The sequence below is a fragment of the Alosa pseudoharengus genome, unplaced genomic scaffold (genome assembly GCF_046254945.1).
Source record: "Alosa pseudoharengus isolate Yale_2024_CS ecotype anadromous, Long Island Sound unplaced genomic scaffold, YU_APseudo_1.1 YU_APseudo_1.1_scf_14, whole genome shotgun sequence".
NCBI classification, from domain to species: Eukaryota; Metazoa; Chordata; class Actinopteri; order Clupeiformes; family Clupeidae; genus Alosa; species Alosa pseudoharengus.
The window spans coordinates 2,594,977-2,667,065 of record NW_027468609.1 but is presented as its reverse complement, the minus strand read 5'-3'; the positions used below and the strand labels follow the sequence as shown (position 1 = coordinate 2,667,065).

The 72,089-nt window shown below is 42.3% G+C and overlaps 1 protein-coding gene and 2 long non-coding RNA genes across 3 annotated transcripts in view; all 3 read left to right on the top strand.

Moving 5' to 3' along the window:
• Positions 1-540, top strand: part of brinp1 (bone morphogenetic protein/retinoic acid inducible neural-specific 1) — a 94,267-nt gene extending 93,727 nt beyond the window's left edge. Inside the window, exon 7 of the mRNA XM_076283138.1 lies at positions 1-540. This exon is cut by the window's left edge and continues 636 nt beyond it. Coding sequence (XP_076139253.1) covers positions 1-505 — 505 coding nt within the window. The 3' untranslated portion in view covers positions 506-540.
• Positions 541-31,585: 31,045 nt separating this feature from the next.
• On the top strand, positions 31,586-37,196 carry LOC143122318 (uncharacterized). Its single transcript, XR_012986639.1, has 3 exons — positions 31,586-31,631; positions 31,773-31,835; positions 37,140-37,196. It is a non-coding gene; the product is annotated as an uncharacterized LOC143122318 (long non-coding RNA).
• A 3,149-nt stretch (positions 37,197-40,345) lies between these two features.
• LOC143122317 (uncharacterized) lies at positions 40,346-41,670 on the top strand. The gene is made up of 4 exons (XR_012986638.1): positions 40,346-40,404; positions 40,870-40,987; positions 41,323-41,427; positions 41,536-41,670. It is a non-coding gene; the product is annotated as an uncharacterized LOC143122317 (long non-coding RNA).
• The last annotated feature ends 30,419 nt before the right edge of the window (positions 41,671-72,089 follow it).

Genomic DNA, 72,089 nt, shown 5'->3' with positions numbered 1-72,089 from the left:
CTCTCAGTGCTTTAACTGGACGCTGCTCCTGGGCAACCGCTGGAAGACCTTCTTCGAGACGGTGCACATCTACCTGCGCAGCCGCGCCAAGGTGCCCACCATGCTCCGCAACGACACGGGTCAGGGCCCGGTGGACCTGTCCGACCCCAACAAGCGGCAGATCTACATCAAAATCTCCGACATCCAGGTGTTCGGCTACAGCCTGCGCTTCAACGCAGACCTGCTGCGCAGCGCCGTGCAGCAGGTCAACCAGTCGTACACGCAGGGCACGCAGTTCTACTCGTCCTCCTCCATCATGCTTCTGCTGCTGGACATCCGGGAACGCATCAACCGGCTCGCCCCTCCGGTGGCGCCAGGGAAACCCCAGTTGGATCTCTTCTCCTGTATGCTCAAACACCGCCTCAAGCTCAACAACAGCGAGATGATCCGGGTCAACCATGCCTTGGACATGTACAACACCGAGATACTCAAACAGTCAGATCACCTGACCACCAAACTCTGCTGAAGGGGAAGGGGAAGCTCTGCGAGTCAGAACACAGTATTTACAGACCAAACTGTTTGGGAAAGTAGAAAGAGAATTTGCTTTTGTTTTTTTTCTCCTTTGGTTTTCGGTTTGGACCTTTTTTTTGTTCAGCTTTTTGATGTACTATTAACAACTTTGTAAGTGTAATTGTTAAAGAGAAATTAAGAAAGAGGGTTGAAGTCTTTTAGTTCACTAAAGAAGATGATGAAAAAAAAAAAACGTGACTGTACCATATTTGTCCGCATGTCTGTCATTTCCTAAAGGAGTATTACATGAAAAAAAAAAAAATTAAAGTCGACATCCAGTGACAAAGAGGCCTTCACTTTACTCTGAGGGAGCTAAGGCACATCTGAAAACTGCCATTCTTTTCTGAGTAACTCAGTTTTAAAAGGAATATTTAACGAGCGCAACACAAGGGCAGAGCATACATCACTCTTTTGGGTTGAGCTTGAGGCAAGCAGAGAGCTAAAAGGACATTTTAAGACAAGTTGTACATCTCAGAGGTGGACAGGTCAGTCAGGAACGAAGCTTCAGTTGCATCGCCTTCTCACATTGCAAAATGCTCCGCCCCTCTTGTAGTGTTGCTGGAGTTTTCTCGAGTCCAGCAATCCACAGAGGGGCGATGAGTCATTTAGCCGGTCGATAGTCAGCTGTTTATATCTGTGGATATCTGTTCTTTTCTTTGGTTCCTCCTCTGGCCTAACGCTTCTTGCTGTCTGTTAACTGGATGTGTCATTGAAGAGTGAATGCTTTCATCGTAAGCGGGGAGCCTGTCTGTCTGTCTGATTCTCCCCTCTGACCTTTGAACTTCAGCCAGTGTGTTTTTTTTTTTTTGAGGTGGTGGGGTGTCTCTGGTGCCTGGGCGCAATGTTGTGGTCTAAAGATGAACAATCAAATGCTATTTCGTACAGCTTTGCAAAAACGTACACCTTTGTGACTGCTGATGTTTCAAGCTTGCTGGGTACCAATAGCAAATCTGAATATCCATTGTTCACTAGCATCTGCAAGATTAAAAAAAAAATAAAACATAAGCCATACATTTCCTAGAGGTATATGAATTAAAAAAGAGAGAGAAATAAAACGCTTGTACACATTTTTCGCTGTGGAAAAAGCCCTATACATGTTTATTACTTTTTTTGCTTTTGCTCTGTCTGTTTGATGGGGCTTGGGGGTGGGGGTTCTATAATGGGGAATGACAAAGTATATGGGATTCATGGGATTGACACATGCCATTGTAAAGCCACTGACTAGAGTAAGACCATTGAGAACAACCGTATTAAAGCTTTATGTTTTTATGTTTTGTTTTTTGAGAACAACAGTATTAAAGCTTTATGTTTTTTTTTTTTTTTTTTCATTTATTAACCACTCAATCTCCTGTGTACTATGCTCGCGTTTGACTTTGTATTGGATCCATTTATGTTTCTTACACCCCAAGAAATGCAGGAAAAAGACATACGGTTACAATGTTTCTTTCATTTCAGAGGTTATGTAGATCTCACTCAGCCACAAAACAGACTTAAACACTACCTGCTTATTATTATTATTATTATTATTATTATTATTATTACCCTGTCATATTAAGTGCCTGGTACCTATCCCTTTAACAGTTTTAGCAGAGGTCAGAGTCATATACTTACACTAACTCTTCACCTTGTCATAAGGAAATCCCATGGGTTGTTTTTGAAGTTCCCTCCAAATGTTGTCACTAAGATTATGTGTCTTTATTTTGGTTGAAATCTAGTTCCCATTGAAAAAGCTATGTCCATCCCTGCTATAGTGCATGTCCCATACAAAAGTCCAACTTAGTTTCAGTGACAGACGACAGGTAAAGCATATAGTTGATGTGTAAATACTACTGTATCATGGTATAGTTAACCGACAATAACACACTTTGGACCGATGTAAATTTACCAGAAGGGGGAAACGTCAGGTTCAATGTTAAAACACAACTTGGTGTACCTTGTAGCACAAGTGACAGATTCATTGTTGATCTTCAGTGCAGAAATATACTACCTGAAATAATAATAAAAAATATCACCAGCTTGTAAATGTAATTGGATTAAGTAAATATAACAAATCCTTTTTTCTAAAAAAACACAAGGTATTTCCCCAAGGCCTATATGACAAAAAGCACACGCGTCTCACAACATTGAAACCTGTCATGATGTACAGTAAAGCCTGCCGCATTATTCTCCCACCCCACTAGACTGTCATGATGTACAGTAAAGCCTGCCGCATTATTCTCCCACCCCACTAGACTGGCTTGATCAAGCAGCTCACAGTTCCTTGTCTATGTAATTTTTGCTGTTCTGTTTAAATAATTATATCGGCTTTCTTCAAATGAATGTTTCATATAATAATCTATTTCTCATTAAAATGCTATATTTAATAAGAAGAGCAAGGCTGGTCTGTACCACTTCTGACAAACGGGAATATGGAAGAGTGTCCATTACAGCTGGGCAATGATCCTGAAACAGCTACTGAGAGAGTTCCACGCCATTAGCCTAGCCCTAATTCATAATCATTCTTTCTGTGTAGAAATTTACCATTTTGTCAACGTGTCAAACTCATGCATTATAACAATCATAGTAACCCTTAACAAAGTTTTGTTATAGTTTTATATGGATTAGACTGTTGGGTTATTTGACAAGTATTATAATACATAACCATGAACACCATATGGCTTAAGTACGGCTGATGTGTTTTCCTACTATCACTTTACATTACAATTTGTGTTAATGTATAGCCTCATTATCAACTCACATTGTTTGAACATGGTTTATAGAGCCATGGGCCTGCTAGCATGTTTCAACATGCTTTATAAAGCCATACTCCTGCTAGCATGTGTCAACATGCTTTATAAAGCCATACTCCTGCTAGCATGTTTCAACATGCTTTATAAAGCCATACTCCTGCTAGCATGTTCATACTCCTGCTAGCATGTTTCAACATGGTTTATAGAGCCATGGGCCTGCTAGCATGTTTCAACATGCTTTATAAAGCCATACTCCTGCTAGCATGTTTCAACATGGTTTATAGAGCCATAGGCCTGCTAGCATGTTTGCTCTATAGAGCCATAGGCCTGCTAGCATGTTGGCATTAGCTGCTAAGTGTTATAGGCAGTCAGAGAATGTGTAATAAGGGGAGAACTGCCACTCTCGGAAAACTTCCGGTTTCTGAACTGGTTGCAGTTCCTTCTAGGGTTCCACATGAGGGCGCTCGTCCACGAGTGCAGAATGCATATTGTTTTGAAAGGGGAGGCAAAGAAAATACACTTGGTGGAGGATTATATTTATACTATAGACTATACTGTATTATATTTTTAAAAGTGACTTAATTGTTCTAAAAAGCCTTTCAAACGTGTTGATGGCGTCATTCATTAGCACAACGCTAGCGTGTTATGGGCAACAACGACCCAACCTGTAAGAAATCAAAAGGACATAAGTACTCGTTCATTCAACTTTTGACCTATAACCCATGTTGACGTTATACAAACTACAATCAAATCTGAGATTTGTCAACGACAATCAGGTGAAAGAGACAAATTTAGCCGTCTAGCTCCATTGACTCCCATTCATTCTGCACTCATGGCGATCGCCCCCAGTGGAACTCTGGTGGAACTGCAACCAAAATTCGATACAATGGGACTCATATGGCTCCCTGCTATGAATCATCAGAGAATCATATGGCTCCCTGCTGCTATGAATCATTGGAGAATCATATGGCTCCCTGCTGCTATGAATCATTAGAGAATCAATGGCTCCCTGCTATGAATCATTGGAGAATCATATGGCTCCCTGCTATGAATCATCAGAGAATCATATGGCTCCCTGCTATGAATCATGAGAGAATCGTATGGCTCCCTGCTATGAATCATCAGAGAATCATATGGCTCCCTGCTATGAATCATGAGAGAATCATATGGCTCCCTGCTATGAATCATTAGAGAATCATATGGCTCCCTGCTATGAATCATTAGAGAATCATATGGCTCCCTGCTATGAATCATGAGAGAATCATATGGCTCCCTGCTATGAATCATGGGAGACCCCCACAGCGCAGGGCGTAAGTAAACAGCACGAGGACGTCCGTGTAAACAGGCAGCGCTTGTTTTATCTTTTATTTTTCACTGAAACTATCAAACTATCCTTTAATCTGTCTGGGCCCATTTATTAGACTCTTCTCAGAAGTGCAACGCAAATCATGGCTGCTTCACATGATAGCAGCTGGATAACTCTGATTAACCTCTCTTCTCCAAACATGTGTGTGTGTCTGTGTCTGTGTGCATGTGTGTGTGTGTGTGTGTGTGAGAGAGAGAGAGAGAGACAGAGCGAGAGAGTATATGAGGTATCATTGGCTCCAACTACACTCACCAAACCAGCCAACAGTCTGAAAAATAAAAGCATGTATTAAATATTAATGATTTCTGTACTTCAAACATATTTTGCCCATGTTGACCAATGGAGTTTTTATGTATTTATTCATATTTGAGCAGAAATATGTTAAAACAAATATTGCTGGCATCCTATCTGACAAATGAGAGAAATACAAAGCCTGAGTGACATGAGCCAGTGATCGCATTTGAACCTTTGAACCTGCTCTCAGACCTGTGATCGCATTTGAACCTGCTCTCAGACAAACCTGTGATCGCATTTGAACCTGCTCTCAGACCTGTGATCGCATTTGAACCTGCTCTCAGACAAACCTGTGATCGCATTTGAACCTGCTCTCAGACAAACCTGTGATCGCATTTGAACCTGCTCTCAGACCTGTGATCGCATTTGAACCTGCTCTCAGACAAACCTGTGATCGCATTTGAACTTGCTCTCAGACCTGTGATCGCATTTGAACCTGCTCTCAGACAAACCTGTGATCGCATTTGAACCTGCTCTCAGACAAACCTGTGATTGCATTTGAACCTGCTCTGCAGATCTGTCTGGCAATTCTTCAATTCACAGCAACATCCAAAAGTCACCAACAACAAACCAACCAAAGAACCAATCACAACTGCTTATCCAGCTTAGTTAAGTTATACTGTATAGTATGAAGCTCCTATTGGAAATGTGTTCTCTGCATTTAACCCATCTGGGCATCTGGGGGTAGTGTACTGTACACACATTCATACACACACTCAGAGCAGTGAGCTCACTCGGAGCACACACACTAGGAGCACACACATACACTAGGAGCTCACATACACACCCGGAGCAGTGGGCAGCCCTTGATCCGGCGCCTGGGGAGCAGTTGGGGGTCAGGTGCCTTGCTCAAGGCCACCTCATCCGTGGATGTGGGAGAGCGCTGTTCAATCACTCCCCCCACCCACATTTTTCCTACCAGTCAGGGATTGAACCGGCCACCCTTCGGTTACAAGTCCGATTACCAATAGGCCATGGATGCCCATATGGGGCGGGCTTTATACAATAACAGACGGTTAGGAGCACTGTTTTATTATACAACTAAAGCCTGCACTGAAGGCGTCAGTATTAAATGACACAGACTTTCTTTCGAATTGAGTGAACAACTGTATTTGAAACCTTTGCTTGCAAGAAAGATCTGATTGCTATATTTCCAAAAGATTAAGTAAGAGTTTAAATGTACAAATTGGAGTTTAATTTCACTGCTGATACCTCGCTGGGAAATCGGAAGTGAACAAAGACTTCCCAGACCTATTCTCAAAGCCAGTTAGGATTTGAGAAGGGGTGTGGTGCCAGCCAGACCACCAGGTTTTGATTTTGTTTTTACAGTATTTTAGGCTACAACATGAATAAGCTATCACACATAATTTATTAATAGGCAATTACTGACCTATTAATACTTTAATCCACTGCCCTTTTACATGTTAATTCCAGCTGTGCTATCAGACCATGTGCTCACACATTCATGAATGAAAGCCTTATTGGGACTGTGCCAGTAAATATCAGATTTGGACTTAATGTCTGCTCTAAATATTACACATCAGCATTCAGTTCTTTCAGAACCCCCGCATACAGCAACACTGTGTTGACTGCAGATGAGAAATGTCTGTGTTTTCCCACTTTGACAGATAAGCAATCAAGAGCAAGGGGTGTGAATTATCTATGAATGGTGGATGCAAACTGCATCAAATGGTCTGTTAGAGTTGAATAGAAGACATATACTTACATAACACAACAGAATTGGCTAAAATCAAATAAGCCAGACATAAGCACAGAGAGACACACTAGACATAACATGATTAACTAAAATAAACCCTGGCAGACGAGCATTTATATTTAGGCGAAACAGAAACATTTCACAGAATTATCAATCACTCTTCGTTTTAACTGTTACATTCAGAACAGACAGTGATATAAATAGAAGCAATGGGCATGTGAGTGCGCAAGTGGAATTAGATGCAGTTCAAAGCCCTAACAAGAACGCCTTAGCCTTAGCTCAAAGGTTGCGTAAACAATGTAAACATCTTTAAATGGGATCCTTTTGAATGGCCTTGTTTCCCCAAAAAGAAGTCTGCAGCTGCTGCAAGATGTGCTTCTTATTGGTGAAAATGAAAATGCATCTATATATCCAAGAGAACACACGGTGGATAACTCATGGTCGGGGGCCTTTTGTGCCCTTTCATAATTTGAGATGTTTGTGTTCATGTGTGTAGACATCTTAGAGATAAACAAACATATGTATGGAGCAGAACCAAATTGCACAGCCATGTTTGGTAGCAGGTATCCACCATGTCATTAGAGCAAGGTTGCATTAGAGATACAAGTGCACAGCCATGTTTGGGAGCAGTTATCCTCCATGATTGGGAGCAGTTATCCTCCATGTTTGGGAGCAGTTATCCTCCATGATTGGGAGCAGTTATCCTCCATGTTTGGGAGCAGTTATCCTCCATGATTGGGAGCAGTTATCCTCCATGTTTGGGAGCAGTTATCCTCCATGATTGGGACCAGTTATCCTCCATGTTTGGGAGCAGGGATCCTCCATGATTGGGAGCAGTTATCCTCCATGTTTGGGAGCAGTTATCCTCCATTTTTGGGAGCAGGGATCCTCCATGTTTGGGAGCAGTTATCCTCCATGATTGGGAGCAGTTATCCTCCATGATTGGGAGCAGTTATCCTCCATGTTTGGGAGCAGGGATCCTCCATGTTTGGGAGCAAGTATCCTCCATGTTTGGGAGCAGTTATCCTCCATGTTTGGGAGCAGTTATCCTCCATGATTGGGAGCAGTTATCCTCCATGTTTGGGAGCAGGGATCCTCCATGTTTGGGAGCAAGTATCCTCCATGTTTGGGAGCAGTTATCCTCCATGATTGTGAGCAGGTATCCTCCATGATTGTGAACAGGTATCCTCCATGCCACTTTTTAATCAAAGCAATTTACAACATGGTAAACAATTGAAAACTTTTTAAAACAATTCTCCCAAGAATTATAAGGGATAATGTACATATGGAACGCCGGTCATTATTGGGAAAATAAGTCCCGACAAGGCCAACCGGACCCCGATGTGCCAGCCTTGCTTCGCCCCGAAGGGACTTATTTATACAATAATGACGGGCGTTCTATACATTATTCCGTTTATTATACAACAGCAGTCATTATTTAAAGGTCCTTAGACGAAAATAATGAACGGTAGAACTTTTGGAAATCCCATTCAAGTCAATGGAGCGTTCTACTTACATTGTGAAGAGCCGTATAATAAAACAAATTAAAAGAGTACAATTAGAACAATTTCATCAGTGAGTGCTGTTTTCATACAGTCAAGAATGTCAGTTCTAGTCAGGTGATAAGTGTGAGAATTAGCAAGGCTAGTTGTAAGTACAGTAGTGCTACGAGAGGAGATATTCTCTGAAGAGCTGGAGATTTTTGAAGATGGAGAGGGATGTTCCTGCTCTAGTAGGAACTGCTAGCACGTTCCACCAACGAGGATCAACAGATGAGACAAGTTTGGATTGGCCTGCTCTGAGCGTACTGGTGGCAGAGCAAGACGTTGTTCGTCTGAGGAGCGCAACAGTGAAGTTACATGATATAGCATGAATGTAAGTTTAAATGCACATGGCATTGTATGTATTTAAGTATGTTGCAATTATGACACTTGCATGTACTCATTGACCTAATATTAATTACACATAGTAACGGTGTTTAGGGTTTTGTAGTAGTTCTACAAACAAAAAGGATCCCCCCCCCCTAATCAAAAGTCCTGCTCAGTGTTCACTGATGTTCCATATAGCCCCAGTAGTAGTCTTCCACAGTTTCCACACGTCTGCACAAAGACAAATGTCATCTTTTCTGCAATATCCTTGACATAAGAGGCTTTGTATGAAATTGCAATGAACCGCTGTCAGGCTCCGCCAAGACCATCAGAAGGGAATGGAAAATAGATAGTGGCAAGCAAGCCTCACAGTGTTTCCATGTGAATAACTCCAAACTCATTTGAAACAAAGCTAATCTGGCTCAGTGTTGAAAGAGCAGCAAACTAATGCAATGGCTTTTTATACTAGTCTACGTTTATACAGTAGCATTGTCACAAGCAAATCACCAGTCTACCTCCAGCTCATTAAAAACAACATGTCACACTCGGTGCTGACATGATAATGGTACAGTAATAACCACATGTCAAGGTCATAGTTATATGACATGATAATGGTACAGTAATAACCACATGTCAAGGTCATAGTTATATGACATGATAATGGTACAGTAATAACCACATGTCAAAGTCATAGTTATATGACATGATAATGGTAATAATCACATGTCAAGGACATAGTTATATGACATGATAATGGTAATAATCACATGTCAAGGCCATAGTTATAGCTTTAACATTTCCATATATGCAGTGCATGCCAAATTAATAAGTATAAGTATACACACATGCAACACACACACAGGCATACACACACACACACACACACACACACACACACACACACTGACACATTGTTCTCACACATTGGCACGGAGGAAGATTCATTTAGTGGGCGTTGCCAGATCTGTGGCTGATAAGAGCAGGTTTGTTGCAGACCCTTCTGTGGCTCTCTTGTTTATCTCAGTGTTTGTGTAAGAGTTGTGCAGGAGATGTAAAAACAGCCCATTGGCCTCATTAGTGGCCTCGCTGGGTGATAAGAGCATATTCAACATAACACTTCACTACACACACACACACACCCATGGACACACACACACACCCATGCACATGCACATACATACCCATGCACATACAACACTTCACTTCATTCTCCTCCCTTCTCTCTCCTCTGAACTGCATGACAGACGGACTCCCACACACACGCACACACGCACATACGCACACACACACACACACACACACACACACACACACACACACCCATGCACACACACACACACACATGCACATACACACACACACACACACACACACTCACACATACTCTTTATGTCCCCCTGGGTCTGGGAAGTGTACAGCTCTGCCAATGCACACGACTGCATTAAGCCACAATGGAGACGCTCATCCCTGTATTATGGAGATGCCTTATCAATCTGGAGAGAAGCTGAGCAATGCTGGAGAGATGAGGCCTTATCAATCTGGAGAGGAGCTGAGCAATGCTGGAGAGATGAGGCCCTTTGCCAGCCACACATTTCTGGGCCCAACTTTCCTCTTTAAGCCGCACTCTGCTGAAATACTGCAGGAAGGGACTAATCCTCCACACGCAGTACAGGGTGAAGGACTCAAGTATAGTGTAGTGCCTACACACGGACACACACACACACATACACACAGAGACGCACACACACACACAGACACACACACACACTCTCTCTCTCTCTCTTTCCATTTCTAATCTCCTTTCAGGGGCTTAAGATTATTATCATTTCTCAACAATCTGCAGTAATGGGCTGAGCATTACCATCGCACTACAATCCTTCGATTTCACTTTAGTTTCTAGACCTGAGCACACAATGAGGATCAAATAACAGGGCTTACTCTAAAACCTAAATTTCAGCATGAAAACACACATTTCTCTGTATGTGTTTCTTTACTTTATTTAGTCAATGAATTGTTTATGTTATAGACATTTGTTTTTATGTTATAGACATGCATTAAAGCATACAGTATGGAGGATATGGAGATTCTATATTATTATGCCATAAAATATTATATAATATAAGGAAGTGAAGATAGACACAGATATGTCAAATATAATATAAATAAATATATATATATATATATATACAGTACACTGTATATATATAGTCTTCTAGTCAGTACAGTATATATACAGTAGTCTGTGTCTTTACATGTGTTGTTGCACACTACATTACTGCAAAGTACAGTACAGTATATATAGTCTGAGTCTTTACATGTGTTGTTGCACACTACTACACACTACATTACTGCAAAAGCAGAGTGGCCATTTGGGGCTTTTGAAGGACGGAGGCCTGTAAGAGGTTTAATGACACGTTTTGTTTGAATGCACTTTCCACACCATTCCCTCCCTCTCTCTGCAGCAGCAACAAAAGGAATCGAGAGGTGCTGATTAGAGAGCTTTTTTCCCTCCTGCTTTTCATTGCACCACAAACCTCAGTAAATCGATATCCTGAGCAGATTGGCCAGCACCCTCACCCTCCATGGTCCTCTTCATAAAATGCCGCACACCCAAAGGCTTTAAATAAAGCCATATATTCAGCACCAAGGTCAGCCAGGCGCCTCCTACAGAGCGAGAGAGGACATGCTCCCAGGCCGCTCTCCCTCAGGCAGGGCAAAGGCACTTCTCTTTAGGGCCGCACTCGTGAAGCCACATCATGGCTACCTATGAGTCCTGCAGCGCCTTCAACATGATCATGCATTAAACATCATAGACACCTACAAGTCCTGCACCGCCTTCAACATGATCATACATTAAACATCATAGACACCTATAAGTCCTGCAGTGCCTTCAACATGATCATGCATTAAAAATCATAGACACCTATGAGTCCTGCACCACCAGCAACATGATCATGCATTAAACATCATAGACACCTATAAGTCCTGCAGTGCCTTCAACATGATCATGCATTAAAAATCATAGACACCTATGAGTCCTGCACCACCAGCAACATGATCATGCATTAAACATCATAGACACCTATGAGTCCTGCAGCACCTTCAACATGATCATGCATTAAACATCATAGACACCTATAAGTCCTGCACCACCAGCAACATGAGCATGCATTAAACATCATAGACACCTATAAGTCCTGCACCAACACCGACATGAACAAGCTCTTTAAGCCACATTATAGCTACCTATAAGTCTTGCATGACCATCTACAATTGTGCATGAGCAAGCTCTTAAAGCCACATCATAGATACCTATAGGTCCTGCACAACAATTGACATGGCCATGCATTAAACAACATCATAGCTACCTTAAGTCCTACTGTATACGACCATCAACATGAGAGCATCCTCATTAAGCCACATCATAGCTACCTTAAGTTCTATACGACCATCAGCATGCATTAAACCGTTACAGGTGCACATGGCCTTCATCATCTTTGGCAATACGTATGTTCACATGCACTCTCACACAAGGCCCAGGTGAGTGTCAATATACATGCTATATACTATATACATGTCATATAAATGCTATACACATGCTATATACTATATACATGTCATATAAATGCTATACACATGCTATATACTACTGTATATAACACATATAACATCACACAGCTAGAATCTGTCTAGAAGGGCTTACCGGTATGTATAGGTGTCAAATAGCTGTACTGTCTATAGTGCTTGTGTCCTGTGTTGTCACTGGTCTATGGTAAAGTGTTGGTGTGTCCTGTGTTGCCACTGCTCTATGGTAAAGTGTTGGTGTGTCCTGTGTTGCCACTGCTCTATGGTAAAGTGTGCTTGTGTCCTGTGTTCTCACTGCTCTATGGTAAAGTGTTGGTGTGTCCTGTGTTGCCACTGCTCTATGGTAAAGTGTTGGTGTGTCCTGTGTTCTCACTGCTCTATGGTAAAGTGTTGGTGTGTCCTGTGTTGCCACTGCTCTATGGTAAAGTGTTGGTGTGTCCTGTGTTCTCACTGCTCTATGGTAAAGTGTTGGTGTGTCCTGTGTTCTCACTGCTCTATGGTAAAGTGTGCTTGTGTCCTGTGTTGCCACTGCTCTATGGTAAAGTGTTGGTGCTTGTGTCCTGTGTTTTCACTGCTCTATGGTAAAGTGTTGGTGTGTCCTGTGTTGCCACTGCTCTATGGTAAAGTGTGCTTGTGTCCTGTGTTCTCACTGCTCTATGGTAAAGTGTTGGTGTGTCCTGTGTTCTCACTGCTCTATGGTAAAGTGTTGGTGCTTGTGTCCTGTGTTCTCACTGCTCTATGGTAAAGTGTTGGTGTGTCCTGTGTTCTCACTGCTCTATGGTAAAGTGTTGGTGCTTGTGTCCTGTGCTGCTTGTCCTTCTTGTGCAGAGTGGGGACAGAAGCGAGGTTCTGATTAATGTGATGGTTTACATGCGGTAATGAGGCGAGCGACTCCTTGTGCATCATCATGGAAGCCACACCTTCACATCCAGTCCACTGCACCAACAACACGACAGATGCAGAGTCCGATACCGACCGGTTGCCTGCCGACCCCGGCCCAGGTCTGGTTCACATCTGTCTGACATGCGGGGCACAGAGCGGACCTCTTTGCCGGAGGGCAATAACACCAGTCCTATAAATCACACTACTTTGAGTTTAATGTTTCGTGCATTCATCGCCACGGCAGCAGAAGTAATTGCCAGACGGGCAGTCTGGTCATTCCAGCAGGTAATCGACATTTTCAAATTGCATGAGAGTCAAGCTTGAGCTAACAGATAAACGTGCCATTGCCATGTGTCCGAAGAAAGATAGGGAAACGTGATAATTCCACTGATGTAAAAGTAGTTCTATTCTAAGAAAGTGCTTGTAAGTGGACTGAAAAGATTTTAGCAGAACATTAAATCAACTATTACTTTTCTGCTAATGACACACACAAACATCCACCTACAGTATGCATATAATTGAAGAACAGAAAAGTCGTGATACATTTATCATCAATTAGTATTTCTGAAATAGTTCTGAAGGAACATCATGTGTCAAAGGAAACATAATAAAACAAACACATGATCACGGTAACTGTCAGAAATAAGCTGTCATAATAATTAGATGACTGACAGTCAATTAAATCGTGCTCAAAAACACACATGAGAAATATGGTACTGACTATATGATAAACACACATGAGAAATATGGTACTGACTAGATGATGTTCTACACACTGCTGTTCACACTCACTCGCTCTGCCACCACATTGACACAGATTGCCATAAAAATGATATTTTGACTCCCTTAGAGACACAACACTGTGCTGCATAGTTTTATTTTGTATACTGTACCACTCAATTTTATAGGGCCTTGAGGTGTCACTTTATACACTGAGGACTTTTAATTTGTATACAGTACCACTTCCTTTTATAGTGACTTGCGATGTCCACTTTATACGCTGAGGACTTTTATTTTGTATACAGTACCACTTCCTTTTATAGTGCCTTGAGGTGTCTACCTCATATCACATTGTCATTTGGCATGTTAAGTTACTCTTATTTGCCTTGAAGGAAATATTTCCTCTGCAATTAACACATTCACACACACACACACACACAAACACACACACACGCACAAACACACACACACACACACACACACACACACACACACACACACACAGACCCGGAGCAGTGAGCTGATCGGGATCACACATACACAACCAGAGCACAGGATGCAGTGGAGGCCACTCAAGGCCACCTCATCTGTGGATGTGGATGTGGTTTACTCAAGGCAACCTCATCTGTGGATGTGGTTTACTCAAGGCCACCTCATCTGTGGATGTGGTTTACTCAAGGCCACCTCATCTGTGGATGTGGGAAGGGGCTGTTCAGTCACTCCCCCCACTTACATTTGTCTTTCCCATCAGGGATCAAACAGGCCACCTTTCAGTCACAGGTTCGATTCCCTAACCAGTAGGCCACAGACGTTATGTTTGCTCAGATGGGGGGACTCCTTGGCTTTAGCGGCGTTTTGTACTGCTCAGATAGGGGGACTCCTTGGCTTTAGCGGTGTTTCGTGCTCAGATGGGGGGACTCCTTAGCTTTAGCGGCGTTTCGTATTGATTTGAGCCTTGGAGACTGCAGAGATGATGGGAGTGAGATGTAGACTGTGTCTGTAAACGTGTGGTCATTTGTAAATCAGTATCACAGTTCTAATCTAGTGGAGGCAATGAAGCAAAGTCTTTATTTCAGATTCATTCAAGTTCATTTGGTCCTTTATTTCAGATTCATTCAGGTACATTTGGTTTGTGTGTTTGAAGACCCACAATCATTGAGAACTGTCGCTCACCACTCCTTCAGTCTCACGTTGGCAGACTTCAGGCTCATCAGTCATAATCGCAGGATAATTGTTGTCAGGCATTCTCATATTTCTTAAAGGGCTGAACGATTAACCGCTGGGTTATCTAGACGCAGCGTTAGTGATTAATACATCAGCCGATCTGCTGAGGCGGTTGGTGAGAATAACCTCATCATTTGCAAACAGACACACAAGTCATTAAATGATATAAATCATCGTAAATAACTCAGGTGTCTCTGTGTGTGTGTGTGTGTGTGTGTGTGTGTGTGTGTGTGAGAGAGAGAGAGAGAGAGAGAGAGAGAGAGAGAGAGAGAATAAAAAATATGTTGTCACGGGAGAAATCCATCTTCAATGGAAATCTAACAATCTTAGAAAACAACAGCGTTCAGCTTGCCTTCACTGGAAATTGTTGTGTTTTTGGTGAAGGCACTGAACTGTGGGACTATACAAGGAGCATCCGAAGGCTCTTAACTTCATGTGATTCGGTAAACAGAAATAGCGAATATAGTTGTACAGTTGCAGAATTTCCTTTAGCCCCTACATAACCTTTCCAACCCTCTACCCCACAACTCTATGAGTCGCTTTCAGACAGGGATTAAGCCTAGTCCTACTGAGAGAGAACTTCAGTGAGAAAGATATTTTAGTCTTGGACTGGGTTTAATCCAAGTTCAGGATGCCGGCCCTTTCTGATGGAAAGAAAAGCCTCCCATAGTAAGCCATGCAAATGTCTACACTCCCATATCGGCATTGACACTAGGGGTTCTTATTTGGGCTAATGTAGTAACAGGCATGCAAGCCATTGGATGCATAAACATGGGAGGGCCAGTGCAACTCTTCAGTGTTTCAGCACAAACAATAATGAAACCCTTCAAAGCCACATAATATCTATGAAAAGATGATCGACTCTCATCTAAAGTACATTTTTGTGATATGTTTAAAAAACGACGGCCTTTTGGTGCTGCATGGTAGTGATAAGTTGTACTGCATGGTGTAAGTTGTACCAAAGATCCTTGATTATTAGCAAGATAGAGCATCGTAATTCGTTACTATGGGAGCAAAGCGCGACAGTAGCAGCAGCATGGTCTGATATTAAGTTACTTTTTTTTACAAATCCGAACACTAAAGAATTACACTATTAGGCTTGAAATGATCATAAACACTTTCAGATTATGATAAAAATCCAGAAAGACATATTGACCAATTTATTGGTAAAATTCCACAAGTCTCCCATAGACATTAGTGCAGCGAAGGTTTACTCTGGTCTGCATAAAGTGGACCCCCCCCCCCCTCTAGCAATAATCGAACGTGGAAGTTGTCGAACGTTTCTTGCTCCGCTTTAACCCTCTCTGGTTGTACTGCATGGTGTTCTAGAATACTTAGTGATAAGTTGTTGTGTTCAAATAAATAAATTAGTCTGTCAGTGTTTAATTCCAGTTGTCTACTTAAAGAGTTTTAGAAATTCACTTGTGTAGGATACACACCACCCTCAACCCCTTCCTTGTGTTAAGACCTCCACAAACTCTCTCATATCATGCCATCAGAATTGCATGTTTAAAAACTTTATTTTAAACAAATATTTTTAGCTAATATAGTGTTCATATACTAAAAGTCGCTTTGGATAAACACATCTGCCGAACACCATAAACAGCAAACCTCTCCCACTGTGACACTAACCCCTCCCATAGTGAACCCCATAGTGAAGCACACTAACCCCTCCCATAGTGAAGCACACTAACCCCTCCCATAGTGAGGCCCACTAACCCCTCCCACTGTGACACTAACCCCTCCCACTGTGAGGCACACTAACCCCTCCCATAGTGAGGCCCACTAACCCCTCCCATAGTGAGGCCCACTAACCCCTCCCACTTTGAGGCCCACTAACCCATCCCATAGTGAGGCCCACTAACCCCTCCCATTGTGACACTAACCCCTCCCACTTTGAGGCCCAGTAACCCCTCCCATAGTGAGGCACACTAACCCCTCCCACTTTGAGGCCCACTAACCCCTCCCACTGTGAGGCCCACTAACCCCTCCCATAGTGAGGCACACTAACCCCTCCCACTTTGAGGCCCACTAACCCCTCCCACTGTGACAATAACCTCTCCCGCTGTGAGGCTCTGATACATGATGTTTGAGAGCTGCCCTCGGCTGTGACTCTCCTTTCGTCCTGTCCCGTATCACCTGGTGACATCAGCACGGCCCACGCGAGGTCCAGCTCGTCCCAGCCCGTCCTCTGGCAGCGGCTAATTGGAGCGGAGCGGACTGACCCAGTATAATAGGATTACAGAGAAATCACTTCAGCAGGAAACTGCTAGCACCACTCCCTAATCCCCACCTTCCTCCTCTACTCCTCCTCCTCCTCCTCTTCTCCTCCTCCGATTTGCCTGCCTACACCTGGATCGCCCGCTGCATTCAGATGTTTGTGATTTTCACAGGGATGCAGTTAGAGCGCTCGTTTAAAACACACATTGTTGCAACAGGAAATACAAGAAGGGAAAGCATTGTTTCACAAGATGAAAGAGCTGGAGTGATTGCCAATAATTTCGATATATAAAGAATGGATGTAGGCTACTGTATATGTATGTGTGTCTCTATGTATAAGTATAAGTACGTATAAGTATAAGTAAGTATAAGTATATATACTCTATATATCCCGTGAGGGAAATTTGGTCTCTGCATTTATCCCAATCCATGAATTAGTGAAACACACTCAGCACACAGTGAACACACAGTGAGGTGAAGCACACACTAATCCCGGCGCAGTGAGCTGCCTGCAACAACAGCGGCGCTCGGGGAGCAGTGAGGCCTTAGGTGCCGTGCCTACTGGTCGGGGTTCGAACCGACAACCCTCCGGTAACAAGTTTGAGGCACTAACCAGTAGGCCACGGCTACCCCAAATGTGTGTCTGCATGTGTTTCTGTGTCTCTATGTGTGCATGTGTTTGTGTGTCGCTATGTGTGTATGTGTGTGCATGTGTTTGTGTGTCTCTATGTGTGTCTGTGCAGGTGTTTGTGTGTCTCTGTGTGTGCAGGTGTATAGCCATACAGTTACACAGGAGTATATGTGCATAGTATATGAGATTGTCAACGTACTTTGAACAGTATATTCTTAGTGTACACTTCAAATATACATATATACATTTGTACAGTTCTGTAGCTTACTAGACAAAGAAGCTCAACATCTTAGAAAAGTGCAGCATCATGATTTCTCTTCACTTTAGAAGCGCCTGACCTGTTACGTTGGATTAATACAAATATGCTGCTGTGTACTTAATATCAGCATGCCAAGCAATATTCTAGCTATTTTTGGAAATGACCAGCATTGTCCCCACCTAAACTGAACTGTGCGCGGCAGACCTGGAACAAGGGATTTGGGGCTTAATCTTTCCAGGTTGTGTGAAGCATGAGAGGGGAGATTTGTCCCTGTGCAAGATCCCCCTGAAAGTATTCAGAGCCACCAGCCGGCTAAGAAGCTGTGTGCATACTATCCCAGAATGCCCCGTTACCTTCTTCATTAACAATGCTCTGTGGGTGCAGAGGCATATCTGTTCCTTTCCGTTTGACATATTCTCTTGGTTTTATTTTTGAGTTGGACTGGATGAATATAGAAATATGCCGAGTCAGACCAGGTCATCTGAGTCATCGCTCTCAGTTTCAGTGTGACTGTCGGAAATTGTGCTTCTAGTGAATAAAGAATTGGCCGTGAGATAACTCATGGGACTGAGATCACCCAAAGAGTCGAGAGTCAGGAGACCATCAGGCCTGAGAGCAGCTTGGTAGTGGGAGGTGGAGGGGGTGGAGCGTCCTCGATCAGATGCAAATGCTTAAAAGCCGTAACTAGGTAACCTACACACTAACTTTATTATTATAACTAATTTTTATACGCAAAAGAAAGGAAAGAAACATAATTCATAAGTGCTACTTTTGAACAATATTTGATTGCACTAAGACTAACACTATTTAACTGTGCCATCAAACTGAATGATAGATTAAGAAAAGAAGATCTAGCACAAACAATTGTTTAAGTCATGTTTCATTTAGTTGGCATGGAGACAGATTAGTAATTGTCAGTGCAGCTTAATCAGTTTTCCACAGCTCTGAGAGCACACTATGTGTGAAGAGTAGACCTTGTTTAGTTTTCCTGTTTAATTTAAGCTGGTGGTGAAAATGTTCAGTTTTCTGATCAGTCTTGTGGAGGGCCTTTTGCCATGCCAAGGTGATTGTGTCCGTGCTGCAGTTGGCACTGCCAGCCTCTCATTCTGGGAAGTGTTGCTTTAACGCCTCCCCTAGGAGGGGGCAGGTCCCCGCGTGTTGGTGAAAAGCATTGATTAACACCTGTGAAATCTCAGCCAGACAATGAGCCTAAAAATGTCACTTCATAAATCAACCTGCCAAAGGTAATCGCTTGCAGTTGAACTCCTACGTATGCAGCTGTTTGAGCTCAGATGTATTTCCTGCCTCTCTTTCTCTCTCTCTCATTCTTTAATTTTCTCTTTCTTTCCATCTTTCTTTCTTTCATCCTTTCTCTCTGATTGCATCTGTTTATTCTTGATAAGGTGTGTTTTGTGAGAAGGAGAAAAGCAACTCTTTGTACAGTATCTAATCTACTGTAGAGTGAGTATGAGTGATTAAATAAGTACACTACTGTAGAGTATGAGTGATTAGAATAAGTACACTAGAGTGAGTATAAGTGATTAAATAAGTACACTACTGTAGAGTGAGTATGAGTGATTAAATAAGTAAACTACTGTAGAGTGAGTATGAGTGATTAAATAAGTACACTACTGTAGAGTATGAGTGATTAAATAAGTACACTAGAGTAAGTATGAGTGATTTAATAAGTACACTAGAGTGAGTATGAGTGATTAAATAAGTATACTAGAGTGAGTATGAGTGATTAAATAAGTACACTACTGTAGACTGAGTATGAGTGATTAGAATAAGTACACTACTTTAGAGTGAGTATGAGTGATTAAATAAGTACACCACTGTAGAGTGAGTATGAGTGATTAAATAAGTACACTACTGTAGAGTATGAGTGATTAAATAAGTGCACTATTGTAGAGTGAGTATGAGTGATTAGAATAAGTACACTACTGTAGAGTGAGTATGAGTGATTTTAATAAGTGCAATAGTCAGTCACTGGGTTGACTTCATTTGGAACGGGACAAACAAATTAGCCAATGCATATCACTTTAAATGAATACTGTCATCATGTTATCAAATAACTAACTTAAAACCATAATGTGCTGTGATCTGGATATTATCCATTTGAAAGACTACTTATTTATTTTCCTCTTTACATAAGCCACTTGCCAGTTTTAGTATGAACCCTATAGTCTAGTTGTTTAGTGCATCACCTTCAATACAATCAAATATTTTAGGATAATTGCAGAGCAATTAGCAATCAGCAGTGCACAGAGGGATGAGAGAGAGAGAGAGAGAGAGAAAGAGAGAGAGAGAGAGATGGGCTGATGCAACGCCTGTCCTCCTCCCTGGAGTCTGGTCCAGATCCTTCCTGAGCCGCCTGGAGGGAGCCGAAAAATATTTGCTGCCCTAATTTAAGCACCATGATTGACAGGATGGAACATATTTACATATTGATGGCCGTAATGTAACCTTCTGCTGCTTGGCTGCTGGAATAGAACGCACAGACACACAGAACATGGCTCAGGGTGTGCTAACAACGTGCCCTTTGCCAAACGCTGTAACCAGAAATAGAAGCGAGGTGGGGGCGTACCGTATTAATATCCGATTCCGTGCGAAAGCTAACCAACCTGCCTGCTTTGGTGTCTGATCCAGCCTGGCGTGGGCGAGATTGATGGCCAGCCCCACTAGTCCCCTCTGACAGCGTTCTATAAACTGCTTCCTCTGGAAAGTCTGGTGGCTCCCAACCCATCTGTCTCTGTCAGGGGACACATACACGTGCACACACACACACACACACACACACACACACACATACACACAACCAAGTACACACACACACACACACACACATACACACACACACATACACACAACCAAGTACACACACACACACACACACACACACATACTGTACACACAACCAAGTACACACACACACACACACACACACACATACACACAACCAAGTACACACACACACACACACACACACACACACACATATACACAACCATGTACACACACACACACACACACACCCCACCACACACACACATACACACCCACCCCTTCACACACATTCAACCCACCACCTCACACACACACTCACACACACACCCACCCACACACAGAGAGACATGTCTTTAGTGCTGTGTGGAATGTGGGATGTCCCTGGCTGGCTCCCGTGGGCCACTGAGGGGTGTTGGTGCAGACACGGCTCCCCTCCTGATCAGTGCTCCATGCTCAGTGCAGACACGGCTCCCCTCCTGATCAGTGCTCCCTGCTCAGTGCAGACACGGCTCCCCTCCTGATCAGTGCTCCATGCTCAGGCCCGCAAATTAAGTTAAAGCGTTCGCCGGGCGCTCGGCGCGTACGACACGAGTCCGGGTGGGCCGGGTCAGCGCACTCGCGGAGAGAGAAGAGGAAGCGTGCGCCCGGTGGCACGGAGGGTCAGTGAACTAGTTTCCTGCTCGGGAGCGTGTGCTTTATTTGGGATATGGCTCTCTTGGGTTTCAGGGGAGCATCTCTGGAGCCAAGTACCCAATTAACCCTCTTTGCCCTTGCGTATAGCTGAAATGATGACACTCCCAGGTGATAATGCAAATTAATTAAATAACATTATATTAGGGCCACGTCGTTGGCCAGGTGCGAGGCACGCTTGACACTGAGTTATAGATATATTGCTTCATCACAAAAAAGTAAGAACAATGCACTTCGGGTGAGTTTAGTGGTGTATGAAGAAGGTTGTTCAAAGCCACCGGCTCAGCATGACACTGTTTAGTGATGCTTGTGCTAGGCTATTTAAACATTCTGGGGTGATTTAGAGACCGAGTTTCAGAGTCACTTCACCCAAACATTTCCACACAAAGGGACCAGTCCACGCATATAATTTCACAGGGACTTCAAAGGAAGCTCATCCATCATAGGGACTTGTCATGACTTTTCTGTCAGACCACAGATAGATAACTGGGTTTACTACTCCTTTTCAATTCTTAATAATCAGAAGTAGCTTGAAAAACTCACTCTCTCTCTCTCTCTCTCTCACACACTCTCTCACTCTCGCTCTCTCTTTCCATCTCTTTTTTTGTCTGATGAATATATCCTTTCTTGCCTCCTCTCTCGTTCCCCCTCTCGCCCTCTTCCTCCCTCTCTCTTTGTCTCAGTATTTTACTTCCTGTTTTGATCAGAACCTTAGCGCTTGTGTGCGAGCGCCTCACCCGAGTGGCTGGCATGAAAGACAAAGAGGGGGAGAGCAGGAAGCTCCATCTGACTGCCAATGTGCTCCGAGTCATCGCAAGCAAACGTCAAGCTCTATCAGGATGCCAGGAGCACCTCTTGGTGCCAGACTAAATCAGTTTCACTCGCTAACTTTCTCAGCTCGCGTATCACTCCTCAGTGTGCGTATGTGCTCTTCTACAGTCTTCTACTTACAACACACACACATTTGGGTCCCAGTTGCATAGGTGTCAGAAATCTGTCTTCAACTCCATTCAATCAACGCTATTAAAACCCCACACCTCAAAAGGATAACTGACTATAAAGAGTTGTCAACACAGATCGAATGATTTGACAACTCTCCGTGATGTAAAAGTCTCACTGGACAAATAAAAAATAAATGTGCAAAACTAATACTCTAGTATTGCATTGCATTATATGACATATATAATAAGTCATATAATGCAATGACTTATTATATTATATATATATATATATCTATTTGTGCATTCAGTTATCTAACACAGCGGTGGTGTTTAGAGGCTTTTGCATCTGAATTCATATATATATACAGCGGGGAAAATAAGTATTGAACACGTCAATATTTTTTTCAGTAAGTATACTTCCAGTGAGGCTATTCGCATGAAATCTTCACCGGACATTAGTATTAACTTAGGTAATCCACACATATATAAAAATCCAAACATTAATGTCTAAAAGTAGAGTTATGAGTAAAAAAGTGGAATGGCACAGGAAAAAAGTATTGAACACACTAAGAAAAAGCAGTACACAAAGGCAAGAAATGGCAAGGAACAAACTGGAATCTATAAGTAGTTAGAGAAATTATCCCTCCTATCTGTGCAAATTGATATAAGCTGGGTTAATACATACTGGTGGGCTATAAAAAGGTTTTTTCTTACCAAGGTGTCAAACAAGAAGCATTTCATAATGGGTAAAAGCAAAGAGCTCTCCCAAGACCTTTGCAACCTTATTGTTGCAAAACATATCAATGGAACTGGTTACAGATGCACATCAAAACTTCCGAAGCATCCAGCAAGCAGTATTGGAGCCATTATCTGCAAGTGGAAGGAACATCACTGCATCATCACTGGCCATGCACAGGATCTCCTTGCAAGATTTCTGACCAGGAAGTCAGAAGGATAGTCAGAAGAGTAGCCCAAGAGCCAAGGACCACTCGGAGAAAGCTCCAAAAAGACTTGGTGCAGTTGTTACAGAGAAAATCATAGGTAATGCACTCCACCGCCATGGCCTCTATGCACACTCATCCCGCATGACTCTATTGCTGAAGAAAAACATGTCAAAGCTCGTTGAAAGTTTGCTACACAACATTTGGACAATCCTATGAAATACTGAGAGAATGTATTCTGGTCAGGCGAGAGCAAAATTGAACTTTTTGGATGTCATACTACACACCATATTTGGAGGAGAAATGGCACTGTGCATCACTCTAAAAATACCCTACCAACAGTGAGGTTTGGAGGTGGTGGCATCATGGTATGGGCTGTTTTTCATCTCATGGTACTAGCAGACTTCATACAGTTGAAGGAATGATGAATTGAGTCATTTTGTTCTGGGAGAATCTTGACCATCCACCAGGATGATGAGGATGAGACATGGCTAGAACTTCCAGCAGGACAATGATCCAAACCATTCAGCAAAGGAAACTCTCAATTGGTTTCAGAGAAAGGAAATCAAGGCCCTGACTTCAATCCAATTGAACAGTTTTAGAAGTAAACTAAAGATCAGGATTCACAAGAGGGACCCCTGGAATCTTCAATATTAAAGGACTATCTGTTGAAAAGAATGGGCCAAAATCACACCAGAATACTGTAACTGGTTAGTTTCATCATACAGGAAATGCCTTGAAGCTGTCATTACGAATAAAGGCTTTTCCACAAAGTATTTAAGACATTTCAGCAGGCGTGTTCAATACTTTTTTCCTGTGTCATTCCACTTTATTACACATAACTCTACCTATGGACTTTAATGTTTGGATTTTTTTATATGGGTGGATTATCTGAGTTAATACTAGTGTCTGGTGAAAATTTCATGCAAGTAGCCTCATTGGAAGTATACTTACTGAAAAAAATGTTGACGTGTTCAATACTTATTTTCCCCGCTGTATATGTATATATATATTGAAATGTGCACCCCAGGAGACAGCATATATTTCTATAGGGAAGTAGTGTTCCCATGTTTCCTGTTTCTTTTCTGTGGCAGCTGATTGCTGATGAGTGTGTGCCCAGCTGCTCTCTTGCTGTGCCCTGCGTTGGCAGTTGGCGTTGGCAGGCCTGGCGTCCTTACCTCTGGGGCTGGACCCCATGTAGAGTGGCCGGCAGGTTAGGGGCCAGGCGTGCTCTGCTTTTGGGCTCAGGCCACCTGCTGTCAAAGCTCCTTCACAAGGACAGCTCCCGAGTGCCTATGGGACCAGTCTCCGGTCCAAAACACGCCTCTCCTCCTCCCTCTCCCCCCACCTCTCCCCCTCCTCCTCCTCTCACCCCCCGTCTCTCCTCCCCCTCCTCCTCCTCCTCCTCTCTCACCCCCGTCTCTCCCCCTCCTCCTCCTCCTCTCTCACCCTCCTCCTCCTCCTCCTCCTCTCTCACCCCCCACCTCTCCCCCTCCTCCTCCTCTCTCACCCTCCACCTCTCCCCCTCCTCCATCTCCTCCTCTCTCACCCCCCACCTCTCCCCCTCCTCCTCCTCTCTTACCCCCTACCTCTCCTCCTCCTCCTCCTCCCCCTCCTCCTCTCTCACCCCCGTCTCCCCCTCCTCCTCCTCCTTCTCCTCTCTCACCCTCCTCCTCCTCCTCCTCCTCTCTCACCCCCCACCTCTCCCCCTCCTCCTCCTCCTCCTCTCTCACCCTCCACCTCTCCCCCTCCTCCATCTCCTCCTCTCTTACCCCCTACCTCTCCTCCTCCCCCTCCTCCTCTCTCACCCCCCACCTCTCCCCCTCCTCCTCCTCTCTCACCCCCCACCTCTCCCCCTCCTCCTCCTCCTCCTCTCTCACCCCCCACCTCTCACCCTCCCCCTCCTCCTCCTCTCTTACCCCTACCTCTCCTCCCCCTCCTCCTCTCTCACCCCCCACCTCTCCCCCTCCTCCTCCTCCTCTCTTACCCCCACCTCTCCCCCTCCTCCTCCTCCTCCTCTCTCACCCCCTACCTCTCCTCCTCCTCCTCCTCTCTCACCCCCTACCTCTCCTCCTCCTCCTCCTCTCTCACCCCCCACCTCTCCCCCTCCTCCTCCTCCTCTCTTACCCCCTACCTCTCCTCCTCCTCCTACTCTCTCACTCCTGCCTCTCCTCCTCCTCCTACTCTCTCACTCCTGCCTCTCCTCGCTCTTTCCTGCTGGACAGGACGAGGTAAAGGTACCGACGGGCTCTCCTCTCCTATTTCCTCTCCTCTCCTCTCTTTTTCTCCCTTATATCCCCTCTATTGTCTTTACCTCTCTTCCCCTTTCCTCCTGTCCTTCTCCCTCATCCTCTCCACTCCTCTTCTCCTCTCCTCCCCTCCTTTCCACTCCTCCCCCCTCCTCCTCTCTCCACCCCTCTCCTCCATCTGGCTGTGAGAGGCTCTGTCAGGCCGTCAGACAGCAGCGAGTAATGAAGGATGTCATCAAGGTTACAGCCACTGGAGCTGAGCAGGAGCAGGAGCCAGAGCCCTCCTCTACACCCCCCTCCTCTTCCTCATCCTCCTCTACACCCCCCTCCTCTTCCTCATCCTCCTCTACATCCCCCTCCTCTTCCTCATCCTCCTCTACATCCCCCTCATCTTCCTCTTCTACACCCCCCTCCTCATCTTCCTCTTCTACACCCCCCCTTCCTCATCCTCCTCTTCCTCCTCTACACCCCCCCTCTCTACCCCCCACCCTCCTCTTCCTCCTCTACACCTCCCCTCTCTACCCCCCACCCCCATCCTCCTCTTCCTCCTCTACACCTCCCCTCTCTACCCCCCACCCCCCATCCTCCTCTTCCTCCTCTACACCCCCCCTCTCTACCCCCCACCCTCCTCTTCCTCCTCTACACCTCCCCTCTCTACCCCCCACCCCCCATCCTCCTCTTCCTCCTCTACACCCCCACCCCCCCTCCCTCATCCTCCTCTTCCTCCTCATTCACTCACGCCGGTCCCAGCACACAGGAGAAGAAGAGGTGGAAGGAGAAAGAGCGAGAGAGAGAGGAAGAGAGAGACAAAGAGAGAGAGATGAAGAGAGAGGAAGAGAGAGTCCAGCACATTGATAAATATTGATAAATATACAGTATATAGTAATACTGTATCATTAAAGTGGCCTTCGCCTTCGCCAGCCCAACGTATGGCACTTAGGAATGATATGGGACTAAGAGCCTGGCCATGCCTGGACCCGGTTAGGAATGATATGGGACTAAGAGCCTGGCCATGCCTGGACCCGGTTAGAGGGAAACACAGCGCTGATGCTCCATATACGTCCACCTTGTTTACCCCGGAAAAGGTTGGGGAAAGGTTCCAGTGGGGGCTGGCATAGAAGCAAAGAGGGGGAGTAAGTGTGTGTGTGTGTGTGTGAATGTACAGAAGCACAGATACAAATAGGTATGTGCCTGGACTCAAATGTATACACTGACCATTTTCTCACCCATTCATTTCTAATGGCCGGTCTTTTTTGACCGGGAATAGACATGGGTGTTCTAAAGTTAATTAGTTATTGTAATATTAGTAATAAAGTTATTATTATAAAAATGAAAAAATTGTTTTGTGTGTTCAGATGCCCTGTGAAAACAAAGTCATGAAGTCATGGAGCCTTATGATAGTCAGAATAAATTACGGTAACAAATGTTTTGAGGGAAAAAAAATGTCAATCAGTCAGGAGTTAAGGAGAGGGAAACAGAGCTTTGATGCTTCAAAATCTTCCAACCCGCTTAACCCCCCGCCACATCCCCGCCCCCCCCCCCGCCACACACACACACACAAACAAACACACACACACACACACACACACAGACATCATGTGCAATGGTGTGTGCCTTTAGGGGCCGTGCACACGACGCCGGTTTTTGTGAAACCGGTGAGGTTTTGTTAACGGTTACGCCTTGCATGTACACAACACCGGCAGTTTAGGAGACTGAAACCGATAGCTTTTGAAACCAGCTTCCGAAGTGGGAACTTTTGGGAACTTTCGCCGTGTAGACGCCTGTAGGTGCGAAGCCGGCAACTTTATGACGTCCCACCTATCAACTCAGCCAAGGCACTCGACCTGACATGTTGCTTGTCAAAACAAACCAAACCATTTATTTATCATATTAAAATGTTTTTCTTTCCCCTGTCATGATTTATGTGCACAATGTAGCCTATCAGCCTTTAGTGGCTAAGTTAGAAGCACACGTTAGCTTAACTTAGTTAAACATTAGCTTACTGCATGTTAGTGTTTTCTCCAGTGGTGCTCAGACCTAATGCAATGCGTAGGCTAAGAATTTGAAATTTCACATAGCAGTCACATACCTTGAAAATGAACTTTATTAGTTTAACAGTTGAATTGAAAACCGAATTGTCTGTAGTCTCCTTATTTCATGCGACTGCTTAACCAGAGCACTTATTAGACATTCTCTGGCTTAACAAACTGTTTAAACAATGTTTTCTTCTACACGATTCACACGAAATTATCGTGAAGCTTCTGCACAGCGGCGCCATCGACTGGTCTGGCATATGCACTACAGCACATTTAGCCGGTTACACCTCTGTGTGTACATGCGAGGTTTTTTCTTGCCGGAGTCGTTAAAGGTGTGAAAGCGGTAAGAGAAAATCCACCCGGCGGTGTCGTGTAAACGGCCTCTTAGTGTTGAGCTTGTCATCGCATTGTGTGTCTTGTGAGTGAGTGTCCAGGCCGACAGCTGGGCTGCAGATCCGGCTGCAGTTGTCTTGTCTTACCTCTAAGGGTGATGGGAAACGAGACGCTGATTCCTGTAAGCCATCACACCAGAGGCGTAAAAAGAATCACATCTGACTGGTCAATGTCACAGAGTCAAACTGTGGGGGCCTTAATTTAGAACTCTCACACACACCACGGGGAAACTGGACACTCTGGAATAGAATAGCCGTGACGTAGCGTTGTCAAGGCAGCAATTTCACTGGTTCTAAACAAATCAATCCATCTAGTCAAGTCAAGTCAAGTCAGATTTATTTATAAAGCGCATTTAACATGCACATAGTGCAATCCAAAGCGCTCCACAAACAAGACACATAACAACAAGACAAAAGATGCCGGATGGAGCGGCGTAGTCGCCAGCGTACCCATGACATCAAGACAAGACAAATACATTTAAAAAATAACAAATACAAAAAATGCCGGATGGAGCGGCGTAGTCGCCAGCGTACCCGTGACACCAAGACATACAACAAAACAAATAAACAAATTAAAAAATATATATATATTTTAAAAGAGGAAAAAGTGATGTTAAAATTAGTCCAATTTCCAAACCAGCTGAAAATGTCCAAGGGCAATGATGATCCGTGAAAACTGCGCACAGAGCTGTGTCTTTACAACCGATGCAATGCCAACAAAGTTCTTTAGCAACTGACCAACCCGGTGGTAAAACACGTTTACATGGCTAATAGCCTATATTTAAAACCATTATTGGCTAGAAACTATCCCACACGAAGCCACTTCGAACGTTTGTTTAGATCCAGTTACACTGCCGTCATGGAAATGGAACGTCACACTTCGGTACTCTATTACTGCAACGTATCCTCATGAAACAGTTCGTAGGATATCGTACTAAAAGTATGACCAAAAAATCCGTACGATATCCACTAAAATCTGGCAGACGAGCGATCAATGCACATGCGCAATCTAGCAGTGTAGCACTCACTTCGTTGTTATCAGTGCGCCTGCGTTTAGACCTCGGTTTCACAGAGAGCTTCAGCCTCGTGAAAGGTAGGTGCGGTAAACCTGGGCATTGTAAAATCTGATTAGCATTAAAAGCAGGCAATAATATAAATGCAGATGAAAGCAGAGATCGTCTAAGTTGATAGGTCAATGTAGTTTGCCCAAGTAGTTAATGTTATACGTAGCCTAAGAAGACGGTATGAGTTAAAGAATTGTTGCTAATTTATGCTAATAATAACTTAGCTATAAGACATAACTGTGTTTTAAATAGATATCATCAATTTTGTGGAATTACAACACACCAAAAAAAAAAAAAGAAACAAAAACCAACGCCAACATCGTTTGTTTCTTCTTGTCCGTGTCTGTTTTACTGTCTGTTTAGTAGCTGTCGTGAATAATATGGAGCGCCATGCGCATGAATCCATTGGTAAGTAGAAGGCATAGTGATCAATGTGCGTGACGTGCGAATGCTGTAAATGGTAACGACGAAATACAATGTGCTAACGTTATTATAGCAACCTTGAATTTGAATTAAGTTGTTGGTGTTGAATACTTGAAGCATTGATTTGTATACGAGGGGAGATACTTGCTTTTGAATGCCTAGCTCCATTCATATTTTGCTTTATTCACAGAGAATAGGTATGAACAAGTGCTGAATAAAGCCCAGGAGCTCACAAAGGAGCTTGACATGCCAATGGTAATGTCACAGTAATCTACATTTTGTATGGTGATCAGGCATTATGATGCATACATTCTATCTATTGACAACAATATCTAAAATAAATGGTGCTGATGATTGTAGAATATTGTATTCAGTCTATGTGATCTATACAACTAATGTTAGTGAACTTGGTCTGCCCTTAAACTCAGTGATGGTGTAGTCTTCAGATTTGCATTTGTTTGCATTAGCCACCAGCCAAATGCTGAGGAAATATGGAACTTCCTTCTTCCAAAACAAAATATGAAAATATTAGAAAAAACACTAGCTCCACCTGTTTATGTAATGTCTTGGTTAAATCATCAAATACACATGTAGCCTCTTTATCTGAATTTACTGCCATTGATAGCAAAACTCTTGAAAAAACAGTAATTCGGCTCCGCTCATCTTGACACCTTGCCCACAAGCTTCTTTAAAAGTATAAGTATCTTTGATTGTGTGGCATTTTGAGCTTCTAAATATAGTGAATGGTTTTCTTATTTCAGCCATTTTCCCAGCCTCTCTTATTGTAAGACTGCAGTTATCAAACCCCTCGTAAAAAAAGAAACCTTGATCCCTCTGTGCCTAACAACTACGGGGCCATCTCAAACCTCCAATTTATAGCCAAAGTTATTGAGAAAGTTGTATTCAACCAAGTCAATAACTATTTAAATTCAAATGGCATCTATGATCAACTACAATCAGGCTTTCGCCAACACCACAGTACCAAAACTGCACTTGTAAAGGTATTAAACGATATCCGCCTGAATACAGACTCAGGTAAAAGGGAAGCTAATGGTAAGGGATCCATTCTTGGGCCACTCTTATTTAACGTGTACATGCTCCCCCTTGGTGAAATATTTCATATATCATAGCGATGCAGATGACACACAGGTCTACCTTGCATTGTCACCAAACAAATTGAGTCCTATTGACTCCTTATGTCTTTGCCTTAAATACCTGGATGCAGCAGAATTTTTTACAACTTAATCAGAGCAAAAGATTATTTTATTTGGTAACAAAGAGGATAGAACACAAATAGGTGCTTACTTAGAATCTAAAGCACTTCCAACTAGGACTCAAGTAAAAAACTTGGGAGACATCTTAGATGGGGACCTGACTATGAATGATCAAAAGCATTACTAAATAAGCATTCTGGCATCTTAGAAACATAGCTAAAATCAGAGATTTTGTTTCTAGACAGGATTTAGAAAAGCTTATTCATGCTTTCATATCCTGTAGGGTAAATTATTGTAATAGTCTGGGCCTCCCCAAGAAGTCCATTAGACATATTCAATTAATTCAAAACACTGCTGCTAGACTATTAACCAAGACTAAAAAGAGAGATCATTTTACACCCATTCTTAAATCTTTACATTGGCTCCCATTTAATTTCAGAATTGATTTCAAGGTTCCACTCCTAGTATATAAGTCACTGAATAGACTTGGCCCCAAATATTTTTCTGAATTGCTTCCAATATACACCTTATAGAGAGCTTAGATGTATTGGAACTTGTCAATTAATAGTCCCCAGCAACCAAGCAAGGAGAAATTGCATTTAGCTTTTATGCCACACAGCGCTGGAATCAGCTTCCAATGATTCACTTTTGAGTGGCTTGTAATTGATTCTCAGTGGTTTGTATCTATAATTTTTTTTTTAAGTTAACTTTTACACCTGCATTGAATTATATTGTGTTCCATAGCTAAAAAAAAGAAGACGCCGCAGTGTCACTGCTAAATGGAGGGAGAGGACACAAACTGGTGACATTGTGGCGAAAACAAGCAAGTCCCCCTCATCAGGCTCATCTGGTTAGTAGTTACTGAGAACTCCCTTGCACATTGCTTTCCCTCTCATGTTGATGTGCATGGGAATATACATTGCCGTCATAATGACACTGCACAGAAATTATGATTCCCCTCTTCACTTTGACTTTGACTTTGACTTTTCAGCTCCACGGGCCAGATCAGAAAACTTTCTGGATGTGATGCTGGATGGGCAGGAGGCAAGGAATTGTAAGTGTTAAATTAGTTTGACTGATTTGTCTATAATATACAGTATGTGTTTAAATAGACATTATGAATCACAATGAATGACTCATTCATACATGGGCAAATTTAATTGGATGCCTGGCTCAACCGGAATGAAAATTTCTCATACAACCAACTTCAGTCAAATTGAAAGGGCTGGTGTAATCCTTTTAGAATCAAATTGAACAGCCATGTAAACACAGCAAAGTTTTGCAGTTACATCACTGTTTTGATTATCTACCATAACATTACACAGCCTGATAAATTTAACCACTTCTATGACCGCTTTGACAGTGACAACAACGAGATGGCTGTCAAGGTTGTGGTATCTGCAGAGAACACCAGCCCCTCACAGTCTCCCCCACCGATGTGTGTACGGTACTGAGCCGGACTAATTCATGTAAGGCTGCTGGTCCTGATGGCATCCCCGGATGTGTCCTCAGGCCTTGTGCTGTGCAGCTAATGGACATATTTAACCTGTCACTAGCCAAGGCAGCTGTCCCCACATGCTGTTAAACCGCCATCATGGTGTTGGTGCCAAAACACTCCACTGCAACAAGCCTTAATGACTTCCGTCCAGTTGCACTCACCCCCATCATGAAATGCTTCAAGAGGCTGGTACTGGCCCACTTCAAGACCTGCTTACCACCCTCTCTGGTTCCAATTTGCCTACCATCAAAACAGGAGCAAAGAGGACGCTATTTCTACGGTACTTCACACTGCCCTGTTCCTCCTTGACAATAGCAACATCTTTGTGAGAATACTGTTCATTGAATTCAGTTCAGTATTCAACACCATCCCCTTCAAACTGATCACCAAACTCAGTGTACTGGGCATCAATACCTCCCTCTGTAACTGGATTCTGGAATGCCTGTTAGGTTAGATAACCACACCTCCACACATCAACCCTCACCCTGAACACTGGCGTACCACAGGGCTATGTACTGAACCTTCTCCTTTAGTCTTCACCTACGACTGCATATATGGCTCTAACACCATCAGGTTTGCAGGTGACACTACGGTGATTGGTCTCATCAGCAAAAACGATGAGACTGCCTACAGAGAGGGGGTCCAGCACCTTACATCCTGGTGCACTGACAACAACCAAGAAGACCAAAGAGCTCATTGGAAGTCAAAATCTAGCACACATACCACCCCGTCCTTATCAACAGGATTGAGATGGATCGTGTCACCAGCTTCAAGTTTCGGGGTGTCTACATCTCTGAGGACCTCTCATGGACTCTCTACACCTCTACCCTGATCGAGGAGGCTCACCAGCACGTATTCTTCCCGAGGAGACTTAAGAAACTGCATCTGTCTCCTCAGATCATGGTGAACTTCTACCGCTGCACCATCGAGAGCATCCTCATCAACTGTCACAGTAGTTGCGCTTTGGACAAAAGCGTCTGCTAAATACTATTACCATAACAGTATAGTATGGAAACTGCTTTGCCTTCGACTGGAAAGCGCTGCAGAGGGTGGTGAAAACTGGCCAACGCATCACTGGTTCCTCACTCCCATCCATCAAGGCCATCCAGGACAAGCTCTGATTGCCTCAGGCGCTCAGCATCATCAGACACTTTTCAGCCCACTCCCCTCTGGGATGCGTCTCCGCACCACAGCAGGTTCATTGAGCCGGCACCCCCCCCCCCCCCCCAAGCAGGTTCAGAGGACGCTTCCTCCCTGTGGTAGACACCCAACTGAACTCCAGCTCTGCACCCTGGTGACCACCAACCAACTATGCCCACCCCCCCCCACCCACACACTCATCCAAACACACAACATATGCTCCCATGCCACCCCACACACGCAAGTACTCGCCCTCCACCTAACTCCCATACACCCATACACACCTTTTCACCCACAGGTTTCAGGTCTTTCCGCACCAGCAGGTTCAGAGGACGCTTCCTCCCTGCGGCAGACACCCAACCGAACTCCAGCTCTGCACCCTGGTGACCACCAACCAACTATTCCCCCCACCCCCCCCAAACACACAACATATGCCGCCATGCCCCCCCCCTCCCCTCACACACACAAGTACCTTCCCTCCACCTAACTCCGATACAACCACACACACCTTTTCACCACCCTACCCCCATTCAAACACACAACATACCCCCCCCCCCCCCCCCACAACAAGCACACAATAATACCCCCGCCCCCCCTCAAAAAAAAACATACACTCACATAGGTACACCCCCTCTACCACACACACACACACATACTCACGCCCACCCCCCACCTAAACCCCATACACACACACACACACACACAGCTTTTCATCATCTCCAACACCCCCACCCACCCAAACACACTACATACCCCCACAATACCCACACACCCCATCACCCCCCCCCCCACACACACACACACACACACACACATACACACTATATACCCTTTTTACACAACAATAAAGTACTTGAATGAAACAACTGGTTATCCATGTTCTGTCTGTTTTTAGAATATTACTGTTAACTCATTGAATGCCAAGCTGTTTTCGGGAACTTTGTCCTAGAGTGCCAGCAATCTAGACCATTGTTGATGATTTTTGTACAGCCACAGCATATTCTGTGTTATAGCTATGAACACATACAATAGCTCGATTAAAAGGTGAGACTTTAAGCTCTCGGTGGGTGCAAACCGTGTATTTCTACACGCCTCTGTTCCTGAGAAATCCCAAGCTAAACTGGCTAGTTTTCATCAAAATCGCTGTTTTTTTCTAAATGGAGATATAACGTCTTTCATGAAATATGAAGTGTTGCCTGTTACTTACTTGTGTAAACTTTCCAGGAAGTGATCAGCGAGACCTGGCGAGACTGCCACCTAGTGATAGAGCCACGAAAATGGCCTGGTTTTGACCTGACGTGCATGCGCCACTGATTCGACCCAAAGCGGCAACCTAGTTATGATAAAATGTCCAGATTGTGTGTTTTCATGAGTTTCACGATCGTCATATATTTCATTTCCATTCATCAAAGAGTTCCCAAAATCACATATAAGGTGTGTTAGAGTGTCTAGTTTCGTAATTTAAAAAAAAAGCTAAAAACGTAATATTACGTTTTTGGCACTCAACGCATGGCACTCAATGAGTTAATACACTGCATACAGTTAGGAACAACATGTTTCATACCCCCTGGCAAATATTAATTTAATATTGAAACATTAAATGAACATAGCAAAAGGTTGTAAGACAGTGTGGCAGAATGTAAGCATGTTTATTTGATGTCAAAGCACTCAAAATGATTCTTAGATAGATAGATGAATATTTTAATGATCCCTAGGGGAAATTCAAGAATCTTGGAGATTTATCTTACCTACCAAAATTATTCTTACCTACCAAGCTTCTCCATGTCTCCACAATGATTCTAGACCACACCTTTTTAGCAGCAGTCCAGGTTTTGAGGCAGGTATGATTATTTGCCATCACTTTTAGCCTTGTGCTCACTTTTATATGGATTAAAAATGTTAAAAGACATGAAAAGGCTTCTTTTTTTGGATTCCATGTTCCTACCACAGTATATCTAGTACTTTCCAGAATTATTGCCACCTTATGTTCTTCCTTAAAATACAGGGGTCATACGTATTGGCACCCCTATGTTAAAATCCCATAGAGGCAGGTAGAGTTTTATTTCATGGATCTAGGATACTATACATCCTGATAAAGTTCCCTTGGCCTTTGGAATTAAAATAGCCCCACATCATCACATACCCTTCACTATACCTAGAGATTGGCATGGTTTTATTTCAGTTAGCTGGTTTGATTTGCATTGAGCTCAATGAGCATAAAAATAAAACAATGCCAATCTCTAGCTATGGTGAAGGGTATGTGATGTGTGATGATATTTTAATTGACAGTCCATGTCATTTTCAAGTCATCAACCGTTAGAGTATAATTTGAATTTTATTGAACAAACCTCCCAATGATAACAGTATTTTTTTCCCCAATAATTAAAAACTCAAAATGCACTGTTCCAAATGATTATGCACAAGAGAGTTTCAAGGCATTTTATAGGTTGTAAAGAACTAAAAATGGTCATTTGTTGAATTTGCAGTATTAGGAGGTGATATAAATTCAATCAAAAGTTATTTCAATCAAAAACATAACAGGCCAAGTTACATGACCCTAAAGTGACCTACCAGCTCTCTTCCCATGATTCCGGCCCAAAACATGACTCCACCACCTCCTTGCTGATGTCTCAGCCTTGTTGGGACTTGGTGGCCATTCACCAACCATCCATTACTCCATCCATCTTCATGTATTCCTGAGCCCACTGCAACTGTTTCTGCTTGTGAGCATTGTTTAGGGGTGACCGAATAGTTGGTTTATGCACACTTGCAAACTTCTTGAAGATCTTACACCTTGTGGTTCGCGGGACTCCAGAGGCAGTTTTCTTTCCCATATTTCTTGAAACCTGTGGCATGCTTAATAATGGGAACATTCTTCTTAAGTATTTTTCCTTTGATTGGCAAACTAATTATCACAGGTGTCTGAGGTTTACCTCAGTGATCCAAAAAACCCTGAGACACAATACTATCCATGAGTTTAATTGAAAAACAAAAAAATAAACGTTTATGACACTTAAATCCAAGTTGTATACATAGTTGTATACATCCACAGTGTATATACCATACCAGTGCACTACTACACTATATGTCTTATACTGCACCACCTGTCTATGTATATCACATTGCACTTTTCTTTTTTTGCCGTACTTGAACTATGCACGATGATAATAAAGTTGTCCTGACACTATGCTCATCAGAACAAACCAAACCTGCTTGACACTACCCTGTATGGAGACTTATTTCATGTTATTAATGGAGATCAACCCCCCTCATTAATTTATTTGCGCAACAGCCCACATTCCACATTCTGTGAGACGAGTTGTTGTAAATGTTCCTTGACATAGGCTTTATTTACCTCTGATAGGCCTACATATCATGAGTTCCATTTTTGGTGCAAAGGATGAGGTTATGCAATCGCTATGTTATTTTCAAGGAGTTAGGCTACAGGAATTCCCTTCATTCGTTGTTTTAAATATTGTTGCTTCTAGCCTGCCCATATCTCCAGACAGGTTCAGGCTTTTTTTACCGGTGTTGTAAAAGATGTGAACAGATAAGACAAAATATGACCCGTTGTTTTCGTGTGGACATAATGTTGGCCTAAATGTAATTTTTAGGTTGGCACTTGGTGTTTCAAGTATTCAAATATTGACTTGAATATTTTGGCCTCCTTTGATGTCCTCCTTTGTTATGACCAAACCCCTTCCTCTTCCACACACACAGATGATGCCTGTCTAAGGGATCTGGAGAGGGTTCTACAATCCACTAGCGCCTCTGACTCTGACGTTAGTGCTGAGCTGCACACCAGCACGCGAACAGCAGCCTCAGACTGGGGCATTAGGAGCAGCAACACATCAGAGAGATGGCTAGAAGCCCGACCCCAGCTGGTGGAGAATATGCTGAAAGCCACCATCATAAGGGCAGAGTTCTGCCAGATGTGCAAAACAGAGAGGGCAGTAATCCGGTGTGCAGACTGCATGCCACTGTCACACCTCTGCTGTGGCTGTGACCAGAAGCACCATCATGTATATTCTCTGCACAACCGGTCATCCCTTACAAACAACTGTCACATCCCTCTGCCACCAACGGTTATGGTGACAAATGAGGGGAGACATGACACATGTGGTACTAACCATGATTTTTATATTTCATTTTATAAATCCATATCTTACATTATCAACAAAATCCACTAACTTAGTTTCTCCCTTTTCTTTTGCAGCCAGAATCTTGCCAATGGAACTGCCACAACACATTTGTGACTGCCCTAATAGTGTGTCAGTCATTGTTGGGAGGCCTGTGGTTTTTGTCAATATAAATGGTGAACTCCACAGCATAAAAATGCATCATAGGCATCATAATGCATCATAATGTCTAACCATTCCAAGTAGTTTAGATTCCAGAAACACCTCACACCTTTCAAGTTTAGACTCAAGTGACATTTCTCTTTGAATTTTCTTGTCAATATAACAAACATATTTTTTCCCCCTCAATAGGACGATATGATTTGAATCTCCCTGAGCTACGCTGCGGAGGCTGTTGTGCCAGCTGGACCCCCGAGTTAGCAGACCTGCAACAAAGTGGCTACTGGCCGGCCACAATCCAATTCTGCACAGTATATGATACTGACATATTTCAACGCTTCAGGGAAATGAAGTTGGTGGCCCCAGGGAGTTCCCGGCTATCGTTTATAAGGATGCTGGAAGCCCAAACAAAGCAGCATGGCAGGGTGAGTTTTAGCTCATGGTATAATTATACAATCACCTTTCTTTAATACTGAATGTAACTGTAACTAAGAGTTCAATGAATCTTTCAACAGACTGGTAAAGTGTGTTCCGACACATTCTACAAAGCTTTCATGGAGTGGGTCATCAGCTCCTACAAGGTTGACAGGCTGTGCAATGAACAGCCTTTTACCTGCCCTGCCTGTACTCCACAAATGTTGGCAGTGTCGGTAGATGGAAACAGGAAGCACTACCGTTTTAAAAAAGACAGAGGGTCTGTTTATATTTTATGTTGTGTCCTGAACATGTGTGAAAGCATGTTTACTGTATGTATCAGTTATCAATCTCAATTCTATTTGTACTCATTTGTTACACCACAGTCCAAGTCTTAATTCATAAGCAATGTGTTTTTTCTAGAGCTGTCAAAATAACTGATTCATTTCGATTAATTAATTTGAGAAAAAATAACTGATTAAAAAAATTAGTGCAGGTTAATCGATTCCGTATGACCTTTGACCCCGAGCCGTTCTAGTCAGTAAAAATTAGACTGTAAAATGAAGGAGAGAGAAGAAAACGTGCTGCCTGGATCATTGATTGGAACATTCACTTTAAAAAAATGGCCTGATGGTGTTGATAAAAATAAAGTGTTGAAAATAAAGTCCTCTGCAATGTCTGCAGCAAGGAATTGGCATACCATTATTTGAACAGTGAAAATAATAATAAAAGAGTTTTTGAACTTTAATGTCAATGCTGATTATTCAATGATTCATTTTAATTTAAATATTTAAAATACTTTCACAGCAAAAATTATGCGATTCATTTAATTAATTAATCACAGAGTATGTAATTAATTAGATTAAATGTTTTAATCGATTGACAGCCCTAGTTTTTTCTAACAATTGCAATGGTCCTAATTCAAATTGCCATTGTTCTCTAGGTCTCAAGAGAGTGGATTTTTTAAGGGAGTACTTATCTGTGATGATAATGAGGTCACAGCATTTGTGGAGGATGTCCAGAAGAGGTCAAAGCATGTAAGTGTCTCTACCTTTTTACCATTGGCAAGCATATTCAAGTATCAAAATCTGACTGTGAACTTGTACTCATCATTTTATAGGTGCCAGGAAAGGGGGTTTGTGGCAGGTCTCTTCTAAATGCAGCAAAGGAGACGACACAGAAGAGCAGAAGCACCACTGTTGATGAGCAGGTAATAATGTCATTTTCTGGCAGTGTATTGGATTGTCATCCTCTCCTTGAATTGTAACATATATGGTGATAAACATAATTTGCCACACAGTTTTACTTATTATGGTAATGGCTATGTGTAAGACAGATGCAGCTCACTAGTGAAAACATTCTATTATGCAGAATTTGACTACAGAAGATTGTATTGTTTTTGTCAATTATGTGTCATAACTGTCTCTCAGGGTCTAGAAGTAGCAGTTTGCCGTCATGGCATTATCCTTCGTGCACTGAATATGTACAGGCAAGTATTTCCATTTCAGTACATTGCCACTTGCTCATTTATTTATTTATTTTTTTTATTTTGATACAGTTCAATTTATTTCAAACAATGTCATCTTATCAGGTTAGCACTTACAGTAGGGCTAAGGTATTATATCGGCATTGTTCAAAATGTCAGCATCTACAATGGCGGAGATGACCATAACAGTTAACATAACAGTTAACATCTCCTTCCTTTGGTGAAAAGTATATGAATTTATCTTGCCCCTCATTTCTTAATGTGAATTGTATCAGTATACCAATCAATGTTTAAATCAGCATACTAATCCAATGTTAAAATACAATCTTATAGGGGAGAGATATTCGCGTATCCGATGTTTCTCCAGAAGGAAGTTGCTGCCATTTGTAAACCACAGTTCTTTTGCATGGATGTTGTCTGCAAGTACTGGCCATATATCAACAGAATTGTTGAAGCTTGGCCAGATTACAATCATATTTTAGCCATGAAGCCCTTGCTTTCAGCGCTCCATGCAAAAGCACACGGGATCAAGTGTGAGGTATGTGTTCATCTGTTTGTTTGTGTATCCTATGTCCTATACTTTACAGGGTAGATGACAAGATAATAGTCTATTGAAACATGTTATCAATTGAGACTAATGTACTGCACTGCATTTACCTACAATTACAGATAAAATGGGCAGCAGGCAACCAGGATGGTGCTGGTTCCACTTTGGGAGAAGAAGTGTAAATGGTAAACTCCTTCCTTTCCAGAACAGCAATGAACACCAAATTCATGAGCAAAGGAGGTTGGTTTTATGAAAATGTTTGGACAGGTTATAATTTAAATATTCACAGAATCCAGAGAAACCTTTTGAACAAGGGACTGGGCTGAGCAAAATATTGTATTTAGTGCTATAATGCTATACTGCATTAAGTCCTTTTCCTGTAAAAAAATAGTTATTATGGGCTAAAAAACTATGTCTATTAGTACAGTTTAAAGAAACGCCAACTATTATTTATCCTGTAGCATAGCAGCTATTTTTGGCAAAAAAAAAACGAAATAAATTTTCTTCTTTCATTTTTAACAGCCCGCACAGACATGTTGACAGTGCAGGCAATTGATTGGAATAGGAGAAAGGTGGAAAATTTGTGCAACACCTTGTGCACAAGATTTCGTAAGGTAGGTCATGAACTTGAATTTGAACCAAATTGCAACCCAAGGGAGAATTGGATAATGTTTACATGACATCTTTCCCCCTTTTTCCCCACAGACACAATTGAGTCTTCAGAGGGAGAGGCAGAGCCTAGAGAACATGGAGACAGAGTTCTCAGCAGGTCATGGATCTGTGGAGCAGTGGGTCAAAGATGTCCAAAACTGGGCTGAACATGGTAAGTATACCCAGCTATCTTCATGACCAAGCTCATCTACTGTAAACAACTGTAACAGATATACAATGTTCGGTAACACTTTACGGTACGGGTACATGAATTATGCACATTAGGCACATGAGAGAGAAAAAACATCAAGCTTGTCTGGTGTCCCTTTAATGCATGAGGTCATGAATGAGAGACTATGAACTCAATTCCTGATGATTTATAAAATACAAAGGAATGAAGTAATGCATAAATCATGAATTAATTCATGCACAAATTCATGATAACTCATGTACCCTTACAGTAAAATGTTATCCAATGTTCTCACAAATTCCACTTTGCTTTTTTAGAGTCCCCCACAGACAATAATGATTCTCTGTTGGAAGTGAGGAGGAGAATTGAGGAGACATCTTTGGGTTTAAGACAGCGTAGACTGCGCCTTTATAGCCAAACAGGTAAACATTTTTATGAAGGATAACCATTTCAAGAATGTGTGTTCATGTGTTTACTCTCTTTGTCATGTTAACCTTATTTGTTGTGTATGTATGTGTGATGTTTCCCAGACAGCAACTGCGGACGTTCTGTGATACGTGGCCGCATGTGGAGGGAAAAGAAACAGCTGGAGGTCCTAGTGGCTCAACATGATGTTCTGGTCCAACCCCATCTGAAAATTGGCCCCGTCACCAACATGTTAGAGGCCGGCTACATATTTCCTTGGCATTTACCCCCCAATGGTAGGTTTCATATTGCATTATTTCTCGCAGGTTTGCAGTCGTAGCTTCTGCCTGTGCCATTGTATTGTTCTACTGTTGTGTACACAGACGTTGTATGTAGTTAACCCATTTCTGCCATATTGTTTTATTTTTATTTTAGATGGCATGGACTTTCTTTCCAAAAAAAAGATCTTCGACAAGGTAATGCACATAAGAAGACTGGAGGAGGAGCTGTTGATACTTGCCACTGAAGTAAGGCAACACTGGGAGTTCCTCAATGAAAGGATGCAATCCTTGCGTGACCTTTCTATCAGCCCTACCAGTAAGTATTGTTTTTTATACCATTGAGGACACATTTTTCTTTTAGCATCACTATAACTATAAGTAATGTTAAATCTAAGTCTTATTTGAATTAATATGTTCTTCCTGACTCCTCCTTACCCTGAAGGTAGCCAGTCCAGCCTCTCCCGAGAAGCCCTTCAAGGTCTTCATGGAGAGTTCAATCGAAGGAGGTCTCAGTTGCAGTCTCAACTGGTCACAGTCAGGAATAAATACTTGCAAGTGATTAAAGCAGGACTTGATGGCTCTATGTTGGACCTTAATGAGGAAGAGGAAGAGGAGAAGGAAGAGGAGGAGCTGCTTGAGGAGCAAAATGGAAGTGATTTTGAGAGTGGCTCAGATGATGACCTGCACTCCTCAGAATAAATGCAACTTGCCCTGTGTTTGTGTATTCTTGTTCACATTAGTTATTAAACGAATGCTTCATTCATCAAACTATTTTGTTTTTACTCTCTTATGAATATATGTTGCACATGTGGGTATTAGTCGATTATACCTGGTGCGGCCTCTCTCCAACTTTACTTTTTGCAATGCAATTTCCCATTGTCAACCAACTAAGTCCACATTGCCCACATCCACGGCTGAAGTGCCCTTGAGCAAGGTACCTAACCCCTCACTGCTCCCCGAGCGCCGCTGTAGCAGGCAGCTCACTGCGTCGTGATTAGTGTGTGCTTCACCTCACTGTGTGTTCACTGTGTGCTGAGTGTGATTCACTAATTCACAGATTGGGATAAATGCAGAGACTGAATTTTCCTCACGGGATCGAAAAGGGTACATATACTTATATGCCTTTGCAAATCAAGGACATAGGGCTAGCGTTTGTATCTTGCATACCTCCTAGACTGATTCAATTTAATATTTCCTATATTTGGCTCTGCCTCAAGGAATTAGATGTCCCAAACTAGCTTGTTATCATCCCATTTAACATGCCAGATGCTGGTACTAGTGTGAACTGGTGTAATTACATCTAGGCCTGTCTGACCAATGCACATTATGGCCATCTAAACCTAGGGTTATCATTTCTAACTTGCATACCTCATAGACGGACTAAATTTGGCATGTGACATCTACGTATGACATAAAATATATATTCTAAGTAAAATCACACCTCACACATTCACAGACTCTATAGCACCCCCTAGAGATTTCCATTTTTCAATCTTTGGCTCCGCCTCCTGACAACATACAAGCAGCTGGAGGTCTCAAATTTGACAAACAAGTTTGTTATCATTCCCTGTATCAAAATATGTGCCACATGTTGGTACTATCTTGAATTAACTGGTGTAATCCTATCAAGGCCTGTCTGACCTATGCAAATTCTGGCCATCTAAACCTAGGGTTATCATTTCTAACTTGCATACCTCATAGACGGACTAAATTTGGCATGCGACATCTACGTATGACATAAAATATATTATCTAAGTAAAATCACACCTCACACATTCACAGACTCTATAGCGCCCCCTAGAGATTTCCATTTTTCAATCTTTGGCTCCGCCTCCTGACAACATACAAGCAGCTGGAGGTCTCAAATTTGACAAACAAGTTTGTTATCATTCTCTGTATCAAAATATGTGCCACATGTTGACATTTCATGAAATAATGGGTGTGACACTTACCTAGGCCTGTCTGGCCATATGGGTGTTTCAAATGTAGTTTCTGAGTATGTCCGGTGCATCAAACTTGCCATGGCAGGTAAGATAAGTGAAATTGGGTTTATTTTTAGCACAGCACACCTCTGTGTATCATAATCAAGCAAAATATGGATGTTTTAATGGTCTGTGTATGATTTAAGAACTTTTGTTGGTCAACGTCTGTCAAAAATATGCTCTCTGAATGGCAATTTCTGAGGATTTCTTGTGCATCAAAATTCCCACAGCACCTAAGAGAAGTGAAATTGGGTTTATTTCAGCACAGCACACCTCTGTGTATCATAATCAAGCAAAATATGGATGTTTTAATGGTCTGTGTATGATTTAAGAACTTTTGTTGGTCAACGTCTGTCAAAAATATGCTCTCTGAATGGCAATTTCTGAGGATTTCTTGTGCATCAAAATTCCCACAGCACCTAAGAGAAGTGAAATTGGGTTTATTTCAGTATGCACACCTCTGTGTATCATAATCAAGCAAAATATGGATGTTTTAATGGTCTGTGTATGATTTAAGAACTTTTGTTGGTCAACATCTCTCAAAAATATGCTCTCTGAATGGCAATTTCTGAGGATTTCTTGTGCATCAAAATTCCCACAGCACCTAAGAGAAGTGAAATTGGGTTTATTTCAGCACAGCACACCTCTGTGTATCATAATCAAGCAAAATATGGATGTTTTAATGGTCTGTGTATGATTTAAGAACTTTTGTTGGTCAACATCTCTCAAAAATATGCTCTCTGAATGGCAATTTCTGAGGATTTCTTGTGCATCAAAATTCCCACAGCACCTAAGAGAAGTGAAATTGGGTTTATTTCAGCACAGCACACCTCTGTGTATCATAATCAATCAAAATATGGATGTTTTAATGGTCTGTGTATGATTTAAGAACTTTTGTTGGTCAACGTCTGTCAAAAATATGCTCTCTGAATGGCAATTTCTGAGGATTTCTTGTGCATCAAAATTCCCACAGCACCTAAGAGAAGTGAAATTGGGTTTATTTCAGCACAGCACACCTCTGTGTATCATAATCAATCAAAATATGGATGTTTTAATGGTCTGTGTATGATTTAAGAACTTTTGTTGGTCAACGTCTGTCAAAAATATGCTCTCTGAATGGCAATTTCTGAGGATTTCTTGTGCATCAAAATTCCCACAGCACCTAAGAGAAGTGAAATTGGGTTTATTTCAGCACAGCACACCTCTGTGTATCATAATCAAGCAAAATATGGATGTTTTAATGGTCTGTGTATGATTTAAGAACTTTTGTTGGTCAACGTCTGTCAAAAATATGCTCTCTGAATGGCAATTTCTGAGGATTTCTTGTGCATCAAAATTCCCACAGCACCTAAGAGAAGTGAAATTGGGTTTATTTCAGCACAGCACACCTATGTGTATCATAATAATAAAAAAAGTGGATGTTTTAATGGTTTGTGTATGATTTAAGAACTTTTGTTGGTTAACATCTCTCAAAAATATGCTCTCTGGACGACGATTTCTGAAGATTTCTTGTTTACAGAGGGTGGTGAAGAGTAATATTTGCAGAGTATTAGCACTAGCAGTTATAAGAGCAGAATAAATATGGCTATGTAATATGAACAATATGAACAGATATGTATATGGTGGTCAATTCAGCTTTCCCTCAATCAATCTACAATGTGTACGCCTTATGATATGATTTTTATGTCTTTCACGTAGGACTTTACCATCAAATATGTCTTGCTGGCAATAGGAACAGTCTGAAATAAAGGTATAATTGAGTGAGTAGGTATCCTACTGGATAGCAAAAGAATCATAACAGCAGGAAATAAATATTTATATTTATGTCCTACAAAGTATTATGCTACAATGTACAACCCCAAAACAGAAAAAGTTGGGATGTTGTGTAAAATGCAAATAAAAACAAAATGTGTTATCACCCGCAGAGAAGAAATACTCTTTTCTGATAGGCTGGTGGGGTGGCTATTAATTCTGAATAACAGGACACCGTTCCATATCAATGCTTATGAATGGTAACTATAACAACCATAGTAGGACGACGGTTGCAGCGCTCTAGAATCTTTGGTTGCAGGCTTCAGGCAGAGGCTGCGCGTCGGGGAGTTTTTTGCCCCTCGCCCTCGTCCATTAATTCATTAACAGGACACCTCGGCGGCCGTTATCCCTTACATAATATACAATTCTCGCAAACCCACATTTAGCAGCAAAAAGGCCATAGACAAAATATCTAATGTTGAAAATGAAAATGTGGACTATTTCATGTAAAATATATGTTAATTTTGAATTCACTAGTTCACATTCCTGAATTTGCATAAAGACATAAAAGCATAATACATAAAAGCATAATAGAAGAGCATGTTTGGCGATGTCTCTGGCCATGGTCCTGAAGGGCTTCGCGGAATCGTGCCGGAGTCGACTGCGCAACTATGGAAGACGGGAGGCGTAAGGGGAGGTGGTGTATTGCGATAACACAGATGCTGCAACTTCAGCAGGTAGACTGTGAATAAATAACCGGACTGATTGAAGAAGGAGGCGTGGCAAATTCTGTCACGCTCCTCCCGAACTTCTATATGTAAACGCCATTTTGATGCCAGCAACATGAAAAGTTGTCAAAAAAAGTTGGGACAGGAGCATGTTTACACTGTACTGCTTCTTCATTTAACAACATTCTGTAAAAGTTTATGAATTGGGGAGAGTATATCCTAGAGTTTTGAGCATGAAATGCCGTCCCATTACTTCCTAATACACGATTTCAGTTGTTCAACAGTATGGGGTATTCTTAGTCATGTTTTTCATTCCATTATGCACCTAATTTGACAAATCTGAACTAGAGACAGGCCATTTTAGCACATGGACTCTTCCTCTATGGATAAATACTATTTAAATATGTGCAGAATTCTTTATCATTACACACTTTTTCCGTCACCGTCCCAACTTTTTTTGAAACATGTTGCGTCAAACATTGTGTCAAAATTAAGATATATTTTCCATGAAATAATTCAAATTTGTAATTTTCAACATTCGATATGTTGTCTGTGTTCTTTTTGCAAGTAAATATGAGTTTAAGAGGTTTGCAGATTATTTTTTTTACACAACGTCCCAAATTTTTCTGTTTTGGTGTTGTACATTTCAACAGATTCTGTTCTATTTAACACATTTTCAATACATTCCCTACCATTACTTTTTATCTTCTGCTTTTTCTTTCTGAGATTGACAGCTGTGGCAGGTTGAGTGGTGGCAGTGGCTTGCAGGGTAGAAGTGGTGAGCGTAGGGGAAAGCAGGGTGGTAGTGGTGTGGGTAGGTAGGGTGGGAGTGGTGTGGGGAGGGGTAGGTAGGGTGGGAGTGGTGTGGGTAGGTAGGGTGGGAGTGGTGTGGGGAGGGGTAGGTAGGGTGGGAGTGGTGTGGGTAGGGAGGGTGGGAGTGGTGTGGGGAGGGGTAGGTAGGGTGGGAGTGGTGTGGGTAGGTAGGGTGGAAGTGGTGTTAGGCACTATGAAATACATATAAAAAGTAAGTAATCACACTCTCTTAATTATTCTTCATTATAATATATGCATTACATTCAAATGCAGTGGAATATATTTCTTGGCAGAAGGATGATTGTCTATAAAAAAAACATGATTTTAGAAAAAACAATTAAATAGAAAGGAGGTTGTTGGTTCCACTGATAGAACAGCTAAGGGGAACAGCTATGCAACATGCCTAAGAATACCCTTAGTTAAATTGGAACCTCTGGCATATCTTGGGGCTCATTGCTGAAATAAACACTGCAAAAATGCAACATAGTGTTTATGAGGAGTCATAATTGTTGCTACACCTTTACTTACCTAATGACTCCTGGAGGGGCTCATCAATGAGGGACTCAAGGAGGGCCTCTGCAGTCACGGCAATTGCTCGGCCAACAGCTACTAAAAGCAGTTACAAATTATGATTCATTCAATGTGTGATCTAAATATTTCATCAAAGAACAAATTCTCATACAGGACAATGAATATTATGCAAATATGCATACAAACTAGGTCTGTCAATCGATTAAAAAAGTTAATCAAATTAATTACAATTAATCTAAATTAATTGCATATATAATTTTGGCTGAGGAAGTATTATTAAAAAAATATTTAAATTCAAATAAATCATTGAATAATCAGCATTAGTGACATTAAAGTTCAAAAACTCTTTTATTATTATTTTCACTGTTCAAATAATGGCCATAATAATCTATGATATGACCTAATATGCTGAGAAAATAAATTCAAAAGTGCTTTGGGAAGAAGTTTTTTTTTCACATAAAAGGCATTTCAGGCCACAGATATAACCTAGGGGACACAATGAAAATAAATGAACACTCCCCTCAATGTCAACACTATTTCTTTCCATTGATGTGCGACTTTAGAGTTGACAAACTCCGGTGATATGCAAATTTCTTGCTGCAGACATTGCAGAGGACTTTATTTTAATCAACACTTTATTTTTATCAACACCACCAGGCCGTTTTTTAAAAGTAAATGTTCCAATCAATAATCTAGGCCAGTGTTTTTCAACCACTGAGAGATCATCAGGTGTGCCTTATACTAACTTATACTTCTGGATTATTTGGGCTTGCCATAGCCTACCTGTCTTTCGCTGACTGACTGATTGGATTGTGTTGTACGTTGTGTGTCCAACTATGAGTGCTTTCAAACACCTGCCCAACTCTACCTCTGATTGGCTTACCATGAAATTTTACTCAACCTCAAGAAAAAACATCTTCAATAATAGTAATGCGCCGCATTTTCTGACAATAACAGTAACAGCGTTTTTCAGATGGGAAGAATAATCAACCAGATTACTCCCTACTGAAAAAAGTAACGCCGTTAGTAACACTGTTATTTATAACGCCGTTATTCACATCACTGCTGAACAAGGTTTAAACAATTCCTTTTGGTTGAAAGATCAAAAGAGTTAAGGCACTACTGTACAAAAACAAAAAGCCTTTCTTGATCAGTGGCCATTAATGGAATCATTATTACTGTATTTTTATTAGTACCCACCATTCTGTTCCTTCCTCCTTTTCTTCTTTATTTCACTCTCTAATGGGTGGTGCTCCTCTTGCTCCTCTTCAGGGCTGGGGGAGAGATCTTGCTCCTGCTCCTCTACGGGTCCAGGGGAGGAATCTTGCTCATCTTCAGGGCTGGGGGATGGGGAGGGGTTTGGTTGCTGGAAAGGGTCATCCACCCCAGTATGAGGAGGTGCTAGCCCAGGGCCTTGCTCTGACAAACAGAAAGATATAACTTTGCTGGCAGTAAAGGTATGTTAGAGGAGATTCATTCACTGTTAGAGATGCATCCACTGGTGACACAGACCTAACAACCAGGGCCCAGACCCCTGATTAGGACGGAGACACGCTCTTACAAGGGTTTTCTACGATTAATCTTACGATCGTTCGTTTGGTTTTCCCAATATTTCCCAATGCTCATAGCGTGAACGGACGTGCACTGCTAACATGCTCTTAAGGGGAGCTGTCCACGTTAATAGTTTTGAAATATCCTCTAATTTCGGATCTACACATTAATTCACATCAATATAAAAATAGAAAAAAAAATAAGCATCCTATGTAGGCTATATACCACACACAGACATAAATAATAATTATTTAAGATTCGATTGTTGCACCGTTTATGTCTGTGTCACTTAAGAAGACGTTTGAAGATAAGAAAGAGGTTGAGTAAGAAAGTGAAGAAATGTGTGGGCTTAGGCTTAGGTTTTGACGCAGCACAGACTAAACCACATGTTCCTTTCTCTGCTTTTACCTCATAGGCCTAATAAAATATAGCCTTCACTTAGCAAAGATAATGACAAACTATTCTGGCAACGTCCCATTTCATAACATGATAGCATTTTGGTCCGCTTTAAATCACATTGTTATGACCATTAAATGTAAGCTATTTTGCCCCCTAAAATCTGATTTATCACAAGTAAATACAATAAAGAATGGGAACGTAGTTGGATATAGTATTCTAAGTTGTAATTCCTCTGAATGTCCTGTTGGTGACCTCAGTGAGAAGTACAGTACCTGTTAAGACGCCCTTAGCCGGTAATGAGAACTCTGGAGCACTTGTAGATCTACGAGTGTTTTCACAACGGTCATAAACTACGATGGTTTCGGGAAACAGTCGGGACATTTTAAGATATTTGTTAGAGGGACTTTGCAATGCTCTTAGGCTTACGATGCTTTCAGGGAACTGGGCCATGACAAATGAGTGCTAGGGGATGAGCTACATTTTTTATTTCAATATCATATTATCATGTAGCCTTTCTTACCACATGATGTTAAATTCAAGGTGACATATTCCTCAGCCTTCCGCTCTCTTGCAATGATTGCTGTTTAAAAAAAAAAAATCTCATCATCATTATGTTTTATAGAATACATACAATAATCTGCTGCAGCTCAAACTTGTTGCTGAAAGTTATAGCCCACGGGGACTATTTTCAGGTGCTGCGTGATGTCATTGTGCTGCTGCGCCTATGGTACGTTCGCAACGTTACTTGATTATTATGCCGGAATGAGAGTATAGCTCCATGTCAAATCAGCCTAGGAAATCAATAACATAAAATACAACATTGTGTGGACTAACCTTTCAAAAGAGACTCATAAAGTTCTTTTAATGAGAGGATTGACTCCTTCTCCTTGTCCTCAACTGCTTCCATGCCACAGAGCATGTCACAAGATACTGTGTTGGATTTACCATAGCCCCAAAAAAACACTGGGTGAAAACCTGCCATCTCGAACTTATGGATCTGCAAATACATTGACGCCATTATCATTAACAGTGTTTGATCTGAAAAATGTTTCAAATGCAATCCTTATTTGATTGGTCAGGCGCTCTTTTTAGCATGCAACATTTCGTATCATGCGTGAGACATGCGTGTTCCGAAAGCACCTACTCTTGCATGAAACCTCCATTTATCAATGGCAATTTTGTGCTTTCGTTATATGTATTTTATACTTGTTTTATCTTTTGCTCTTGAAGTTCTTTTCTTTGTCTGTTAAAGTTATATCACTTTCACTTCTTCTTAACGCTTCCTTTTCTTCTACAGATCTTATATTTGCAATTGCAAATGTAGCAGGTAATTTGGCAGTTGCTCGAAAGCAGCTTGAAAGCATTTTGGACTAACTACAAGCGTTAAGATTTGAATTGTAAACTGTAGGCAGTCGTGGTCTACTGGTTAGGGCTTCGGGCTTGTAACCGAAGGGTTGCTGGTTCGATCCCCGACCCAGTAGGAAAAATGTGGGTGGGGGAAGTGGTTGAGCACTGCTCTCCCGTGCCCACATCCACAGCTAAAGTCCCCTTGAGCAAGGCACCAAACCCCTCACTGCTCCCGGAGAGCCGCTGTAGCAGGCATCTCACTACTCCAGGTTAGTGTGTGCTTCACCTCACTCTGCTGTTTCACTAATTCACAGATTGGAATAAATGCAGCGACCGAATTTCCCCAAAGGGATCAAAAGAGTATATATACTTATACTTAATCTACAATACTGTATTCGATGTGAACGGCTACTAACTTGTGGAGTTTGAGTATGACTGCTATATGTAGTTAGTGTGATAGAAAAGGACTAAAGCTTACCAGAATCCGGGCAGCATCAACAAGTTTGCCGCTATTGCCCCCAGCCTTTAATTTGATGGCCCATTGTCCATTAGCCTTTTGTTTTGCTTTGGCTAGGTTTTTCTTCATGGGCTGTTGGGCCCCACATAGTTTGCACATCTTGCAGGCAACACGTATGTGTTGTCTGCAAGATGTGCACATTTTCATGGTTGAACCAGGCATCTGAGAGGAAAGAACAAAAAATTAGCCTTCATCAAATTAGCCTTGTATTTACTCAATAACTATATTGATAACAAGATGGTTTACAATGTACAGTTTGTGAATAGCATTACCTTCAATGAAATAGTGAACTCGATAGCAGAGGGACAAATGACCAAAATAAACAATATTAAACATTATTAGCCAAAGGATACAGAAATTATCAACCAATCATGATATGCTAATATGCTACTTCACAGTCCGTGTTAAATGCGCATTACACTTCTGTACACTGCCATCATTGGGGTAACAATGACTATGGGGATAGTAGTACACAGAGGACCAGATGTATGTACATTTGCAAACATAGCGTTATCAGCGTCATGGACAAACCGCAGATTGCGAACGCTGTCAGACCCAAGTTTCCGTCGTATTTTTCAAACTTTCAATCCATAGTGTAAACTGCGCCTTTCTCTGCCTTTCTCCGCCCATAAACGCAATTTACGAACTTCCACAACTGAACGGCAGAGCCTACATACAAGCGCAGTTGAATGAAGTTAACTGATCACAACAAAAAAGAATCAAACATTTAGCGATCATGAAATAATACCATACATGATAAGATGTCAACAAGCAGGGAGATAACGAAGATCAGTAGTTCTACTCAATCTACTTGTGCACGTAGGTTATGGAAGATTGGTCAAATTTAGCAAGTAGGAAAGTTTAAGTGAATGACGTGAAAGTGAAAGTAAGACATTCGAAAGGCCAACGAAAGTTAAGATTGCTTTTGATAGTACAAATACTTACAAAACTGGTGCTCTAAATAGCGATTCTGTTGTCTTTGAAAGGTTCTCTTATTGACTCATTGAACTGCAATTTGGATTAACACCTGCTTTTACAAGGCGAAAGTATTTAGGCGCAGAATAGACGTGTACATACTGCGGAATACATAATTAGGCGTTCTTTACGCTTCCCCTCCCTTCTTTTTACGCTAAACTCCCACTTTCCCCTGAATCCTCCCATGAATGCATATGCATGACACTGAAAACGCAATTTGCCATTTTCAGCTCCCGCGACAGGCAGTTTGCGCTTTTACATCATTGCGGCCTGTTTGTACAGACCTTGTAATGGTTTAACATGCATGTTGTGAAACAAATACGCCTGACGTGGGCGCAAAAGCGTTAGTACATCTGGCCCAGAGTCTTAGAATGATGGCGTATGACTAGCCTGGGTTTTCCCATGCTGCCTGGATTCCATGGACTTCATTTTCACCTCAACGAATGAACCAATCACAGCAAGACGATGACGACACACCGAAGCGGTTATGAGCTACATACAGACGCATTTGAGAGACATTCGTAGCGCCCAATAAATGGCTCTGGGCATTCGTAAACCACGTTTCAAATACGAGAAAATGACGTGTAGTTCCCAGACCCCATCTCAATGAGATGAGGTCTGACGTTAGCCATGAATGGCCCTTTGAATGGCCCCTGAACTGGCCATCTGTCCGCCACCATGACATATGCATTCCGTCTGTGGTCTGTGAATACACACGCCACGGTGGTGGTCTGAATTTAGCGTTACAGTGTCACTTGAATGAATTGAGAAGAATGTGAAGGGCCAGAGGCTTTTACCAGGAGCTGTTCACAGTACACATACAGGCTTAGAAAACACTGACGAGATAACCTACACAGTTGATTATTTGTTTGCTTGATCCTGATCCTTGATAACTCCCATGAAATTATTGCTTTATTGCTAATGGTTTTTGCACATTAAAGGAACCGTATGTAAGAAATGTAATTCAATTAATCAGAAAATGGCCCTGATTTGTCACTAGACATTAGGAAATCATGCTAATTTCAAATACGTATATCACTGACAACAGTAGTCCGGCCAGGATATCGTCATTTAAAAAAGTGAAGTTGCAGCCCTCAACTGATGTTGATGTTTACATATTTGTGTTTTAGCCTGATCCGCCACCCTCCACCTATCTAGTAATCACAAAGTCAGTAGTGTTTCGGCATCTGGGTTGCCAGCTCTGCTCTAGTTACCACATCTGCGGTGTACACCGCTCTACAGTATTTTGAAAGTGATTGTAGTACCAGTTTTGGCCAAAATCCTATCACATTGCACATTGTCTTTACGGATCCCCGGTACAACATGCAGGGCATTTACAACATTTACATTTACGGCACAAGAGCAAAGAGGGAGAGCTGCCGCTTGCACTGCACTTTGCTCTGTGCACAGCAAATAAAAGTAAAGTCTTTCAGAGTGCAGTAGTTGTTGCCTGGTCCTAATCTGTAGGGGCCTTAACACCTCTGTTTATTTGAAAGACTTCAATGATTCACTTTTATCAATTTTACAAGGTAATTGTATACATTAGGTACATTATACATGATCTTATATCATCTTATTTATGCTATGCTATGTTCTATGTGTCTATTTCACATAGACAGATCGTTAGATGTGCACTATCAATATAACCCTGCCGTAAAAGTACCCTATGTAAAAAAATAGGAAGCTGACGCCAGGAACAATGCATTGCATGCTGTTATTGGTTAGGCTAGACATAGCAATGCTAACGTTAACAGACTGACTGCTTTATGGCCTATGACAGTGCTAAAAAGCGTGCTACCTCACAAAATGAGAAAAATAATTCATGCTAACTTGTCTAATGATCAAAACTGCCCAGACAACAGAGATTTCATAAAAGTATTTACTTATTTAGTAATAGTTTAAATGCCGGAATGGTTTACTTACTTTTTCAATGATGAGGCAAGCGAAAGAAAGAAGGAATGTTGCATTTTCATTGCCAGCGTAGTCCCGAATTAAACTCATGGGCTCCACCTTCTGACTTTTTGACGAAACATCATCTAGTAAAAAATGCAATACGGGTTTTGCAGATAACAATAACAATCATAATAACGACAAATAGCCTATTAATAATAACAACCCTAGCACTAATAATAGGCTAAATAATTTGAACAGAATAATAGGCCTAGCAATAGGTCTAGCAAATAATCAAACATAAACAACAACAATAAACACAAACAGTGCAAGGAAGATATAGGCTGCTAGCTAGTTATGAGCGAGTGCCCATTTAAACATGCCATTCCTGTAGAAATGCCGTGGCCTAATTAGTCTACATGCCCGCGGGTATGCTTTAAAAGTAGGATTATCATCATCCCAGCTAAGCAGTAAATAATGAATACTGAATATTACATTGTAATAGGCCAGACAGGGCGAACCGGACCCCGACGCGCCTACTGCCTATACTGCACAATAATTATGTAAGGGATACTATATAGAACGCGGTCCGGTTCGCCCTGTCTTAGGCCTATTTATTTTTTAACGCTTATAGGGCCTACGGCTACTTGCAAAAACGAGGAAATAAACTCCACATATCTCTCTTTACATTTATTTGTTACCGTTGCGTTGTGGCTTTTGCTGAGAAACAAATAGTTCGCAACACACGCAGAACTTTAATCAAACACAGCTGATCAACCGTCTGCCTTCACTTTTGAATGAAAATCGCGCCTATTGCCTAATGCACATTAAAAGGGATAATGTATATTATCATTTTATTAACAAATAGTTCGCAACACACGCTGAACTTCAATCAAACACAACCGTTTGCCTTCACTTTTGAATGAAAATCTGTTGCCACTGACAGCGGTCATTATTTATAGGTCCTTAGACGAAAATAATGACCTAGAACTTTGGCAAATCCCATTCAAGTCAATGTAGCGTTCTACTTGCATTGTGAATAACCGCCTATAATTAACGTGCAGTAGGCCTAGGGCCTAGGCTAAGCAGAATTTAGGCATGCGTGGCTGCATGTGACATTTTTACAGATCAAAGTAGAGCAGCCGGGGCTATTCGAAGTGTCAGTTTATTGCACATAATGTTTAGTCATTTTGAATAATTTGAACCACATTTTGAATAACCACTTACCCGTGTTTGTTGGCTTGTTGTTGCAAAATCCGCGGAATCATTGTATGCAAACTGCATGGAGTCTTTATTGTTGATAATAATCAACAATGATTATCATGATAATGATAATCCATGATAATCATCCAAAACATCCTTGGCCCGTGAGTCTGTGCTGCCAAAACTTCGCTTACCCCAGTGCGTGGCTACAGGAGAAAGCCAACATGTTCTTCCTTTACCAACGATATTTTGCATTATATCCAAACAACAGACTGCATTGCACTTGCGAGCCTAGATACTACTTTCAAATAATACATTTATTCCAGTCCAAAGACATTTTGCTCCTTTTTTATTTTTATTTATTTTTTAACTCACAGCAGCCTGCAGTGCGCATTGTCGTGGTCCTGGCTTCATCAGTCACTGTGGGCGTGGCCAGGCGTCCTGGCTGATAATTACGTGGAAATCATACGGAATGTAGTGCACTACTTTTAGTAGCTTTTCGTACGAAAGTTTAATGAGAACAGCCTGTCTATTATGATGGTCACTACACAGAATAGAATAGAATAGAATAGAATAGAGAAGAGCATAAATGGGTCATTTCGTGTCATATCAGATAAGGTTGTTGCTGCACCGTTCCAGATTTTGTTCAAACCTTGTCTATGTCAAGAATGGGTCCCAAAACCAAGGCCTGTAAAATATTTCTGTTAAAATCCTATGGTTTCATATTTTTTTCAGCCCTTGAAATTACTTCAGTTTTACAGCCTGAAAATCACATTATTTGGGAAGCAATGTTTGGGAATTAATATAAAGAAAATTCCATGGCTTCCTGGTCTGGTATCGTCAAAACAGCGGACGCGCTTGATCTTGCAGCACTGCGCAGATCTAGCTGAATCTTTCAATACAAACATGCCTTTTGTTTAGCCAGATCTGCGCAGCACTAATTCGATCGAACGAAAAATAGTACAATAGAATAGAACAGTATAGAATAGAAAAGAAATGAAACGAGTAGAATATTATAGAAACATCTTTTGAGTCCAGAAAGTGTTTTACTTTGTGTCCATTCCACTTAGCCACTTGTTTTATTTCCTGAATACACTCCTGTTTGTAATTGCTGAACACACTCATGTTTGTGATTCCTCAAATGCACTGAGGCGTGTTTGATGGACAGACATGTTTTACAGGGGATGCATTACTTCAGTATGTCTGCTCTACAAGTGATTACTGCTGCTAAATATTGACCATGTCGTCTCACCATGACTTTGTAATCATTACATTTTTTTTTTGAGAAAAGTAACAGAGAAGGGCAGCCTGATTTAACACATAATTAAAACACAATGCTTAAGTGTAATATATGGAATAGATCTCAACAGTTAAAACTAGCCGGCCATATTTCAGCAACTATAGAAGTGGACTTGATGATATAATGAAATCTAATGACCCCTCTCACTCAAGCAGAGAATGAGGAGCCCATCTTTAGTATGCTTGGGGAATGAGGAGCCCATCTTTAGTATGCTTGGGGTCTGCTGTGGCTTGGGGGGGGTCAGTCGCAAGGGCAAGCCTCCTAATTAGTTCTTGTACAACGGCTAACTACCTCATCACAGGGGAACATCGCTTTAATTACAAGCTCTATCTAAATCCAAGACAAAAATAAGAGAAGTTTCACCCATCTGTTGTCAAAAGATGTATTCCATAGCCGTGAGCCGTTCAAGAGACAAAACAAAAGATGTATTCCATAGCCGTGAGCCGTTCAAGAGACAAAACAAAAGATGTATTCCATAGCCGTGAGCCGTTCAAGAGACAAAACAAAAGATGTATTCCATAGCCGTGAGCCGTTCAAGAGACAAAACAAAAGATGTATTCCATAGCCGTGAGCCGTTCAAGAGACAAAACAAAAGATGTATTCCATAGCCGTGAGCCGTGAGCCGTTCAAGAGACAAAAGCAGAGACGTACAGTAATTGCTATTGTTGTTGTTGTTTACAATCTGCATTATCATTATTGCAAATGTTTATTAGGAAACAACAATAACAAAGCCAAAATCAATAGCATTAAAGTTCTCCTGAAAATGCACTTGAAGACAATTAAACAATCAGTCAGGGAACTGTTTACCGCTTATATCTGATGGCCCCGGCTGCTGGTCTGACAAGATTACGACACAGGCACTCACACTTGTGTGTGGTGTGCGTGTGTGTGTTTGTGTGTGAGTGCGTGTGTTTGTGTGTGTGTCTGGTGTGTGTGTGTGTGTGTCTGGTGTGTGTGTGTGTGTGCGCGTCTGTGTGTGTGTGTGTGTGTGTGCGTGTGTGCGCGTCTGTGTGCATGTGTGAGTGTGTGTGTGTGTGTGTGTGTGTGTGTGTGTGTGTGTGCGCGTCTGTGTGTGTGTGTGTGTGTGTGTGTGTGTATTGTGTGTGAGAGAGAGAGAGAGTGTGTGCGTGTGTGTGTGTGTGTATGTTTGCTGGCATTCTGGATCTCAGTTACATTCATTTCCAATCTGTCGGTGATGATGTATGAGCCGCACGGGTCTGCATGGCACGGAGGGCAGCCTGACCTTACAGGGTCCGGCGCGGGGCGAACTCTTCCTGTCTGCTGGACTCTGGGTCCGGCGCGGGGCGAACTCTTCCAGACAGTGTCTGCTACAGACAGGGCATTGAGGCTGAGTATTGAGGACAGTGTCTGCTACAGATGGGGCATTGAGGCTGAGTATTGAGGACAGTGTCTGCTACAATTGGGGCATTGAGGCTGAGTATTGAGGACAGTGTCTGCTACAGATGGGGCATTGAGGCTGAGTATTGAGGACAGTGTCTGCTACAGATGGGGCATTGAGGCTGAGTATTGAGGACAGTGTCTGCTACAATTGGGGCATTGAGGGTGAGTATTGAGGACAGTGTCTGCTATAGACAGGGCATTGTGGCTGAGTATTGAGGACAGTGTCTGCTATAGACAGGGCATTGAAGCTAAGTATTGAGGACAGTGTCTGCTATAGACAGGGCATTGAGGCTGAGTATTGAGGACAGTGTCTGCTACAGATGGGGCATTGAGGCTGAGCATTGAGGACAGTGTCTGCTATAGACAGGGCATTGAGGCTGAGTATTGAGGACAGTGTCTGCTACAGATGGGGCATTGAGGCTGAGTATTGAGGACAGTGTCTGCTACAGATGGGGCATTGAGGCTGAGTATTGAGGACAGCACTCAACGCTACAGACAGGGCATTGAGGCTGAGTATTGAGGCGCTGTATTGAGGCACAGCATTGAAGCTGAGTATTGAGGCTTAGTATTGAGGTACAGTATTGAGACTGAGTATTGAGGACAGCACTCAATGCTACGGACAGGGCATTGAGGCTGAGTACTGAGGATAGTGTCTGCTACAGCACTGGAATCCCGTTCTCAGCTTCACTTTCATTGTGTTGGTTTCATAGCCACTGTAGAGAATGTTAACAACTGCTGTTGCAGTTATTAATTGTTGTTATTTTTCATGACTTTTAAATTTATAAATAGTTAACTTTCTTAACTATCTGCAGAAGGTACAGAGAGAAAAAAGGCAGTTATTTAAAAACTTGAAAAGTTAATGTTGGCACAGTAATGCTGCGTGTGTTGCACACTGATTAAAGCATCCTTGAGTCATCTGTTCAATCAGTGCAACATAATGAATATGGAATACTCTTAAACAGTTTGCATAAAGGAGCATCCAGAGGCAGAGCTTTTGCAGAAACTACAAATGATTCGAACCATTTATCTCCGTTGCACACATCAAAGGCAACCTTGACAGACTATTAAATTACCCAAGTTAAAGCAAGCTTTGAGGGCAACTCAGAGACATACAAATCAGGGTAATGACCCTTGAAAGAGCCAAATGATTTGTAGGAGCCATTCTGCGTGTCTGAATAGGCCACCTGGTGGAGAATGGGAGGTTTGTTACACCTCTTTGGGACACCCTTGGCACTGCGCCCACCTTTGGGAAGCTGGCAGCAGCAGGAGGAGGAGAAGAAAAGACTCCCCCCTACCCCCTACCCCCTCCGCTCCCCCCTCCGCTCCCAGCCTACGGGCGGCTGGCCCTGGGAACCGTGCATTCAGTCCAGGGATCCTGAAGCAGTGATGTGTGTGTGTGTGTGTGTGTGTGTTTCATCCTCCAATAGAGAGTCTGCCAGGGACGGTCACCAGTGTGGGGCCACTGGAAATGGCAGCCTGGCTTCACACACTCTTTCTGCACTGGGATGTTATTCAGATATATTATCATAAAATTGTTATGATTTTCATTTCAAGTACATTGGCATTTTCCCCCAGTTACACAGGTTTGGACGTTCTATCTTGTTGACAGACTGTGTTGTGCATAACAACATGTAATTGTCTTTCACTCGACATGATCAGAAGACAGTACATGCTGTCCCTCTGTCCCCAGTGCCCATGTCTGACAGGTATAATATGACACATCTGTACAGGTACACATAACAGTGCCCATGTCTGTACAGGTATGATATGACAGTGCCCATGTCTGGCCAGGTACACATGACAGTGCCCATGTCTGGACAGGTATAAGTATAAGTATATATACTTTTTTGATCCCGTGAGGGAAATTTGGTCTCTGCATTTATCCCAATCCGTGAATTAGTGAAACACACACAACACACAGTGTACACACAGTGAGGTGAAGCACACACTAATCCCGGCGCAGTGAGCTGCCTGCATCAACAGGTGGCTTGCTCAAGGGCACTTCAGCCGTGGCCTACTGGTCGGGGTTCGAACCGGCAACCCTCCGGTTACAGGTCCGAAGTGCTAACCAGTAGGCCACGGCTGCCTCAGGTATGATATGACAGTGCCCATGATGGGACAGGTACGGTACATGAAATCACCTCACACATACCATGGCTACGTTGTTCACCTTCTTTTATGTAGGACCAAATGCATGGGCTATGTTTAGCTCCAAATCTCTTTGAACACCGACTATCGGCATTACTAAGGCCAACACTAAGCCTTGGCCACCCTCATGCAACATTTACAGCTATTTCAACTGACGGAAAGAATAAATAATGCATAATAGACTCAAGATTTGCAATGTCAGTTTGTATTAACCTGACTAGGGAACCTCAGTTTGAGTTTGGAAGTGAATTTCTAAGTAATGCTTCTTCACCTCACAATGTCTTTTGATACATTTACAGAATGTAATACCGCCGAACCATTCCATTTTGGGGCTTTAGAGGACAATGCCTCCATCCTTTAAGGAAATACTTCACCAGAAAGCTCAATAGAGATGTTTTATGTAGAGAGCCTGGCTAAGAACAGGCCCGTAAATGCTTCCTCTGGCACTATCAGAGTGCTCTAAAAAGCCTTTCTCCGCAGCCACATGCACAGGCACTGCAAACGCATTTGGGCTGTTTGGAGTAATAGGCACGCAGACATTTTTTCAAAGGAAAATAAAAATGTGTTGGCGGTGGAGAGGAGAGCTGAGCGCCTGTACGGGCCATTCCGCTGTAAAACAGGACTGAGAGGCTCCATGTTGTCGCCCCACTCTCGTAATCATGCCAGCCGAGGCCGGCCGAGGTGAGGCGTGTTTCTCACCACTCCGTTCCACGCCTCGTGCTGTCAGGAGTGGCCAGCGCCACATTCTTCAAGGGAACAAATTCCGATGGCACAAGACAAGACAAGGAGGAGGAGGAGGAGGAGGAGGAGGAGTGGGGTCCAAGGACAGGAGCGAATAGCGGTGTGGTGAAAGATATCCGCCAGATACGGCACTTCCTATCTCTGGCCATCACATAGAGGAGTATGCATCATGGCCGTGCCCTTGAGGCTTGTCTCGTCCGTTTGTCCTGCCTTCTGATAGCCGGCTCCAGCTCGGCACAAGAAAAATGTGATTAAACAAATCCGTGGGTGAAACGCTGCACTTGAATTTCTAAAGTCATCACACATTGTCTCAGCCCACAGATAGTCTGGAACTCCCGCACTATCTGCACTCACAACGGCCACTGTTTGTCCAACACTACACGTGTAGACTACTACACAGAATAATGTCCAACACTACACTACACTTGTGCTGTTTGTCCTTCCACCACTTGTGCTGTTTGTCCAACACTACACTTGCGCTGTTTGACCAACACTACACTTGTGCTGTTTGTCCTTCCACTACACTTGTACTACACAGAACAATGGGAAATAAGGAACAGAGATCTAAAGAAAACGATTTAGCAAAAAAAGAAATGCGTCATTCTAACTTTGAGAGTGGGTTGGGAAGTATTTAAGCTGAGCGACGGTTGTTACTTTTTTATTTACTCTTTTCATTTTATCCACCGCTAACAATATTCCAAATAAAACATGTTAGTGGACCCACCCCAGCACTGGCCCTGATTGCTGCTGTTCTCTCTGTCCACTCAGCCGTTATCCTCATCAGTAACAGTAACACACAAAGGTCACGATGAATAAAATGTTAAGAGTGTCATAAAGAAGGCTCCATAAATCCAGCCGCTACGGCACACACACACACGCACACCTGGGATAGTTAATGGCCAGGGAGAAGCACTAATGACACACAGAGGTGGACATCAGCTTCCTACCACATGTCAATTACAACTATTTGCTAAGTCAGCTATGCTAACTAATTAGCAAACCTCTTCAGCCAGGTACAGTAGATCAACTAAATAGTGACATCAACTGTTGTAACCCTTTGGGGCTTTGTAAATTCAGAGTTAATTTTCTCACTGTCTATCACAGCAATTGACTAGCATTGTTTAAACCATGTGATGGCATGCGTGTGCTAACGGTGTGATGAGCATGCGTGTGCTAACGGTGTGATGAGCATGTGTGTGCTAACGGTGTGATGAGCATGCGTACATGCTCATCACACAAACTCATGCTCATCAAGTACAAACCTACTGCATCTTAAACACTATTCGTACATATTCTCTTATCTATTCCCTGCTTTACTGGACTCCTTCACAGGCATCCTACTTAAGTCTCAGACCTGCTTAAATAAACATTTAAACAACAGTAATTGTTAACAGAATCCCCCTCAAGCTAAAGCAAGGGCCAGAAAGTGGACTTAAACAATGCACCCCCCCCCCCCCCCACACACACACACACACACACACACACATACATTATGCTAAATAAGACTATGAGGAATAAAGAAAAAAGAAAGATGCAATGCAAGGAAGCAGCCCCGTGTCAGGGTGTAGTTGGCAGCAGCAGAATGTATCAGGCTCGGATCTGGCCCTGATTTGGGAGCTGACCCTTTGCGGACATCTAGCAGCATCTATGTGGGGATCCGCTGCAGAGCTAGTTTCTATCTGCTGCAGAGCTAGTTTCTATGTGGGGATCCGCTGCAGAGCTAGTTTCTATGTGGGGATCCGCTGCAGAGCTAGTTTCCATGTGGGGATCTGCTGCAGAGCTAGTTTCTATCCGCTGCAGAGCAAGTTTCTATGTGGGGATCTGCTGCAGAGCTAGTTTCAATGTGGGGATCCGCTGCAGAGCTAGTGTCCATGTGGGGATCTGCTGCAGAGCTAGTTTCTATGTGGGGATCCGCTGCAGAGCAAGTTTCTATGTGGGGATCCGCTGCAGAGCTAGTGTCTATGTGGGAATCCGCTGCAGAGCTAGTGTCTATGTGGGGATCTGCTGCAGAGCTAGTTTCTATGTGGGGATCCGCTGCAGAGCTAGTTTCTATCCGCTGCAGAGCTAGTGTCTATGTGGGCATCTGTTCTGAGTGAGTGCTGGTGACCTTGGTGGGCAGGGATCCTCATGTTGCCCATCTGGTGTGACAGTGCTGATGGCAGCAGAATCATTATTCACACGTGCACACACACACACACACACACCACAAGAGAAAGAGGAAGAGAGGGGGCCAGGCCTGTTATGACACCCTCATGATGGCTTAGGCAGCTGGATCTGGCTCATTGCTAGTGACCTGAGAGGGATTATGGCAAATCACACCACACAGGACTAAAAGCACTGAAAATCTGGGACAGAAAAAAAAACAAAAAAAAAAAACAAATGTACTAAAACAATGATAAAAGAAGGCATTATTTAAATGTACTTATAACTTAAACATGACTGTGCAAACACTGTATATTAGAACCACCTTATACTCTTCATTTACATCTGTGGTTTTACTTGCAACATTGTTCATCTATTAGGCTTCAATCAATATGTTGTAATTAGTGTTCAACTCTGCACTAAGTGTTAGGGCAGTAAATCAATATGTTGTTATAGACGGATAATTCATGTGTTATTCTATAGTAAATGATATAATTACCAAATAACTAAACCTTAGTTGCAGCAGATGGAGGTACACCTCCATCTGCTGCAACTAAGGTTTAGTTATTTGGTAATTATATCATTTCCTATGTGGTCAGATGGAGGCGTTGTGTAATCATGTGGTCAGATGGAGGTGTTGTGTACTCATATGTGGTCAGATGGAGGTGTTGTGTAATCATGTGGTCAGTGTCAATTTTTGATGTCATATGCCAAAGTTACAAGCTACTCATAAACATGGAGTGAGTCACACTCTCAGCTTTCTACTTTTCTTCTCGGCTATTTAAAACGAGCCAGCGATGGAAGCGCACCACCTGTCTCTGCTTATGGCTCCCGGCAAGCATAAACAAAGCAGTGACTCACTGGTGTCACACAAATATGAAAATGAACAACCTAGCATATGCAGATCTTAGCTCCTGACAGGAAATCTATGTCAAACAAATGACCTCTTCAAAATAGATACACAGTACAGAACAGTTGACTAACACTGAAAGTCTGTTTTATTAGATACCCGACTCCGTCTCTAGAATGCACGGAGGAGCATCAGATTTACTGTTGCTTTTATCAAAAGCATCTTACAGATACAGATAGCAGTGGCTTGCAGGGCCAACTTGGGGTTAAGTGTCTTGTTAATGGGCACGACGGCAACAGCCAGGGGTCGAACCCATGACCTTTTGAGATTACTGCATACTAGCCACTAGCTATTCCTTAGCCACTACTCTACCGATTACAGCATCACAAACACCACTTTTGTTTATAGTAGACTTCCATGGCCACTTGTGTGTGTGGTTAAAGGTGTTAGAGGTGTAGTCCCTGTCTGACTGTCAGTGTAAATATAATGGGGCACTGGCTGACAATAAGCATTTTAATTAATCAGTGCTGACAAGCCTCATGCATACAAACACTCGCAGGACGTCACTCAGTGCGATGATTAGCTCCGTGTCTGCAGGCCGCGGTCTTATCTTTTTCCAATTTGCAGCGCAACGATGCGCTCGCAGGCTAGCACTTGCAGGTCTGCGGCAGCCGCACGGAACAAAGACTATTCAATCACAAATACTCTGAGGGTTTTTTTCTTTGTTTGTTTGTTTGTTTTTGAGAAAAAAACAAATGAAGGAACAATTAAAACTAATCAAATAGTTTTAGCTGGTTTATCCCTCTCCTGCTTTGGTTCTTTAATGATTTACATTCATGAAAATGGATCTACAGACAAATGTGGTTTGAAGCGTTAATTGCCACGGAATACATAACTGAAAGTGGAAAAGAAAAAGAAACATATCTCTCCCAGTGTCATATACAGTCTACACAACACACAATTGCAACCGCCACCCAACACAAAGCCAATTTGCTTTATCTGCATTGCTATTTCTTCTGGTTAGGCCTCTGGAAGCGTTCTAGTGTGTGTGCTAATGAATTAGAGTGACTGTGCGGAACAGAGAAGGTTAAAAGTGTTGGAGGTGGGATGGCTTCCATGGGCAGAGGCCAAGTCCAGTCTGCTCTGAATCCCAGCATATGGGCCGCGGCTGGGCGCCGTTCTGGGGGCCTGGTCCTTGGCACGTAGTATGGAGAGCAGAGCACACCTGTCCACTTCCTCTCTGGCTCCTTCCTGCAGGCCGCCACTTAGAGGCCGATATGTGGGAAGGATTGCAGCGCCGCCACTTAGAGGCCGATATGTGGGAAGGATTGCAGGCCGATATGTGGAAAGGATTGCAGTGCCGCAGTTACAGCTCCTGCTCGTCACAGTGGAGGGCTGGTGAACGTATGGAAGGATTCTCACTCTTCACACCGTCATGACGAACAAGCACGTTTCACACCTCATGACATACATGTGCAAGCATCATCTCTCACTTCTCTGTCTCTTGACTACTTATGTCGTTGAGAAAATAATTGTGCCTTTTGCTCTAGCGATGTGCTTCAGGCTTTCACAGTGCCTTCTCGATGATCCTTTTCTATGTGTTAGGGTGAGTCATTTCACAATGCTCCTTTCCTGTGTGTTAGGGTAAGTCACTTCTCCATGCTACTTTCCTGTGTGTTTTGGTAAGTCACAGGCAGTGATGCCAGTAACGTTAGTCTATTTTGACCACTTTTTTTGGTAACGAGTAATAACGCGCTACTATTTACAAACCAGTAATCAGATTAAAGTTACTTATCTAAGTCACTGTGCGTTACTATTTTTGTCATTTTCCTTAGTGAAAAGATATATTCTTTGCTTTCTTCTTGTCTCGGGGATTAACGTCATGTAGGCTATGCCAACCTTTTCAGCATGAGGACAACTCACGTGTAAAACCACGCAGCGACACAAACGTAAACAACAATGGAGGGAGGAGAGAGATGCACATTTTATACAGTCATTATTTTGAGTTTGTGTGTAACACCACTGTTATGAAAATGTGTAATGTTAATGTAGTGTCTGAACTTCATTATTAATATGTGCATTTTCCACTGTACATGTGATGTGAACAGTGATGCCAGTAACGCGTTAGTCTATTTTGACCACTTTTTTCGGTAACGAGTAATAACGCGCTACTATTTACAAACCAGTAATCAGATTAAAGTTACTTATCTAAGTCACTGTGCGTTACTATTTTTGTCATTTTCCTTAGTGAAAAGATATATTCTTTGCTTTCTTCTTGTCTCGGGGATTAACGTCATGTAGGCTATGCTCACGTTTTCAGCATGAGGACAACTCACGTAAAACCACGCAGCGACACAAACGTAAACAACAATGGAGGGAGGAGAGAGATGCACATTTTATCTATGATATCTATTTTATCTTATCATTATTTTGAGTTTGTGTCAGCTAAACATGACAACATTAAGGTACATTGTACATTCTGTGCTGGCGACAAAGTGCTGTCTAGCTAGACATCCCAAGTCTCCCGAAGTTTTGGGAGTCTCCCACATATTGATATCCTGACGCCCGCAAATTACATAAAATCTCCCGGAACCTAGAGCGAACAAGAGCACACAAGCCAGAACGGACTTCAAATCGCGTGTGCATCTGACTTTAACGCGCACACAACGGAGAGGGAGAGAGAGAGAAGTGGTCGTGTGTGTGTGCCTGCAAGCCCATCCAAGACAGAGAACATCCTGGTCTGTTTTGCTAAATCAACCAATCAGTTTTCAGTGTAGGTGGGCATAGATCTCTTTTCTCCCGAACTTAATTAATCCGTTCAGTTAGTGTTTCTAGGAACAGGAGCTTCATGGCAGAGTCAGTGCCCCTCAAAAAGGAACATTTAAGACCCATTTCACATCAGACTACACAAAAGTGTACCCAAGTGTCTCATAAGAGTAAAACATAATGATAGTCTTGCACACTGCACTGTTTGTAACAGTGACTTTAGCATTGCTCACGGCGGGTTAAATGATTGCAAAAGACTTGTTGAAGTGAGTTTAACAAGTGTAATTTCATTTGCATATTACTCAGGCCTATATTAGATGGCTAGTTGCCAAGGCTACATCAAAAGGCCAAACTACCAACATCTACATATATTTTACTATCACAATTTCTATAGGCCTTCCTTATTTGGTGTACTGACTAGACATTATTGAACAAACATCTGCATTTCAGTATCTAAGTAGGTTAGGTTGGGATGTCTGCTATACATTCCAGTATAGTGAGTATTGGCAAAACCGGTTATAATTTTTATGTTAAGGCGGTGGGGGTGTTGTCGGCAGCTGCTGAAAGTAACTAATAAAGTAACTTGTAATCTAACTTAGTTACTTTTAAAATCAAGTGATCAGTAAAGTAACTAAGTTACTTTTTAAAGGAGTAATCAGTAATCAGATTACTTTTTCAAGGTAACTGTGGCAACACTGGTCACAGGTGAGTCACTTCTCGATGCTACTTTCCCATGTATTACAGTTTCTTCTGACTGTTCTTTGGTTATGTGCCTATTGCTCCCTATCTCTCTCTCTCTCTCTCTCTCTCTCTCTCTCTCTCAGCACAAGGACAAGGTGACATTGAGAGGGCTGATCCTTGATGTATCGCCAATTACAAGCTGAAGGACTGCACCACTTCATCACGTTTAACATGTAAGACTGCTGAAGATCTTGAGTGATTTCTAATGCTGGTTTAAAGCACAGACGGAATAAAATAGGTTTGAAGACAACCCTGCTCTCATAGTCCTAATGCATACATTTCTTTCCAATAATACTTTCAGTTACAATCAGTGAAGGTCAAGATGTATATAGTTTTGCAGTGCTTTTGAAGTCTTTGGTAGATGGCTGTGGTCTGAAGTGTTTCCATGCAGGAAGGTAGTGGTTGTGAGCCTTTGGTAGGAAAGGGAAAGTATTTTCATATTCATGTGAGTCTAGGAAACAGTGGTAAAATAAATACATATCCATATAAATACATATATGAATAAATGCATGGAAGCCTGACAAGGTCAGCAGATCTACATTTGGACTGCATGGCAGCAGCTGTGCATTGTGGGATGCCATTGATCTGTGTGACGTCACGTGTGGCGTAATGAATTCCATATGAAAATCCTGTAAGTCACACAGACAGTGTTTGCTGGCTGGTCAGAATGGCTAACGCTGCCATTTGTCATTCTAATTGTATTCCTTCCCTCTGCACATTGATCTACTGCACCTGCACAGCGAAGCAATCCTCTGCTGGACGGAGCAGTGTCTCATCTCTGGAAGGCAACAGTAAAATCTCATAAATATGAAGCAGTCGTTGGTTCATTTACTCCCTCTGAAAAACCCGCCTCAGCCAGGGAAACATTTTTGGAACAAAAAAATACTTTTCTTCTCACACAACATATTCCCCTGGCCTAAGATGGAGACTGTTTAATCTGGTTAACAGAGTCAAGGCAAGTTACATTAGATTCAGAGATATCTATCAAAGACAACTTTGTATAGGGCCTAGATTGAGGTCACAACTAGGTTGGGTGTATATTATATTATATTATATTATATTATATTATATTATATTATATTAGAGTGTTGTAGTATATTATAAAATAGTCTAGCATGGTATCAAATGTCTTACAGACATACTTATACAATTATACGGAAATTATGCATATGAGTGTTAATTGTAAGACAGGGAAAGTAAAATTTGTGCTATTTGACAGGAACAGATGATCACAGCAGGGGTCTTCGCACCACTCACATCCCACCTCACACCACAGAACAAGTTATATTTATATTACAAAGGCTACAAAAACAATGGCCTGATGAATTATAGCAAGATGCTTGTTGTGTTATTGTTAAAATAGGAAATGGAGTAATGTTTATCTGAGCTGTACAGCAAGTCTACCTCAGATTAGTCCTTCATTGTCAAACACAGACAATGTTCACATACTATGACAGACATAAACATTATATTACACTATTATATTTCATTGCTACACCCAAGTACCAGCAACTACACTCCATTACAACCATATTCCAGAAAAGCAAAATCCAGAGATCCAGAGATACTGCATTTTCGACATGACTGAATGCATTTTTTTGTTTTTAAATGGATGTGATTAAATGCAAAATAAATATAAAAGTATAAAACTGAGATATGTATATTCTATAAATATACCCTGCTAATGTTTTCTGTGGAGATCACTCTTGACGCAGGGACTGCATTCACCCTTCAATGTGAACCTGTCTATGTTTTAAGATTGTGCGACTTATAAAGAGATATGGGCCATAATAGGATTTCCTCGGACTGAGCCTGAAGAATACATTGGGGCCTGCCCCCAAAAAAAGAAAAACGTTAATCCCTTTTCAGGCTTTAGATAATGTGGTGGCAAGGGTGCTCAATTTTCCCTGAGTGGTGTTAAGTCTGACGTGTTTGCTTAGGTCTGCAGTTTAAATGCAAAACCACATACGAGTTTTAATAACGAGGATAAGAGGAATGTTCATAATGTTTTCAATAAACATCAGAGTTTTCAAAGATAGACAATCATAGAGAATGGATATCATTCTTAGCCTTGCCTCAAAAATGATAATATGTGTTGATTTTGCCATTCAAGTTTATCCGAACATTAAAATAACTATTGCCTGAAACACCTGACATGTAGTGTGTAAAGGCATTTGAGGAATGATAAACAAACTATCTGACTTCTGGGCTAAAAAATAACTTACTTGCCACACTTAAGTGGATCAAATCCATAATCCCATTCCAGTGCCATTATGGTGTAGAATTACACCCTTTAGATGACGCTTGATGTCGTTATCTACAGGTGTCCAATGCAGTAATGGTACGCATCGTTCAGACGCAGGCATACCTTTGTCAAGACCGCTATCAGAAATGAAATAGCGCTCTAAGTGCATTTGGCTGTCCCTCATCATAAATAAACCTCCAAGGACAAAAACGCTCATGGAAGTTTTGGAGAGAACGATTATCGCCTTGAGTCTTTTGTCTCGCTCCGTCGTGGATAACAAATAGGCTCAAGTGGCCCTTGCTGCTGACGCAGTTTTAGTGTGTACCTTTCCAAAATTACAGATGATTTTTACTCACTTTATATCTCAATACCTTTCCATTTTTTAATTGAAATGTTATTTACATTAATTGTGACTTCCAACATTCTAGTGGCCCTGCCCTAACAAATGATTTGTTGATTATTTCTAATTGTATGCATGACAGAAAGACTGATGAAGAGCCGCTCGGCTCGAAATGTCACCAATAAACACTGTGAATGGGAGTGCTTTGGTGTGCACATCGTATATGGTGCTATAGGTACCTATACCGTAAAGACATCTTTGGATTCCAGGTAGAATGCGATTACAAGCAATGGGCCGCTGGACAGGAAATCTGACTATCCGCAAACATCCCAATTACACCAGTGGACCAGATGAAACTCACATATAACAAATATCACAACAATTACAGCAGTGGACCAGATGAAACTCACATATAACAAATACCACAACAATTACAGCAGTTGACCAGATGAAACTCACATATAACAAATACCACAACAATTACAGCAGTGGACCAGATGAAACTCACATATAACAAATACCACAACAATTACAGCAGTGGACCAGATGAAACTCCCATATAACAAACATCACAATTACAAGGGGAGAGAGTGAGGGGCCCACGGTGCTATCTGTGGGGGGGGGGGGGGGGCATGTCGCTATCCTGCTGTGGGGGCAGCGCAGGTCCAGCTGAAGAGGGACAGGGACAGTGCAATCTGTTAGCCTGGCAAACCGCACACCCACTCAGGAGAACACGCCTAATATGACTGGACCTTTGCTAAGCACGGACAGGAGGTGTGTGTGTGTGTGTGTGTGTGTGTAAGCATATGTGCGTGTGTTCATTTGGTGAATGCTGAGACAGTGTGTGTCATTTTGACTAATCACACAGCATTGCCTGAAATGAAACCATCTTTGATCAGCTTCTGTTGCGACCAAAAGCACAACATTCTGCTGGCTCAGAAGACTGAGTGGAATAATGCTGAAACAAGAGAGAAAAGCACAACATTCTGCTGGCTCAGAAGACTGAGTGGAATAATGCTGAAACAAGAGAGAAAAGCACAACATTCTGCTGGCTCAGAAGACTGAGTGGAATAATGCTGAAACAAGAGAGAAAAGCACAACATTCTGTTGGCTCAGAAGACTGAGTGGAATAATGCTGAAACAAGAGAGAAAAGCACAACATTCTGCTGGCTCAGAAGACTGAGTGGAATAATGCTGAAACAAGAGAGAAAAGCACAACATTCTGCTGGCTCAGAAGACTGAGTGGAATAATGCTGAATCAAGAGAGAAAAGCACAACATTCTGCTGGCTCAGAAGACTGAGTGGAATAATGCTGAAACAAGAGAGAAAAGCACAACATTCTGCTGGCTCAGAAGACTGAGTGGAACAATGCTGAAACAAGAGAGAAAAGCACAACATTCTGCTGGCTCAGAAGACTGAGTGGAACAATGCTGAAACAAGAGAGAAAAGCACAACATTCTGCTGGCTCAGAAGACTGAGTGGAATAATGCTGAAACAAGAGAGAAAAGCACAACATTCTGCTGGCTCAGAAGACTGAGTGGAATAATGCTGAAACAAGAGAGAAAAGCACAACATTCTGCTGGCTGAGAAGACTGAGTGGAATAATGCTGAAACAAGAGAGAAAAGCACAACATTCTGCTGGCTCAGAAGACTGAGTGGAACAATGCTGAAACAAGAGAGAAAAGCACAACATTCTGCTGGCTCAGAAGACTGAGTGGAACAATGCTGAAACAAGAGAGAAAAGCACAACATTCTGCTGGCTCAGAAGACTGAGTGGAATAATGCTGAAACAAGAGAGAAAAGCACAACATTCTGCTGGCTAAGAAGACTGAGTGGAACAATGCTGAAACAAGAGAGAAAAGCACAACATTCTGCTGGCTCAGAAGACTGAGTGGAATAATGCTGAAACAAGAGAGAAAAGCACAACATTCTGCTGGCTCAGAAGACTGAGTGGAATAATGCTGAAACAAGAGAGAAAAGCACAACATTCTGCTGGCTCAGAAGACTGAGTGGAATAATGCTGAAACAAGAGAGAA